The sequence below is a fragment of the Sceloporus undulatus genome, chromosome 2, assembly GCF_019175285.1.
Source record: "Sceloporus undulatus isolate JIND9_A2432 ecotype Alabama chromosome 2, SceUnd_v1.1, whole genome shotgun sequence".
NCBI classification, from domain to species: Eukaryota; Metazoa; Chordata; class Lepidosauria; order Squamata; family Phrynosomatidae; genus Sceloporus; species Sceloporus undulatus.
This window is the reverse complement of record NC_056523.1, coordinates 157,530,015-157,591,025: the sequence shown is the minus strand read 5'-3', so window position 1 is coordinate 157,591,025 and position 61,011 is coordinate 157,530,015. Positions and strand designations below refer to the sequence as shown.

Here is a 61,011-nt window from a genome sequence, read left to right as displayed (position 1 = left end):
TTAAACCCCAGTGGAAACGGCCCCTGAGTTTATTTGCTAGTTCCAAATAAAGTGGAACTATTGAATCAACTGAATTTATAGAAGAATTGACATACCAAGTTAACTTCGATTCAGTGAGTCTATTCCAGTTGGGACCAACAAATGGATTCAGGCCATAGTCATTAAAAGGCATATCCTACATACAGTTCTGGAAGTGAAAGGCAAAATAACTTGAAACCTTCTAGAAGACAAATGTTTAAAATAAAATGGTATTTCAGAATAAGTCCAGATCTTCATCTGTACAATTTCCACTCTGCTTCTCATTTCCACCACATCACCCCAGTGAGGATGTGGACCTCCTGAGCTACAATCTGAAAGAAATTTTTGTGTTGAATAAATGTGAGCAAACTGGAGTTATACCGCCCAAGAAAGAGGTGTGATGTGTGGAGTAAACCAGCCTGTTGAAGGATCAAGAGCAGATGTCCAGCAGTTTTCCTACACTTAGTACTATCTGTAGAAGAACAGGAGTGCCTTTTACCAGCTTCAACCAATACACAAGCATTGACACTTACCCAGGTTTGGTGAACCTTAACTCCATAGCCCAAGTAATGTTGTGACTAGACTCTTATAATGGTGCTCTTTTTGAAGGTGTTTTGGAAATTTTGCTGGCTGGATATTGGTAAGGAGAAAATGGTTGGAATATGTCTCACACCAGTATTGAATCAATTGCCTTGGATGCCAGAGTGTTTCCAGACCCAGTTTTAACAGCTTGTGTTTACTTTTAAAACTTTTAATGGTTTTGGACTAGGTCATTAAATTACTGCCTTTATCCAAGTGAATGTGCTCACGCTCTATAACAAGATTCCAAAATCTTTCACCTCTGCCAACTAATACAATATATTAGATTGGCAAGCATGAGAGATAGGACCTTTCTATTGTTGGCTCTGAGTTTCTGAAATTCAGTTGCAAATGAACTTCATAGTCCCCTCAATTTAGGCTATCAAATAGGCTGCAAAGCAGTGCAGGTTCAGTATCCTTTATCTGAAAATCCAAATTCTAACATATTCCAAATTCGAAAACTGTTTCAATACTGATACGGTGTTTTGAGGAGGAGGCTGAAACGCTCCTGCTTATTTTTTCACAAGGCAGAAGCCTTGTTTCAGTGTTGCTTCTAGCACAAAAATTTAAAATATAGTCTAAAATTACCTCCAGGCTATGTTTATAAAATGTATGTGAAACATTAATGAATTTCCCATCTCCAAGATACCCCATTGTTGTTGTTGCATGTCTTCCAGTAATTTTTAATTTATCTGGTGTGGTGACAATCCATTACTTCTCAGACCCCCAGAGATGTAAGCAGCACCTTAACCTGTATTCTCTTGCTCTCTACTACCTTATCCTCTTTCTCTCCCCAGCTGCAGGTTTCTTTCTTTCTTTCTTTCTTTCTTTCTTTCTTTCTCATTCACTCACTCTTTCACACACACGCACATACATACACCCTCCTAACTTATGGAACAGATGTGGTTCCTCCATCCCTATCTATTTATTTGAGGATTCTGTAGGCCCATTTTTGTTTTCCACTGAGCAAGGTCACAGTAAAGTCTCTAGTGAGTTTGCTTTCAGTGGTGTATGTGTTTTTCCTTATCTAAATGGCTCCCTTCCAAAATGTGTGTTCCCCTCAAAGCAGCCTCAATACAAAATATGTTGAGTAGAGATTTCACAGCATTGTGTGTGTGCAGACACACACACGAAAAAGTCTAGTCCCATATAATAAATCTCAAACCCTTATCATCTGGCGACCCTGTTTTCTACAAGCTAGGTCTACACACAGGTCTTCTGCCCCTTACCCACTAGGCTGTATTTAACTGTCTATTGTCATGAAAACATATCCGGGAGGGTGGTAGCTGTGTTGACCATACAGCAAAGTACAATAACAACCAAAATCCACAAAAATAGTTATACCTTTATTGGGCCAGTCAAAATATACAATATATAAGTTGTCATGGAGTAGCCCTGGTATAATAACTGATAGTGTGGGGACCATAGGATCAGCTTTTCCATCTCTGATCCAACTATAGGGTAGGATACAACCATCTCACATCTGTTCTGTTTCAACAGGAAACATTTAAGCTTGTGTTTATCCCCATGTTTTATATCAACTGACATCAAGGGGTGCCACTTCAAAATGTTTAATTTTGCCTGGGTCATGCCCTAAAACCTTCACTGAGCATTTCATGTGGGAATGTTTAAATAAATATCTTAGGGCTCAAAAGTCACAAGTCAGCCTTAAAATCAGAAAGGTCAATAGTGAGATCTTAAATAACTGGAGAGGGCAGTTTATATTCTCTGACATTTGTTTGGCAAGACATATAGTGCTCACACAACAATGGATTGTTTTCTTTCTAAATATCCCAGCTAGAAACAGACCACCATTTTAGTCTTTAAAAATACATCTAAAACCTTGAAGTCCAGTGTAAAATCATGATTGCACTTCAATGCACTAACTTTTTCTGTTTCTTAAAAAACACAAAATGGGGAACCAAAACTGCATAGCCCAGTTTTGAAAACTAATGACCTAGTAGTATCTAGATGGCCTAGGCCTAGATTGATTCAGGAAGAGCTGGAACATTGCTTCATTTGCAAAATAATAATTATGTAGAAAGATGGGTGTCCTTTGTAAATGCCTAAAAGAAAAATAATGCAAGATGAAGTCCGTCAATGTGTCCTTTTCTACACTAGACTATAATATTTGCAGGTTTTATTTGTTTTCTTTTTGTTATTATTCTTAATTGTCATTTTTAGGAAGTCTCTATTTGCTATTATTGTGTGTGTTCTGACAAAAACACCTCTGAGTATACTGTGCCTAATAAAACCCTATGAAATTCATGAGGTTGGCAGAAGTCGACAGGCAACCTGAAGGCACACACACATACACATTTGGATGGATAGATGGACAGACGGACGGACAGCAATAGCAAGTACATTTCTATACTTTAACCACTGCACCACCAGAGCTCCCCACAGTTGGTGTCACCTGGTGTGGTAACTCAAGGATGTCATCACCCCCCCCCATTGACCTCCTCCCATTTCACAAGATACAGAATCCTTAGTAATGCTTTTTTCCACTCATGTTACTCATAAATCGGAATTCCCATATAGCACTGAGTGTAATGCTAATAGTTGTGACATAAAGAACTAGGAAAATTAAAATTATATCTTCAAATTACAATATCATATGCACAACCTAAATGTATTTATATATGCATAGTGATGATTTGGTTAAAATGTGATGTTTTTAAAGCAAATTGTAAAAGAATATTTTAATTAAAATTTTGAAATTTGAAATTTAAAAATTCTGGGGGCCCTCCTTTCTCCTACCATTGAGCTTTACCCAACTTCCACCATCTTTAAAAGAGAACCAGATAAATGCCACAGCCCATTTCTGCCCAAAAGTAGGTGACACCTGCTGTGGTCCGCACCTCCCTAGTGGGGATTCTGGGGCTGCCTAATAGATAGATAGGCAGGTAGGCTGGCAGACAAGCAAATATGATATCATTACTGAAATTTGATTAACATGTTACTTTATTTTATCTTTTAATATTACATCTCTTGTCCATAGCTCTAGAAGGCTCTTCTTGGTAGGCTCATGAATAGGTAAATGCAGCATATAATAAACTGAACTTCACATATGACCAAATCCAGGACATGAAGCAAACTGACCTGCCTGACAGCTTGTTACTCAGCCAGTGTCTGTCTTAGCAGCTGATTACAGCTTTTCAGTCTCATTAAAAGTGTATCTTAGCCTGAACCAGGGCCAATTTTATGATGCGAGGAAATACTCAAAAGCTTTCCAGGAGCCCCTTAAGAGAAACAATGGACAGAAAACAACAACGGATGCCTCTTGTTTCAGAACATTGGAAGTCTAGACTTAATGGCTATGGCTGCAAATTTGTCATAGTTCACTGGAGTAGCAAACTTGAAAGATGGGATGATTATCAGTCTGGAAGTAAAAGAGGCCCACCCCAATATAAAAGTTCTAGCTTCCATTTACTGGGGTGAGTATCAGATTCTTACATATGCAACAGAGGTTGGGAGGAGGCACAGCCTGAAAGATACTTTCAACCCTATAGGCTGTCCAGGATATGCTGAAATGGCAGCTGATGGGGGATGCAGGTGAGTGGAAAGAAGACACAACTTACACTTTTAGCAGCTGATGGTGAGGGTTTGCAAAGTGCAGTCCATGAGGTATCTTTAGACTGCAACTCCCATTATCCCCTGTCATTGGCTGTACTGGCTAGGACTGATGGAAGATATCCAACCACATTTGGAGGGCCACATTTTGTCTGCCCCTACTTTAAAGTAAGTATCCAGATGGATGGCCATCTGTTGGGGATGCTTTGAGTCTGTGTTCCTGCATGGTAGGGGGTTGAACTGGATGGCCCCATGTAGAAACTAAATGTAAACTGAAAAGAACCCGCATTTGCATTTGTAGGTTGTTTTTCAGATGACGTTTGCATGAAAGACAAATAAAAACAAAAATAACCCGAATGCAAAGTTGTCAAAACCAGTTCCTTTTTACTTTCGCTAAATTCTGAAAGTACAAAGCAGTTTTTCTGTTTGGAGTATTTTCGTGTTATTTCTTTTTCACACCAACGCATCTGACAAACAACATCTGGATTTTAAAATCCCATTTCTGCATGGGATTTTACCAATTTGGCCTCCATGTGATAAACTCATATGATTCCATGATCCTGGAGTGGGGGATTTTGATGTGGAAAAGGTATGTGTGAAGGTTTGTTTTTTTTTTTTTTTAAATTGCACTAATACAGAGAAGCTGCAGAAGAAAGGGAAGGTAAAATTATACCTTTTAAACTTTCTTCTCTCCGGATGCTTGCTGCTTCATTACAGAGCCAAGAAAGCCCATCTTGCTTACACTATACAAACACAGAAGGAAAGCAGATCATCTGTTCACCCAGCCCTACACTGCTAACTCTGATGGCCAGTGGATGTGCAGGATCTCAGGCAGATGTATCTCCTGTCAACTGTCCCTATTGGTAGAATAGGGGAAGGCCAGAGGGCTAGGCTAGGAAGAAAATCTTTTCCCCTTTTCTCTCTTTCGAAACTCCTTTTCCATTGTAAGGTCTGTAAAAGGAATAGGGAGCTGCTTTTCCACACTGGTTGGAATCCTGAGTGGGTGAATCTAACTAACTGGTGGCTTCTGTGGTATCTAGCAGTAATTCTGCTCCATGTTTTAGCCTAGACTTTTAAAAATGAACCAAGGCAATGAACCTGTTTTAGGGGATAAGTTTAACACCGTGGACAGTTCCTTCAAAGTTCAGAGCAAAACCAGAACAGATGCACTGCCCCTGGCGTGGGAGCCACCAGTTACTGCTGTCTTAAGGGCTTTGGATACATCACAGCATTTTCAGTGTGACCTAAGCCTAAGGTTCCCTAAGAAATTCAGAACCTAACCTATCCATTTGATTTCAGTCAAATCACTTCAAATGTGTAAAGCTGAGGAAAATAAATTTGTTAACATTAGCACTCCTGGCTCCATAAATAATAATAATAATAATAATTTTTATTTTTACCCCGCCTTTCCAATTGCATGATCAAGGCGGCTTACAAGACAAAGAGTAATAAAATACAGTTAAAAACATCACAATATAAAAGTTTAAAAACATCATTACAAGGGGTATTAACGGGAATCTATACAAATCGCAATTCACTAGGGGCAAGAAAAGGACAATGTATTGCACTAGTCCGGGGTTGAAAAACAAAGAACAAGGAGCAGAGAAAAAACACTATTACCTAAAGTGAAAAAGCCAGCTGGAATAGATGCATTTTTAATTGTTTCTTAAAAGAAACTAAAGATGCAGAGGAACGGAGCTCTACAGGGAGCTTATTCCACAATGAGGGGGCGACAATAGTAAAAGCCCTCTGTGAGGTCCTCACCAGATGGGATTTAGGGACCTCCAACAAATTTTTCCCAGATGATTTGCTAGAGATGTTTTCATGCAATCTAGCCAAATTAAAGTGACTCTCAATCCCATTTTGTTTTCAGGGAAGAGTGTGAAGACTATACTTAATCCTCCATCTAAAATCAAGGAACTGTAATATTTTATTATACTGTACAGTTAGTGTATACCTTGTTCCCATTACTAGTAATCACTATAAAGTGGCATTTGCTCAAATGCTTGTTTTTTAGTATCAATTCATCTTTTTCTAAAGAGTTTGAAATATCTGCTAGAGGTATTAAAGTCACCTATTGATCTATGGTAACCCTATGAATTTCCTAGGGTTTTCTTAGACAAGGAACACTCAGAGGTGGTTCTGCTAGTTTCTTCCTCTGAAAGATAACCTACAGCACCTGAGATTCATTGTAGAGTTATACTGTAAGGTTAAACAGGGAAGTTTATCAGACTTGGTTTTTTGGCAATTTTTCCTGCCTATCGCGCAATGTTTGCATCACCAACGTTGTGCAATAACATGAAAGCACGATGTTCTTCCAGACGCCATTCATTTCTATGGGATCCCGTTGCGCAATGCTCCCGTAGTTTTAGCGTCATTCCTCCCCTTTTTGGGCACTATGGGAAAAAAGGGAAGTCAGGCCTTTGTCTCCCGTTATCCTTGCGAATGCGTTGCGAAATGGTTTGGTGTGGTAGGCAGCAATGCAAAGCAACGCAAATTTTACTGACTGCAAAGTTCCCATGATGCTGGGCTGCTTTTTCACCCCATTCCCTTCCGGTGGCCTTCCTTTGTCAGGACAACCCCAGGGGAGGGGGGGAGGGGGGTTGCTCTGCCCTGCGTGAACACCTAGGAGGCTAGAAATTGAAGGGGCCCCTAAGGGTCATCCATTTCAGCCCCATTCCTCTGCACTCCTTTTGAGTGTGTGTGTGTGTGTATAAAAATGTGTGTTCTGCATGGTTATGTGCAGAGATATATATGTGTTTGTGTGTGTGTTTTGCCTTGATGTGTGACATAGGATGTGAGAAATCAAGGGGACCCTAAAGGGGCATCCAGTCCACCCCCTTCTTCTGTCCCGAAGGAATGCATGTGAATATAAAGACACGTGTGTGTTATCAGCTGTTGTGGATACTGTGAATATGCAGAGATATTTATTGGTATGTGTCTCTGGCATATATGTGTATATCTGTCTTGTCTGCCTGTATTTATAAAGAGGAGTGTGTGTGTGAATATATATATATATATATATATATATATATATATATATATATGGGGATGTGTATATATATATGTGTGTGTGTGTGTTCTATATGTATATGTTTATGTATATGTATATGTGAGGGGAGCGGGGTCTGTACCTATAGGTAAATCTAATCTACGCAAGGGACCCCAAAGGGTCATGCAGTCCAGCCCCTTCTTCTGTCCCAGAGGAATACATAGGATGCAAGAGACAGAAGGGACCCCAAGGCCATCCAGTCCAGCCCCTTCTGTCCTGAAGGAATACATAGGATCCTAGAAATGGAAGGGACCCCCAGAGCCATCCAGTCCAGCCCCTTCTGTCCTGAGGGAATACATAGGAACCTAGAAATGGAAGGGACCCCCAAAGCCATCCAGTCCAGCCCCTTCTGTCCTGAGGGAATACATAGGATCGCAGAGGTGAGAGAGACCCCAAAGGGTCATCCAGTCCAGCCTCTTTTTCTTCTCTGAAGGAATAAACAGGACCCTAGAAATGGAAGGGAAGCCAAAGGGTCATCCAGTCCAGCCCCTTCTAACCCTAACCCTTCACCCTCCTTTTTTTTTAAAGAGCCAGGCACAAAATGCCCCAAAGTGTGCACATTTTGTCAAATAAACCTCTTATGATCTGCCCTTGGCCCCATTTTCAACCCCAACATGCAAATTAATGCATCCTGTATCCCCCACCCCTTGCCACCCCAGAATGCCTCTTGCATATGTAATAATAATAATAATAATAATAATAATAATAATAAATTCATCACCTCGTAAATGCCAGAAAAGGATGTGATTGTCATGCATTCTTTTATGCCTTTAAAAGCAATTCAGAGCTATCCCTGAATTCCTTGCAAAAGCATGTATCGTTTTGCCAGTTGCCTAATTGACAAAAGCAACAAACGTAACATTCGAATGTAACATTCACATTTAGGATGGATTCTCAAAGGAAAAAGTGCCCTTTTATTGTTCCTTTTCCCTTTCATTAGCTGACTAGCAAAGGGAATACAGTATATATATATATTCCTCAAGAAAAAACACAACAAAACATGCACTCATTTTGCCAAAAATAATTTATTTAAAAAGGGAGGAAAGTGCCTGATGGGAGCTCCGTTCATGCCCTGCCTTTTACCTGACCTGACCTAACCCTTTTCCTCTTGCTTACACTTTGCCATTGCCTTCCACGGAGGCTGAGAGAGAGTGACCTGTCAGTTCCAACTGACCCATGGAATCAATTGGGAATAAAAGGGAAATGCAGCGCAGGCATTCTGACTATAGCACCCGCATAAAACACAAACAATAATAATAATAACAACAACAATAATAATGGCTCTTAATTTCCAGGAGCAAGAGGAAAGCAAGCACCCAAAAAAATCATGTGCATAAATTGTCAAAAGAGGCTGCTCCTGCTGCATCCATTTCCCTTCATCCCCAGCTTAGCCCCACAGCCCTATTTCCCTGGGCAATCCTCCTCCTCCTCTTCTTTCCTTCTGACCCTCGCCTCTCTCTGCCCTGGCTCCTTCATCCTCCTCCTCCTGCTCCATTATAGGATGCCCTCCATGGCTCCCTTCTTCCCATGGCTCCTTCCTCCTCCTCCTCCTCCTCCTCCTCCTCCTCCTCCATCACTTTCTCCACTTCCCCCCCACCTCCTGACAGCCTTTTGCAGTCCAAAAGCCACCCAGATTTCCCCTTTTGCCTTCTGTCACCCTTTGCATCCAGATTCCCCTTTTTCCTTCGGCTCTTTCCTTCTCCCCCTCCCCTCCGCTAAATAGGACCCTAGAGATGGGGGGGACCCCCTCGTTCCCCCAGAAGCACAAAGGTCATGATGCCACCAAAGCCTCCAAAGGGCATGCACAAAGATTTTGATGCAAAATGCTCAACAGAAACGGAAGGTGCTGGTGTAGTAGACAGTTCCGCTGTGCATGGTTTCGCATCACGCAAATCGCCTTGAATAGCGCAAACATCACGTTTCGGGGGAATGACAGAAAAGCAAACAATGTAGTAAGACATCGCGCGAAACAGTCATTTCGCAACGTTCGTTACACTTCCTTAGCGCAATTGAGGGTCCAAAATTTGAGTCTGATAAATTCCAGAGTTTAGGAACATAAAAAGGCATACACATCCTTTTGTGTGTACAAAAACCAAATCCACTACATTGCACAATGCCACCATCTAGTGGAAGATGGCCTATCATAATACAGTAGTAAGCAGATCTGTTTGTCTCTGTCCTTTTAGTTAGATTAGATTTTCCTAGCATTGATCGAAGACAGTTAAAGCAGTCTCAAACTGGATTATTTCTGCAGTGTGTTTTGGACCCAAGTAGCAATAATGAATACATGAATACTGTTTCAAATTGGTGATGGCTCCTTGAGGCTGTCATGTTTCAGCCATATCATGAGAAGGCATGATTCGTTGGAAAAGATGACTGTGCTCAGAAGGATAAAAGCAGTAGGGAGAAAGGAAGACCACATACCAGATGGATAGACTCAATGAAAGAGGACACTCCCACCATCTCTTAAAGCATTTTAAAGGGACACAGATGAATGTCACAGCCCATTTCTTCCAAAAAGTAGGTGTTTGAGGAGCAGTGGTGTCACCTCTCTTAGGGTTTCACCTGATGCGGTCTGAATCCCCTGCACCTCCCCGGTGACACCACTATTAGTTACACAGTAACAGTTTCTTTAGCTTGTTTTTGTAATTGTTTCTCTATAGCTATATGTATATTTCATTACAGACTGAGGGCCCGAACCGATAGGTCAAAATAAAGCTGCTTCGGGTCAATTTGAAGTTAAGCTGCACCAAAGCCGCATTCCAGTCCTAAGCTTTGTCATGGCTTCTGGCCTCTTAGGACACATGCATCATTTAAACAGCATACCTCCAATGTGATCTGAAACAGCTTTATTTTGGCCTGTCTGTTCGGGCTCTAAGTTCTCACAGACCCTTTATTAAATTTTTGTCTCATATGACCCTTCTAGTTACCTGTGACCCTACTAATCTCCAAACATTATGTCTCCTGCAGGATACTAAACAATTTAATTAAGAACACTCTTCATCCTTTTCTTGGGTACCTAAAACCCTTTCTAACTGCCCTCACAGCAGCCTAACCTAGCCTCAATGGCTCTTCAGGGCACACTAAACATCAACCCTTTCAAACCTGTTCCTCCCTCTTATATACTCACTCCTTGGAGCAGCCGCCACCTTTTCCTGGCTTTATTCCCTTTGACAAATGCCAAGGTTCTAATCTGTCTGTTGTCTCCACAGATGGCAACATCCAGCCATGATAATAGGTGATGGTGGTGGGCTCTACCAGTCTTTTTAGCAACTCTTTGGTTTATGGAAATGTTTTGAATTAGCTGTGTCACCTCCTGCAGACCCATACCTGTCTTACCATAAAGCTTGGAGGGGGATTGGTGATGTGGGGAATTGAGACTACAGTTCTCAAAATCTCCAGCCATTCTTTTTTCCCCCAGTGGGAGTTCAAGAGTTGTAGTTCCTAATATTCTTCAGCTAATAGATCTGAGAGCTAGGACTGCTTTATACTATTGTGTATAGATAATAATTTGTACTATTTTTGAGCCATTTATTAATTTATTCTTTGGAGTCTTCTGATTAAAGCCATGTAGGGCATTTTACTATTCCCTTTTCCAGGACCTACATGGAGCTGTACCTTTCCCAACACCTCTGCCTTAGAGTGCTCTTCCACTTTCCATTCAACATCACTTTCTCCTGCTTGCTTTCAGTCATTCTATGATTTTCTCTGGCTGCAGCCCATCTTTTCTATTTGCCATTCATGGAAAATTGACAATAGAACCTGTAACTGAAATGGCAAGGGCTTTTCATTGGTGAGGGGAGATGATAGGGTTACCAAAATGGCTGGAGTTTCTCATAGTAACAGCTTTTAAAATTGCACTGTGACACACATACAACTCCCATCACATTCTTAGAACTAAATGGTATATTTATTATTATCCTACCAATCTGGGCTGACTCTAGATGCAGGATAAACAACACACAGATCATCTCAGCAAACAACTGAAAGTTCCCCTTAAATTAGCTTCCTCACACGTCTTGCATAACATTTATCTCAGACGCAAATTCTTTAGCTTAGCTACCACTTTCAGGCAAACAAAGATAACTTTCTCAATTCTTATTTAAAGCTGAATCCATGGTAGGGCTATAACCCAGCTTCAGTGTGTAGTATCTGTTGGAAGTGGAGATTGCATTAATAGTTGTCTCTATGATAACCAGTATTGCCAGTTTCCAGGGAATTCCCTGGTTTCCGGGTAATAAAAAGCCTTTCCAGGTAATTTCTGAGTATAAAAAATTTATGGGGAATTTCCGGAAAATTAAACCTTCCTGTTGGGTAATTAAAAGCTTTTCCATTTATGGGGAATTATTTCACTTCCTGTCCCCCCAAAGTGGCCGAAAATGCCTTTCCTGCCCAAAAAATGGCTGACCCAGAAATCCCCGCCACCCAAAAAATGGCCAGCCCGGAAGTCTCTGCCCCCTTTTGCTTTCCCATAGTGCTTTGCAGCCCCTTGACTTGGAAGTGCCCCCCTGACCCAGATGCCCCGGGGAATTTGGGGGTGTTTGGGGGATTTTCAGGGGGATTTCCTTCTAGGGTGATTGGCAACACTGATGATACCTAGGAGTAGAGTGAGAACCTCCTTAATTGCTTGTGTTGTTTATTTCTGTATGCTCTTTTGGTGAGTGCGATTTCTTCTCCCCTTCTCTCCTAAAGATTAAGAATTAGGTTTATGACTCTTTGCTTTTCTCTTATTCCTCTCCTTTAGGCCAGGAAAGATGCAGATATGAGGCTCTGCCTCGGGATGCTTTCCGCCTCTTACATTCATTCATGAGAGTCAGCTTTTATGTTTGGTAGAATGTTTCTTCTACCAAAGTATTGGTTTTTCTATTGACTGACTGTCTACATTTCTGTATTAGATGGGTTCTTTGCAACAATAAAGTAAGTGTTGTTTTTGACCTTACCTTGTCCTGTTTTATTACCACAAGCTCAAATATACTGGAGCACACTGCTGCTCTGCTTAATATAAATTACCAAATATATAAATTCCAACAGCGTACTGCTCCATTGTCATTCTGTTAAGGTCATATGCACCCATTTTAATCTGAACTCAAATTGGTCTTGAAAGCCATACATTTCCACCACTCAAAATCATATTGGTATAAAAAAAATGTTTCTTCCATGGTCATGTGTTCAATGAATCAGATTATTTTCGGTCATCCAACTGCAATGGCTACACATATTTTTCTTCCTGGCATGCATGCACATATATATATTTCTGTATATACATATAGGCTCCGAACCCAGGTATCGGGATACAAACTCCAGTCCTGGAAGGGGTCACACTCCCCTCAAAGGACTGTGTTCACAGTCTGGGGGTGCTCCTAGATCTGTTGCTTCACATGACAAATCAGGTGAATGCAACGGTCAGGAGTGCCTGTTATCAGCTTCGGCTGATATGCCAGCTGTGCCCTTTCCTGGAAGTCAGGGATCTTGAGACTGTAGTACATGCGCTGGTAACCTCACGTCTTGATTTCTGTAATGCACTCTACATGGGGTTACCCTCATGCTTGGTCCAGGAACTTCAATTAGTTCAAAACATGGCAGCCAGATTGGTCTCTTGTACATCCAGAAGAGACCATATAACACCAATCTTAAGATCACTTCACTGGCTGCCCATTAGTTTCCAGGGCCGTTACAAGATGTTGGTTATCACCTTTAAAGCCTTAAATGGCTTGGGTCCAACCTATCTTCGGCACTGTCTCCTTCCATATAATCCTTCCCGTACACTTAGATCCTCAAGGAGGAATTTGCTACAGCCTTATAAAACAAGGCTGCCCATGACCTCCCAAAGGACTTTCTCAGCTGTCGTGCCCAGATTGTGGAATGGTCTGCCGGATGAGATCCATCATATTACCACCCTAAATAGCTTTTAAAAAGCGATAAAGATGGATCTCTTCTGGCAGGCCTTTTCTGAATAGTTTCTCCAGCCATCAGAAGAACTCTAAGAACTCCGACCGCACTTTAGTCACGGTCTATAGTTTGTGTATAAAATTTTTTAATTTATTTTATTTCTATGTATGTTTTAATTCTTACATCGTTTAATTGTATTTTAAGAGGTGGGATTTTGGAATAAATGTTTTTTAATCTTTGTAAGCCACCCAGATTGCATCTTGTAGAGGGGTGGGATATAAATAAATTTATTATTATTATTATTATTATTATTATTATTATTATTATTATTATTATATCAACCAATAGCCATTCTCATTTTCCTGTCAATCTAACCACCTGCATCACCATTTGATGGCTCCCCTGTCCCATATCACCCACTCTTGCCACCTGAGTGAGTGAGTGAGCAAGGCAACTTTCAAATTTAAATGTTGTGGTCCAAATTGTATGAGGAGGTGTTTAATTCTCCCAACACAAATACACACACCTATATACTGTGCATACAGATACACAGGATGGAGGGTAGGTGGTGCCTGGGTCTCCAAGATGGACAGAGGGAGGAAAGAAGGAGAGAAGGAGAAAGGGGAGGAGAGGAAAAGAGAAAGCTGCTGCCATAGCCTCTTCACATTTTCCTTGTGGCTTATACAATTCCTATTAAGCCCAGCCCCACTGAAGCCAATGGAGAGCCAGAGTGATGTAGTGGTTTAAATTGGATTATGACTCTGGAGAGCAGGGTTTGATTCCCCGCTCAGCCATGAAATCCACTGGGTGACCTTGGGTAAGTCACATGCTCTCAGGTGAAGGCAATGGCAAACCTCCTCTGAAGAAATCCTGCCAAGAAAACCCCATGATAGGTTTGCTTTAGGGTCACCATAAGCCAGAAACAACTTGAAGGCACACAACACACACACACTGAGGCCAATATTGCAAGAGAAGTGGCTAAGGGCTGTGGCCCATCCTCCCTTGCACAATTTCCAAAATTTAGTGCTGAAGACAGCAGTCAGGAAATTGCTTTAAACGTGGAAAATTTCACCACTTTCAGAGAGTTTGATTGGTTGCTACTTTGGTTAGAACTGGCAATAGGATTCCAGCCAAGGGCACCAAGTACTCAAGCTTTGCCAGTAGGAGTTTACAGGACAAAGAGCAGCTAAACTGGTTCCAGCCTTGCATCTCTGTTCAGCAAATGTAAGGGACTCTTCATCCTTTGATGCCACTGCCACCTCTTCCATGGAGGGAGTCTTCCCTGGCATGCATGGATTCATGGCTGTTTATTGTTGAACAAGATCTGCAATATGTCACAGTGATGCAGATACACATCACTTGATTGACAGTTTAAAAAATGCTGGCTCTGATCACCATTTTGAATTGGTTCCAAATTAAATGTGAATGTGAAGTGGGTTAAATTGCCATGGACAGCTTTGATCATGGCAAGCATAGTCTGAACATCTATTCAGTGTCAAATTGATGGTGCAATTCAAAGCGATCCAGCACAAAAACATGAGTGTGATAAAGGCCCTAGTGGGGGATCGTAGGCAGTTCACATGCTCTTAGCCTCAGGGGAAGGCAATGGCAAGAAAACCCAAGATAGGTTCACCTTAGAGTTGCCTTAAGTTGGAAATGACTTGAAGTCACACAATATCAACAACAAGAGCAAAAACAGGTGATAACTACTTCTCTGGGATAGCTAAAACTGTGTCATTGTCCCGCTCCAGGGGTGGATTTGAGGCAGATGGCCTAAGCAACAGTCTTGGATGTCGGCTGGGGGAACATTTGTCATTGACTATTTGACTTATCACTCTACAGAGGGGAGGTAGCAGTTCAAAGGGATAAATAACATTTCATGGCATAAATGCTCGATTGCAAATCCTAGCATATAAAATTGTAATTTTATGTTACAGAAACAGGTCATGTGTACAATTTGCCTACAAGCAGTGGATTTGTTGTTTGCATCCAGAGGTCTTAGACTACTGCTCCCCAAATGCATGACCATTGGCCATGCACGCTGTGGGTTGTGGGAGCTATTATTATTATTATTATTATTATTATTATTATTATTATTATTTGTATTCCGCTTAATCTCAAGGAATCCAAGCGGATTACTGCAGTAAAACAAGATACAGTAAAAAGGGAAATGCATTAAAAATTCCAAGATCCCCACCCCTCCCCCCTGTCATAAAAACTAAAAAGAGATTAAACCAAGAAGAAAGGTTGAAAAAAAAATTCGTGTACAATAAAAATTAAAATGAAGTAAAAAAAATTCAAGCGGAGTCCAAGTAGAGTAAAAGATAAAGATGGAGGATAATGGGAGAAAAAAAGGGAGGGGGAGGCAGGACAACAAGGATATTCTAGTCTGGAAAGGCCATTGAGCAAGGTTTCAACCCAGGATGCATCCAGGTGGTGGCATCCCAGCTAGATAGGTGGCAATTTAGGTATGATAACATCTGGGGGCATCCCAGATCCTGAACTCAAGCCGGAAGAGGTAAGCTGATTTATTTGTTAATGGAATAACCTCCAGTGTCAGAGCTGATAACTAACTGCTTGACACTGATTTAAAGTTCAAGATACTCCACAAAAATGTATTCTATAATAAATAAACATGTCTAAACTGCCAGTAGACCCTATGCTATTTTATTTGACATTTGAATGATAAAGAAGTTAAAGCATACCCTCCAACATTTGACAGATGAAAACCAGGAAACATTTGGCCAAGCAACATCAGCAGTCAAAGATGGCAATAATTATTAACGAAGAACAACACATAAGCTAGGAAAGGCTGGAACAGTTTGCTTTTGCCTGAGCCTAGTGGGAAAGACAAGATCACCACCGCCCTCCACAACCTTGAGTAATCAGAGTCAAAAAACTACTTAGCACTTATAATAAATAATAATAATAATAATAGATTTATTTCTAGCCCGCCCAAATCCCGAAGAACTGGGCGGGTTACAAAATACCATACAACAAATTAAATAAGGTTAAAAAATCAAACCCTAGACCTACACCACCCCCCAGTACTAAAACAGAATTAAACAGTAATAATATTAAAACATTAAAAACATTAAAAACATTGAAGAACCAAAAAATAGGCAGAAACATTGGCGGGGGGAAATAGACAGACGAGGGGACAAATATCTCTATATCTGGGGAGGGTAACTAAATTGGAAAGGCCTGCCGGAAGAGATCCGTCTTAAGTGCTTTCTTAAAAGCTACCAGAGTGGAAATGTGACGGATCTCCTCCAGCAGGTCATTCCATAGTTTAGGAGCAGTAGTAGAAAAGGCCCTCTGGGAGACAGATGTTAGCCTAGATTTTTTGGCTGTAGTAGATTTCCTCCAGAGGACCTTAGTGAATTCAGTTTTTAGCATGTGAATTAATCTGAGGGCAAAAGAGAAAATCTGGGAGGAGGAGAGAGAAACTGGCATATATTAAAAGCAGCTGAAAAAATACAGGATTAATGGGGATTGTTCCTGCAAAATTGGGACAGTTGAAAGGTACTACCTGTTCAGGAACATTCATTCCTTCAAACAAGTATGAGGCTACCAGGTGGCTTACTGTTTTGCTGCAGTAATTATAGTTTCTGCAAATGAATCACTGATTACTGGAGAAATCTGTGAATACTTCTTTATTTTAAGTTCATGTGTAGTTGAGGGTGTTTTCTGACTAAGTGTCACTGAGCAATTTGTAACTTATTTCCAAATACACTGGCAAAGGATTGTGCAATGGAAGCTTTCTTGTTTTCATATTACTGACATTTAACCATGGTTCCTCTGTACAGAGCCTGAAAAAGTTATTCCTGGAATTACTAGCCGTAGTGTCTGGTGATTCTGGAAGTTGTATTCCAAAAGGTTACCTTTCCAAGCTCTGGGTCTGTGTTCTGTGGCAGTGCAAATAAGATGTGGATAAATCTTGGACATCTTTCTGTGACTGCTGACTCCCAAAAAAGGACACATCTAACTATCTACCCGAAACTCTGTGTGATTTGCTAAAACACAGGTCTGAGTTTGTATTCCCATTTAGAAATTACATTTCACATTGCAGTCAGAACAACTACCATTACCAACAAAACAAACAAAACAGAACCATGTTTGAATAAACTTTATTTTGGTGGCACGATTGCTGAACCTCCTGTCTTGATTTGATTATCAGGGCATTGAAAACCACATCAGGAAACCAAATTTTGGAAATGCTATATGTTTTAAACCCTATTTTTAATTTCCTCCATGCAGGTCAGTTCCTGATTTCCTGACCAAGGCTGCAACTGCCTTGCAGAAATATGACACTGCTTTGCCATGGCTTAATACTATGGATTTGTAGTTTTGTGAGATATTTAGGCTTCTCTTTCAGACAACTCTGGTGCCACAACAAACTGTAAGTCCCAGGATTCAATAGCATAGAGCTCTGACAGTTAAAGCATTATCAAACTGTTTTTTCTGCAGTGCAGATGCAGCTCTAGTTCTAATTCTAACTGCAATAGGTACATCATAAACACAGTTGTACACACCATTGCAAACAGATACATTTTATTTCAAATGCATCAGTCTTCCCTTTCCACCTAATTTTGTGTATTTGAGAATAAATTCCTTCCTAACTCCCAATACATACATTTTAAACTTTCCTTCCTTTCATTGAAGCCTTTTTGAGGTACAATTAAAAGGCATGTCATGACTCCCTTTCTTGATACCCTCTCCCATAGCCCATGACATCTTTCTGCACCATGGTTTGAAACTGACTCCAGTGAAACTGGCATTGAATTGCTTTGAACAGATGTTGGACAAGGCAGATGGAGACTTGACCCAACTATAACAGCAAATCCCGATCAGGCACAACTCTTTTCTGGTTTTCTGAATCTTGTTCTTCTTGTATTTTCTTTCTGTGGTTGTTGCTATTATCCCTGGTGCTCCTTGTGTTGGTTCTCCAAGAACAAAATGTGATGCCATAAACATTTAGAGAACAAGAAGAAAATATAGCACCTGATTCACAAATCGAAGGAGGCAGGAGATAAATAACTATAACTACACACACACATACACACACGTACACAGACACATATAGAGTGGGCCCTTGGTATCTGATGGGATTTGGTTCAATGATCCCCCCATGGATACCAAAATCTGTGGTGCTCAAGTCCCATTAAGTTCAATGGCATAGTAAAATAGTGTCCTTTATATAAAATGGCAAAATATTAAATGGCAAAATCAAGGTTTGCTTTGGGATTTTTTTTCCTGAATATTTACAAGCTGGCTCGCCGGTGAAGCCTCCAAGCTAGCCAGGACATGAGAGCACTCCAGCCCCAGCGCCAGAAACACCATGCGCAGCTGCGAGGAGGCGGGAACCAGTGGGAGCAGCACCCCTCAAAGCCGGCTCACCAGTGAAGCCTCCAAGTCAACATGAGCTAATATTACAACAGCTGGAGGATATAGTAGTACAAGGTGGTTGTTAGAATTTGATATTATTGTCTGATAGTATTTGATAGTATTGTCTTAACTGTTATCTATTTTATATTTTATTTTTTTGTATTGTAATGTGTTTTTGCTGCTGTGATTGTATTTGTATATTTGATATTGGGTTGAGGGTATATCTTAATAGACTTTAATGTTATTAATTTAATCGTATTTTGATTTATTTAACTGCATTTAGTTAAGGTAAGGGGATGAATTTTTAGTTGTATATTTGTTAATGTAATTGCTTATGTCGTTGTTTATGCATTTTTGTAAACTGCTTTGATCTGTTGGGAAAGCAGTATATAAATTAAAAATATTATTATTATTATTAAACCATGAATGGTTGAATCCATGGATGCAGAATCTGCTAGCTATCTATCTATCTATCTATCTATCTATCTATCTATCTATCTATCTCTATCCATCCATCCACACACACAAAATAAAATTTAAAAGTAAATTCCAGTAAATCTACACAGTCAATCATAATAAATGCAAAGACCATATACTTTTGTTGCATAATAGCAAAAAGGCGTAATAGATGTAAAGGTCCATTGGGTATGAATCTATTCACTGGAGGAAGATTAATGACTATTGGCATAAACAAACCAATGATGTAACAAAGGTATGATACATTTCAACTCTATCATCTTCATCACTATTGAAATCTAGTTCTTTTTTATTTTCTAATTCTTCCATTCCGAAAGAAGTAGACAAGAATCCAAAATGCAGAAATGTAACACTGAATACTAAAGTTAGAATTGTCCAAACTATTGTATTCCCCATCACCATGTATGAATGAGAGAGTTGGACAGTAAAGAAAGCAGTTAGAAAAAAAATCAACTCATTTGAGATGTGAGGCCACAGAAAAGTGCTGAGGATACCATGGACAGCCAAAAAGAAAAAGAAATGGGTCCTAGAACAGATCACTCTCTCTGGAAGCCAAGATGACTTAATTGAGGTTGTCGTACTTTGGCCTCACCATGAGAAGGAAAGAGTCATTAGAAAAGGCAATGATTCTAGGAAAAGTGGGAGTCCGCAGAAAGGGAAGTGTACCTTTTTGCCCTGATAGATAGACTCTGTAAGGGAGACCACAGGCCTGAGCCTGCAGGACCTGAGCAGAGAGGTCAAGGACAGGGAGAGAGTCTCATCCACAGGGTCGCCATGAGTCAAAATTTACTCAAGGGCAGGTAACAACAACAAGAAGAAGGAAAGCTGCATATCTGCACATAACTTGATCAATGGGATTGTTGGAAAAGTATGGTCTCTGTGTTGTTACAGATGGACATGCCTCTCTCTCTTTCTCTCAATTCATTTAAAGTTTTGGTGGGAGTGGGATGGTGCCTGCTAATCCTGTTGGCTGCTGCCCCAGTTTAACCCCTGAATACCCATTCACCATATTTGCATCATCCATACACAAAGCAAAAACCATCACATACAATTATTGTTATACTATATCAGTGCCAAAGCTGTGGGTGGCCAGGGGCCATTCCCGCCAATCTTATGTATCTTAATATTATGGTCCTGAGCAGAGAGGAGTCTCTTCACTGATGCACCCACACGTTTTGTAGTTATTTGTGCGTCTTCTCCTTCAAGCACAGATTTTAGGAACCTGCCGGTTCACTACAGACACTTTTACTGGGGGAAAACAGTAGTTCTTTCTGGCCTAGTGCAACTCCTTTCTTTACAAACCCATGTAAAGTAGTGTGCAAACTATTTTACAGCTGTGAAGTCCAAGGCTTTCATGGCTGGCATCCATAGCTTTTTGTGGGGTTTTCGGGCTATGTGGCCATGTTCTAGAAGAGTTTCTTCCTGACATTTCACCAGCATCTGTGGCTAGCATCTTCAAATAATATTTTACAGCTGTCCCCATACCACCCCCAACCCTTTTGCATGTTAACATGTTCATGCCAAGTACTACCTAAGAGGTTGCTTTATGTTAAACAGGCAGGTCTTTTGCTCTCTTCTGCCAAATGGTTAAAGACAGAAGCAGGCAAGCCCTACTATAGATGTCAAAGGGGATCAACATGGTAGCAGTAGCTCTGGCCTAAGAAGCAGGGCTTCCATATATCTCCTTGTTACTCTTTTGCCACATTTCTCCTGCTCTCTAAATCATCCCTTCATTTCCACACTCTCTTCTTAGCCTACAATTACAAATGCTTTCTGAAAACAGAATAGATCATATGTAAAATATAATGAACTAATTGTGCTAGTGGGGCAGAGAGGCTTGTGTGCCCTGGTGGCCCAGTGATTAAATGCTTATATTGCAGCCATTCACTCAAAACCATATGGTTGTGAGTTCAATACCAGGAAAGGGGTTCAAGCTCAACTCAGGCTTGCATCCTTCTGAGGTCGCTAAAATGAGTACCCAGCTTGTTGGGGGCAATTAGCTTACAGTTGTAAACTGTTTAGAGACTGCTTAGGCTGTATGAAGCAGTATATAAATGAAGCTGCTGTTGCTATTGTGTGGCCCTCCAAATGTTGTTGGGCTATAACTCTCATTTGCCCTACTTAGCATAGACAACAATGGGAGAATGATGGGAGCTGCATCCCACCAACATCTGGAAAAATGCATGATTCACAGAAGTAGATCATTTGGGATCCCACTTGAAATTTGTTTCCAGTTGCGTATGTCTTGGTGTCTTGCCTCTCTGCTGTTGAAAAGGAGGAAGAGGGGGATTACTACAATTTATGTTGAGGACTGGGCCACTGCTAGAACTCCATATATATCCTGCTGCCCTTGAAGTCTCTGCCACTTCCCCTTTCTGCTACTCTTCTTTTTTCCTTCCAGATACTCACACGTCACCTCCTCTTTTCTGGTTGCACCCATTTTCTCTGGGTGCAATGCAGCTTCCTCCTTCCTCGCACATACAAACTAGGCCAACAGCTGAAGATGGGGGAAGAACAACAGAGTTGCCTGGAGAGTGAGGTTCTCTCAAAATAAAAGTGTTCACAAATTCTAAAGTGAACCCACTCAAAGCTCACCTTCCAAACGTTAGATGAGCTCCATCTATCTATCCTGTTATCAGGATAGTCACAACTAAGTATAAGTGCAGGAAAAACTTCATGCAAGCTTCTCAGCAAACTTCTGCTATTTTCCTCTAATTCAGCTTCCTCACATTGGTTACACCACATCTGGCCTCTCAAGAACTACTTATTTGGTAGAATATTACCAGTTCTGCAAAAGAAAAGAGTTAAACAACTTCACCATTTTTATTTAAGATGCCCAAGAGCCTGGGCATTTTATATCTCCTGTTAGCATCTTGTAAGAATTATTCTTGTTTTTAATGGCATTTTTTGCCAAAATATTTCTAATCTCATTAACCTTGCTTTCTTCTTTCAGCTCATTCCTGCCTTCAAACCAAGCAGAATCATGATGATGAAAAAGGTACAATTCTCCTTTAATGTATACTAGTAAGATTTGTTATCTTGGAGTATGTAGAATTAGTCTGTAGAATTAGTATTGGTGTATGATAGAACTGTGTTACAGTTTACATTTATGTGAGAAAATTACAAACTTATGTGTACAGAGAATGCAGGACCATCTTGTCAAACGTGATCTAACATATTTAGTAGGATATAAAGAAAATTAACCTAGCAATTTAGATTTAAATCTTTACTGAGATTTCAATTTTTTAAAAAATTAAACTGCTGTTTTTAATTTATAGGCAGGTTTGGTTGCATGTTGCAATGATCTATCTGTGTCTTTTGTTCTAAACTACTCTGATTGCGGAGGAGCACAACATAAATGCATTGTTAAGCACAGACAAATTGGGAGGATACTTTAAGAAACATAAGAGATTCTTGTGGGCAACAGGAGCTCCAGGATTTTGGAAATGAATGTGGTGCTTCTAGAGGGATACAGCTGGGTGTTTGTGTGTTCAAGTTGCCAGTCGACTTATGGCAACTCCATTGATTTCATAGGTTTTTCTTAGGCAAGGAATATTCAGATGTGGTTTTGCCAGCTCCTTCCTCTGAAATATAGCCTAAAGCACCTGGTATTCGTTGGCCATCTCCCATCCAGGTACTAACCAGGGTTGACCGTGCTTAACTTTCAAGATCATCTTGGATCTGGTGCCTTTGGGAGATTTACTGTGCCTCTAGTTGTTTGTAGCTATAGCTGGATCAGGGCCTGAGCTGTATTTGGCTGATTAATGTTCATGGCTAATGAGCAAAGTGTCACAAAATATGTTTAAAGCTGCTAAGAGTGGGGCAAATAGAAAGTGGAATGTGTATCTCAAGAAAGGGAAGAGATCCTAGAGCAGGATGAGATGTTATTGAACTGCACCTTCCAACATTCCTCACCATTGGCTATAGTGGCTAGGGCAACTGGGACTTGCAGTCTAGTAGCATGTGGAGGGTCACCTGATCCCTGCCACTGGAAGTGTGAGTCTGCACAATTATATTATTGTAAAAATTATTGCATTGTTTAACTGGATTTGTGTATATGTATTGCTTTTGTTTTAAATTAGTTGCCTGGAAACAACAATAGAAGAGAAATATATGAATGTATTATTATTTTTTATTATTATTAAATTGAAATCTCCCTGTGTTCTGGTTATTGTTTCAAATTATAATCCACAGGTCCTCTGTCCCAACCCATTCATGCTGTTTGATTGCTCAGGACTGGCAAACAGTTGGCACTGTTCATTTCCTTTCTAATGCTCAGATTATTGCTGAGTGTTTGAAACGTGAAACTGGAGTTGTTTGAAAATTCACGTTAAATTCCTGCTGCAGATGTGCCTGAAAATGTCACTTCTTGCTCAGAAGCTATAGGTGATCTGAAAATCCATCGAGGTTCATTAGAGAATTACATGTTAAATTCTTATTGCAGATACATCTAGGAATATCACTTCTTGCTCGGAGCATGTGAAGGATCTGAAAATCTACAGTCCATTATCAGAAACCACCATAGGCAGAAATATAACACTGGAGTGCAGATCACAGAAAGGTTGTCTGCCAATTAACTACACGTTATTTTTGAACGGAGTGAAGATACATACTATAATCAAAAACAAGACAGAAGAAAAGGTTGTATTCACTGTCACTGTCAATTCCATCAGTGATGTGGGTGAATACAAATGTAGAGCTCAAAATAGATTTAACAGTGGATGCAAGTACAGTAATGGTTTTAACTTTACATTGAAAGGTATGTATATTTTCCAGTATGAAGAGAGTACCCATAAGCAGATATATCCATACCTTAATGTGTCTTTTGAAAGGGGGGGGGGTCCTGCACAGTTTGCATTGTAGAATAATAGGCATAATTAGTAACACTCTGGGACTCAGAAATGGATGCATGAAAGCAAAATATGTTTTGTATAGGTACAACCACAGCTTAAATGTCTTAAGAACGTCATTTCTGCTTAAGACATTGACTTGGAAACTGCATCTCATTCTGTATGGAAGATAGTTTTACTCATCTGCTCAATCTAACAGAGCAAATTAGGATCCAAGGCCCTGTAACACAAGGCCTGTGTTTTGATCACAGCATATTCTTCAACATTTCACAGTTGAAAACTGGGACACATGTGGCCAAGCAACATTATAGTGTGGTTAAGATGGCAAAGGTTATTAATGAGGAAGAACACATAAGCTAGGAGAGGCTGCAGTGGCTTGCTTTTGTCTAAGCTTACTGGGTAGGGCAAGAATCTGTTCCCTTCTCCCTCCTGCTGAGTTAACTGAGGGTAAATGGGGGCTTTTGCATTTTGAACAGTTTGCAGCAATTGAAGTAAGCTGAGGAGAAAAGGGGGGAAGTAAGAAGAGGAGAAAAAAACTGGGACACATTAAAAGCAGCTGAAAAGCTTCCTCGTCCTTCTCTCTTTGCTCTAAATCAGCTCTGTAAACTACATGTGTGAAGGAGAGTAGAGAAATACTGTACAAGGAAAGAGTAAAGCTACGGCTTTGTGGAAATAATTAAAGAGGTCTTTCAGAGAGAATTAAAAAAAATTAATAGAGGTCAAGAATATCAGTGTCTGTTTACTATGATGGAACTACATTCAGTAGTTTTTGGCTTTGTAATACCTTCCTACAGGAGAGCTCTACTTGTGGCCCTCCAAGTATTGTTGGACTGCAATACCCAGCAGCTTTCAGCCACACAGCCATGGCAGATGAAATCCATTACATCCAAGTAACAACAGAACAACAAATTACAATTGGTACACTGAGAATCATCAAATTTCACATTGATTAGATCAGCAGGATGGGTCACTCAGATGGTCTCACAGTCCAGCTAAAGGCAATTTAAATGGGGAAGTTCTCTTTTTGGCAAAAGCAACAAAAGAATATCAAGTTTCAGTGAAGTTTTGTCCTCATTATTGGATAATATTTTCAAATTGTAAGGCAGTTTTTCACATAAGGCTATATGCCACGTTCTCTCTAGATTTTTGCTTATTTGAGTGTCTCCGCTGGTGAGCCCTTTCTAAAATCTACCACCATCTTTAGAACCATAGGTTGCCCACTTCTCGCTTTTCAGTAGTCCTCTAATGGATGCAACCAATGATCCAGCTGTTGAAGATGTGGGGGTCAAGAGGGGATAGAGTGACTTGCTCAAGGCAACCTCCTGAATCCTATTGATTAGGAGGACACATTGAAACAACAGTTAATGGTAAATCAATGCACAGATAAATTCCATTAATTCAATTATCTTTTTTAGTTGGAACTAATAATAGGAATCAGACCCTAGTGACTTTGTCACTAAACTTAAGTCTAAAGAGGATAGGGGTTATGCCTAGACTTCAAAAATATTTTAATCCCAGCTGTTGTTGCTGTGTGCCTTCAAGTTAATTCTGATTTAAGGCAAACGTATTATGAGCTTTCTTGGCAGAATTTGTTAAGAGGGGCTTTGCCTTTACCTTCCTCTGAGGCTGAGAGAGTGTGATTTGTCCAAGTTCCTCCAGGGATTTCCATGGCTGAGCAGGGATTTGAACCCTGGTCTCCAGAGTCATAGTCCAATGCTCAAGCCACTGCATCATGATGGCTCTCATATATACCCCATACAGAATGAATCGTACACAATGAGATCCTACTGGATGCTAAGAAGACTACCAACACTTCTTGATTTCTTTTCTTAAGGGAAGGAACTATCCTGAGCTGCCCAAGACAACTGTCTAACTCCTAAATGTGTTCATCACTGTACTAAATATTATGATTCTAATCACTATGGCGGGTTACAAACTGCCACTTGGGACGTCCTCAGGACGTCCCAGTTTAAAAAAGGGGCGTCTCTTCCAGACGCCCCTACTCCTGTTATGGATTCTGTCTGTAACAAATGGCGGCGGCCGTTCCACACGGCCGCTGCCATCTTGACGTAACGGACGCTGTGCGTCCGCACGTCGCGCGGCGCTAATGATGTAGTGAGTGCGCCATTGGTGCCTCGCGGCGTCATTAGCGCACTGCCAGAAGAAGCTCCATTTTGGAGCTTCTTTTTTGCTCTGTAAGGGAGCCGCGCGGTTTGGCTGCGGCGGCTCTCTCGCAGAGCAAACAGCAGCGCCGAGAGACCACCGCAAAGCGGCAGTTTGTAACACCTCTACATTACACTAGCTTTCTTAGGTCCATGTTTATGTTGATTAGTAGGGCAGTTGATGCCTCCAACCAATGGAAATGCTAGAAGGTTCCACCCAACCCGTGGTCTGCTCTGGTCACAGTTCTCCTTGAGTACCTCCCTACCCACAGATTCCTCCAAGCAGCCATGAAAGCTTCACTGAACGTCTGTACAAATAGTTGGTTGTAGTAGAGAGCAGTGAATGTATGAATTCATGCAGTAATTAAGCTAGAAATCTAGGAAAAAGTAATTTCCCGCAATCCTCCTCCTGGAAAGCTTGTGTGGGTAAGCATATGGTATACCTGCAAGGCCAGGAAGATAATTCCTCTCCCATAGACACTCCCATTCATATAGTGTTTGAATGTTCAGGTCGGGTCTAGTAACAAGGGAGGTGAGGAACCTGTGGCTCCCAAGTAATGGTCAGGGATGATGAAGTCCAATAACATAAAGAGGACTCCAGATAACCCATCCCTGAGTTAAAGCATAATGTTTTTCTTTCTAGTGCTCAGTATACTTCAACACTTCAAAACCAACATTATGCTTTTGTTGCAGATCAGTCCAAGGATGTCATTTCTTGCTCAGATCCTGTGAGTGATCTTGAAATCTACAGTCCTGTTTCAGAAACTGAAGTAGGTGGGAAGGTGACACTGGAGTGCAAATCAACAGCCAGGTGTCTGCCAATTAACTACACCCTGTTTTTTAAAAAAGACAAAGCACTACGGCGTGCAACCAAGAACAAGGAGGAAGAAAGGATAGTGTTTAATTTCACCATCAATTCCACCAGTGAACTGGGCGAATATAAATGCAGAGCTCGAAACAGATTTAATTATGCACCCAATAACAAATACAGTCATGGCTTCAACTTTACACTAAGAGGTATATGTATTTTTCCAATAACACAAAACAGAATTCTGAATTTCGGGTGTAATCCTGAGAAGTGCCAATGACTGGAACTTCTCATTAAGAGCAGGTATTTGACAGCCTAATGTGTCACATGCTAATAGCTTGTAAGAACATAAAGGATGATATTTCAACTTTTAAAGCAGGACTCCCATTTGTTCCAGGTATTCAGATTTGAAAATAGACTAGTCAGCATTCTTATTCATCTTGTTGTTGTTCTCAGTAGAGCCAGATCAGAATTTGATTAATTAAGTAGAGTTAGCTGTAGCTAGATTGGGGGCAGAGTAAACATTTGCAAAATCAAGGGTGGGACTTGTACAGCCCCTCCAGATGTTGTTTGACTGTAACTCCTACCAGACCTAGCCAGCAAAGCCAGTGGTGAGGTCTGCTGGGAGCTGCAGTTCAGCAACCTTTAGAAGACAACACTATTCCCATCCCTGTGCTAGTGGAACATCCAAAGTAAAAGAGCCGTGTATGGATGCATTAGGAGTGGGACAGTGAAATACTGGAAGTCTCCAATCTTAAGCAAGGCAGGAAGTCCTAGAGGGAAGTGTTAGCATGCACATTTATGAAGCACAGTGTGGTTTATATAGGAATAGCTTCTGCTTAAGGGTCTGCATCAATGATGAAAAGACATTAGCTTACTGGTTGTTCTTTTCTTCCACAAATGAGCATAATTTTGCTAAGGCAAGGAGACCCCCTTTTCCCACTCCACCATCCTATCTCCCAAAAACTCTGGTCCTAAAATTTAAGGACCCAAGAACATGGTGTTGAATGCTGTAGACAGACAAGAGAGTGACTAAACCCCTCCTTTTGTACTCGCTAAAAACAATCCAGGATCCAAGATACTATTCTTTAATTTATTTAAACAGGTATCACAGTAAACCTGTCTTTGCTCACCTAATGTGCCTTTAAACTCCTTTGTCCCAGAGGCAGCAGCAGAAGAAAAGAACAAACTAGTTGTGTTCATTGTTGCTCCTTTGCTCCTGCTGTTGTTGCTGATAGTAATCGCTGTAGCAATTCCATTGATGATCCTTCCTTGGTGTAAAGCAAGTAAGCATGGATTTGTTTACTTATTTTGAATGTCTTTTTTCAAAAACATTTTGCATCCTATGGATTCTAGAAAACACCATGCATTGCTTCTAGCTTTTTCTTCACAAGCTAAACCCTTTTCCCCTTGGTTTCCTAGTACACTATGCACATTTCAACACTATCTAACTCCTCATTCCCATGAGGGCGCTCTTGCAAGCTTTCAAAGCTCCATAGGCTTCTTCATTAGGCATGATGTTACAAACCAAACAGGAGGGGAAAACAATTGGAGATGTTAGTCAGATGCCTGCATGTTGTTTCAGTCCTTAGTAAAGATGTTACAATGGGGAGGGTATCTTTTGCAGGCATGCTCCTCCTCTTTCTAGCCATGTGGCAATAGGGAGATTTTCAAAGTCCAGGAAATTTATAGTCCATTTGCATCTACCCCTCTTTTGCAATCCAGTATGTCTTCCATTCCAGTGAGGTCACGGGCCTCTTTGTAGGCAAAGAACAATGGATTCCTCAAGAAGTCTCCATGTTTTTGCATCTGGAACATTTTGGTGATGGTAAAACATGCGAATTCAGTCCAAATTTAGGAAGAAAAAAAAATTGTTTTACCTTGCTTGAAGTCCCAGTCCACAGGCTGGCTACTCTTCATGATTTCTCTGTTGCAGCTACAATGTGGTATCTCACAATACAGAAAACATTCAGGGGTAGCTGTGTTGGCGATTTAACAAATACAAACAAAAATCCATCAGTGATACCTTTATTGACCAACTGAAATGCACAATATACTTGTTGCAAGCTTTCAAAGCTCCATGGGCTTCTTCATTAAAACTGGACTTGCCACTTCATTTCCCTACTCACAGGATTTTGATTTTGAATTGACATTCTCACACATAAATGACTGTCCCTGTGCTTTCTATCGCACCAAATGCACCTGAGGAAGTAGGTTCAATTCTATAAAAGCTCATGCTACCAACTCCTTTCTTTCAGTTAGTCTCTCAAAGGTGCTACAAGATCTTTCCATACTTTCCTTAATGGTCAGGATCCTGACATTCCTTGTCTGAGAGGAACACAATGATTTTGTATTCTCATTGTTTGAGTAAATGCTTATATAGAATTGTGGTGCTTGATAACGTCATTCCTAATATTTCAGAATTACTAGAAGCATATCCCCCAGTCACAGGTTAAGCAAATTGAGGAAATCAGTCCTCTGTTTAGAGCAAGGGTAAGCAACCTTTTTGACCCGGGGGCCGGGTTGCTGTCCCTCAGACAACTGGGGGGCCAAAGCCAAAAAAATAATTATATATATATAAACCGGGACAAATGTAGGACAAAATTTTCACATGGAGGACACTTGTTTTTTTTAAAAAAACAGGACACGTGAAAAAATTTGCTGATTTTTAAAAAAATGTTAATATAAATGCATGTTTCTGAGGCTTCTATAGACAATTGCCCGCTGCTTGCCCCCGCTTGCCCCCCTTGCCTGCTGTTTTCCCCCCCTTGCCCGCCGCTTGCCCTCCCTTGCCCGCCTCCTCCTGATAGGCCAAAGGCCCCGCGCCCTCAAGCGAGAGGCCAAAGGCCCTTGCGCGAAAGGCCAAAGGCCCCGACAGCAATCGGCAGCAGGACCAGGCTGGGGCCGGTCCCAAGGCCTCACTGGGCCGGATCCGGCCCACGGGCCATAGGTTGCCTACCCCTGGTTTAGAGCCATATCTACTTTTACAGTAGAAAACAAGACACTGCCTGTTATGACCATATTTTCCCTATCACTGTGTGTTTGGGTCTTTATTTTACAGAAAACCAGAAGCCGGCCAGCAAATCTACCCATTACACCCCAGCTAATCACCTCAGCTCACAAGCATGTGCAACTTATGAAGATGTTGGTAAAGTCTGAAAAATTCACTTTAATTATAAAATGTGAATGCACATTTGTTGTTGTGTGCCTTCAAGTTGTTACTGACTTGAAGGCGACCCTATCACAGGACTTCCTTAACAAGATTTGTGCAGAGGCTTGCCTTTAGCATCCTCTGAGAGTGTGTGACTTGCCCAAGGTCACCCAGTGAGTTTCCATGGCTAAGTGGAGATTCAAATCCTGATTTACTGTAACACTCAAACAACTACACCACACTGGCTCAGCTCACGTATGTGTATATATGTGTGTCTACACACACACATACAGAGAGAGAGATTCTTGCAAGACAAACGTTGGTGACATGTTGAGTTTTAAAAAGAGGAAGTATGGAAATCTTTTCCAGTCTTGTTCTCTCATTAATGTTGCTACAATACGTATTATCATTTAAACGCTCGTTACATGATTTTCATACTATTTTGTCTTCATAGAACAGTAGGGATTACTATTTTTAGAAAAGAATTAAACCATTACTAAAACAGCATTATTAAAACCTGTCATTCTGGAAACAACTTAAACCAAAACAGGTGTTTTGTCTTAAAAATGGTTCAGCTTTTGATAGAGGTTTCTAATTTGCATCCATTATTACAGTTACATAGAGAATACATCAAAATGGGATATCAATTCAACTGCCTGACCCAGTAAAAAATTAGTGATGTTAAAATCATTCAAGCAGCACTTGACACTGCATTCTTCCCACTCTAAACTCAACAATAAAATGCTGTGCAGTTTGCACAGGCTTTTCATAATGACTGGCTGCAATACAGCCAAACCACATGAGCAACTTTTGCAAAGAGCAGTTGCAGCCAGTGTTAGGTGGCTGAAAGGGAAGAGAAGATTAGTGAAAAGTCAAAGTGAAAAATGTTCATAGACAAGCTGTCCATGATCAAGAACTGGACTGGCCAGAGGCTGACTTTACATTTATAGCCCACTCCATGCCAGAGTGGTTTCATTCACTAGGACAGTAGCACAGGAAAGGAACCTCACTTTTGTTACTTGATTGAAGTAATGCGAAGAGGGACCGGAATATGGGAATATTATTTTATTTAAATCCATGTTTATATAGACCAGTGTCACAGTCCAATGTTCAAACCACTACACCAAATACCAAAAATTTGCAATGGAATATAAGCAAAGACTCAAGGATCCTCAACCATAATGATTTCTTCTTGATGATGGACATAATTTGAAAAGAAATGCCCCATAAACTCAGTACACAGTACCCACTACTCAAACTGTACAATCACCTTAAAATCCAGACCTTACTGGGGAGACACCACCAGTTTAAGAACTAAACAACTAGGAGAAGTTGATTTGAAACCCACAATTTAGTATCATAAGCATATGACTACATTCCTTGTTTCCTGTATGCCCTCTCAAAAGACACTGAATGTCTTAAAGTCAGAATTTGGTTGAATTATGTATTGTATTATATATAGACCACATATCCTGTCTCTGATCAAGTTCTTACTATGGTTTGAACATCAAAAATTTAGTATCTGAACTGAGGCATAGCATATACAAGGTAATAATACTAGTTCCTAGTACCTAGAGGTAGGGATCATGTGGTCCTCCAGAGATTGTTCCACTGCAAGTCCCAGTAGACAATGGTGAGGAATACTGTACTGGAAGATGCAGTCCAACAACCTCTGGAGAGCTACATGATTCCAACCCTGATCTCAATTGTCCAAAGTGACAGAATCTGGGGGAGTTCCTCTTCCACATACAGTTTATGTAACACAACCTAAGGCATAGTTGTTTTTGCAGACTGGAAATATTCTTTTCTCTTTTCTCTTATTTCTTGCATTCCATTCAGCATTCCATGGAAAAGGTGAAGAAGTTGAGTACTGCAATCTGAACATTGGAACCACAGAGACAGACTGCAGAGAAAGTAAATTTTGTTTAATTGGGGAAATATTTAATATAAATTAAACCCAGATTGAATATAAATTTGTATGCAAGATAGGTTACAGATTTGTTTCTGATGAGAAGAGATCCATCACATTAAAACTGTAGCTATTTAGTCAGCAGCTCTAGCTGGTAATACAAGACAAATTCACACTACAGTTCATATGGTAATAGAATTTATATCACTTGATATAGTGCACCCAAATATATATTGTGAGTGTGCTGTCCTCAAAATTCCTCTGTTCGTAACAGGGGCCTCGTGACAGAGTTATATGAGTCATTTAAATGTGATAATGAAGTAACATTCAGGACTAACACCAAAGTATACAATCCACCATTTCCCTTGAAGCACTGTAGATGGAAAGCAAACTTTGCAGCTAAAATTCTTGCAGCCTGATCATAGATACATTACAGAATGAGGCCTTTTCAAGTAAAGTACCCCAGTTCATTTAAGAACTGTTGATGGTTGGATCAGAAACAGCAGATTTCAAAACAGCAGCATGGAAGAACTTGAGCACGATTCTAGGGACTTCTGACATATTGCATTGTGCCGCCTCACACTAAAAAGGAACATTTTAAAAGGTCAACACTGGAGATCATTAATGGGTAGAAGTTGCCAAATGCTATACATATAAAATGGTTTTACTTCAATAATTTCAGGTTTAAAAAGCATAAATATTAAGAAAGACTTCCTTGTCTATGTTAAGCTATCAGGTGTTTATGTTTTATAATTCAAAACCTCAGAAATTACAAATTGTTGTCAGTAAGAAGCTCCCCATGACTAACACTGAAGGGGAGAGGACATATAATTAACACTGCTGCTTTGTACTTTGAGGTGGAAGATTTACGGGGGAGAAGAATGAAGAGCATCTTCCCAAAACAACAAAGCAGAGGAACTTTTACTAACCATATTCCCTCCCTGCATTGCTGCGTAAATAAAATAGTGACCCCCAGAGGCAATCATTTTGAAATGAGATGAATATATTGTTATAAGGGCTCAGGTATTGTTTGTAGATTCTCCTTAATATACAGCAAGTTCTCAGCCACTCCTATTTACCATGCTGTGTTTCTAATTGCTCTAGGGATCCTCACTGAGGACAGTACAGTGAGCTATGCTGAGATCATTGTCAGAAGATAAACAAGGTATAATTCCTTGCTCAGAATTTGCATGCCAATTATTTTATTCTTTGGTTCTTGCTGTTTTCTTCCTGCACACTACTGGATGGGCACAAATACTTATATCACTTATTGCTCATGGTCACATTGTAGATAGTCAATACTCCTTTTAAAGATAAGTGTTTTTAGTAACGGGGATCTCTGAAGCATAGTTCAGATATTTACTTGGTAGTGTGCAAAAATAAAGAAACAGACATACCTGCCTGCCAAAAGCATGTAAGCACATACTTTTATGAATTAAAGAAGGAATACAAAAAAACAGAGTCGATATACACATAATTTCAGTGAACAAACTGAGGTTCGCTATTAGGCATAGAAATGTCTACTCCCTAAACACTTCTGGCTCACACAGATGATGAGTGGACCCACTTTCCTATCATCCCTCCTATGAGAGCAAGCTTATTATATCAGTGCTCAGGTTGGCTTTGTTTCCATTTGTTTAATGGCATATTGAGGTTGATCCCCTGTGGATCCTCAGTTGCCCTCAAGATACCAAACTGTTCCCATTTTCAGCCCTATAATCAGTGGGCTAACCAAAGTGGTAGAAAGTTCTGCTGTTTTCTAAGGAGGACTCTGTAGGCAGGCAGACATCTCTATCGAAGGTACACTGCCATCCTATGGCTCCCCAAAGGGTCTTGACAACTGCCTTATGAAACTCGTGCATTCAGTATCTTCACTTTCTAATACTGTATTGTACAATATTTTCAGTAACAAAGCTGAACAAACCTTTTATATAGACATAGGGAGAAACCAAGAAAGGGGATGGATGTTTACAATCCTATCCTTTGTAAAACCAGAAAGGAAAAGGAAAACTGCATTTTTACACAATTCTTTCAAATACAATCTCATATAATATTTTCCCTGTGGTGACTGCCTCATTGTTAACTTTATCTCATCATGTAAACATATTGTATTTCAAATGTCAATTCCATTACCCAGAGAGCAGGAAAGTGCCAACTGTTCATGTAAATCTGAGTCATTGGAAACTGGCACACATCAGAGCTTTGTCATTAAAAAAAAAAAAGCCATGCCCCCTGTTTTGTTTTTGTTGGTGATTTTGGTGTAAGTCTTTAAAGAATTCTAGCTGATTGTCAATGCTATTGAAATAATGTATTCCATATCTTTTAAAGTCCATTACTGTTTTTTGCACTTCAAACTCTGTCTCCAACCTGACATGTTTATGTTGAAAAGTACACACTGAAAACAAGCCATCTTTAGTAAAGAGGGGTTTCACTGCACACAGCTCTTATACCTGTTTTTCATGATCATAGTGGAGAAAAGGAAAAGAGCTTTTCAGCAACAGCATGCTTATTTCTTCCATCTGAAGATATCAGAAAGTTGTGATAAAATGTGGTTCTTCCTGAGTTCAGAAAGCTCCAAACTGGCACTCTCTGAAGATTAATATACAGTAACTTATCTTGACCACTTCTGTCCTCATTACAGATGACTCTGTGCCATTATGATAAACCTCAATCTGTTTCCTTCAATTTGCAGCGTTTTTTGTTCTGGCTCCCAACTACTCTCTTGTCTTTTGAAAAGACAGTGCCTCCTGGTGAATGCATCAGAAATGAAGCTTTGTGATTTACACTGAGGAGCCATGCTGAAAGGAAGATATAAAATTGTCTTTATTATAGTTCAGACATTTTTGGCTGCTGAAATGTACTTGATCAAGAAGTCCTTTACTCTAGATATATGCATCATTTCTTTCATGGTAGTATCTCTGCTTCTCAGTTGAACAATACCATTCTCTAGTGTGGCATCACTGACCAGGATGGTGAAGAGAATACTCATTTCATCATATCTGCAAGACAGAAAGAAGAGCATGGAGCTTTTGCTATGGTATATGCAACAGCAGCAGGATATGCATGAATTAAGAAGGCATACATCAAGAATCCAATAGGTAGCTAGTGGTGCTATGCTAAAAATGATTCTTGGTCAAATCCTAGTTTTCCTTGTAGTTTTTTCTATTACCTTCTGGAAGGGGGAGCTGTAAAAAAAGAGCTTCTTCCTTGGGAAATAGGAATGATGTTTATTTAGTACATGAATGTACTAGGATGTTTTAACAGGACTAAGGTTACTACTATTAACTCCTCTAATTACCAGTAATTTGTTGCTTCTACTGTATTTCTCAGCTAAAAACAGCCAACATATAGCTATTCCAGCCAGCAACCTGGAAGAACAATAATAAAATGAATTGGGGTGGCATGATATTAATGGGAAAGGTGGTGAAGAAATGTGTATATCCACTGCAAAATTTGTCATACTACAAATTATTCTACAACTAGAATCTTTCCACCAAAACAGTTCTAATTTTGAGAAACTTGTGAGACACTGCATCAAGTATATTGTAAGGAAACAGAATTTAATAAAGTGTAATCGATTACTTTGATATGTCAAGGTTATTTTGGTGAACAGGCTCTCTCGTCCATTTAACAATTCTGTTACACTGCAGTTCTCTGCACTCACTTTCTAAATAAATGTTATAGCTTCCCCCTCTCCTTACTTTGTATACAGCTGCTCCAATGTCAACGGCATGGTTTCAAGATATCCAGGCCAAACAGAAATCCCATTTTCTATCAGCTCATTGAATAATCCCAGGCATACCTATGACAGAAAAATACTGTCAGTTGTTCGATGCATGAATTGGGGATACGAAATCCATGTATATTTTTTAAATTACATATATCATCAGCACTAATGAGGAATTATTTGTTTAAAAAATTTTACATCTCATTTTCCAGGGTAACTCCCCAACAAACAGATTGTTATTGTGTGCCTCCAAGTCATTTCTGAAGTTTTCTTGGGGCTAAGAGTGTATAATTCACTGAAGATCACCCAGTGGCAGAGTAGGGAATCTAACCCTAATTTTCAGGGCTGTAGTCCAATGCTCAAACCACTACACCACTCTGGCTCTCTAACAGAATAGAACTAATAGAAACAAATTCTATGACAAGTCCTTAAAAAACAGAATACTTTATTTAAAATAGCAACAGTAGATAAAACTTTGCAAGAATCATGATTCATTAAAATTAATCAGATGCAAACTGGAAAAAAAGTATTCAAAAACTCAAGTCTTCAAAAATAGCTTAACAACAAAAATTCTATGAATAGAGAAAGGATGCTGACAATGTTGTATTGGTTCATTTTTCTAAAATCTATTGGGACCTTTACTTGTTTTACTTTACTTGAGGGGGAAAAAACTTGAGAATGTATGAAAAATTATTATTCATTATTTTGTACACTTTCTTTAGCCATTTACATTCATCCCTAAGATCATATGCTTGGATATATTTTTCCCAAATGTAAATCCTCCAGTATAGAGTAATAAAATAGGCAGAAGACATTTTTGTTCCCATCTATCACAATGAGGCTCTCACAGCAGAAACTGCCATTGGACAATGACCATGATCCAATCGGATACATCTGAGGATGGTACAGCTTCCATTAGTGGAATCCTCAATGGAAGCACTACCCCATTTCCACTGCAGTTTCATATGCACCCCCACCCTCATGGATGGGAAAGTGGCTTTCAAGTGAGGGGGGCTATGGGAGAAAGAGGAGAGGGAAGTTCTGCACAATGCTCCATTTAGGCCTTTGCTTCCATCCATTGGGAAGCCTTTTCTCCTACTTATTGCTTTGAAATCAAGATGAGACTTACTAACAAGAATTTGTCTGATATGATATACTTCTAATGTGGCATTTAGGTCTACTTCCCCACAGTAGTAATTCATGAAAAGAATCCTATCAAGCAATCCTACATTTGACAACAACTAGCTGGGAGCCCATACCTTCCTGAAAAATCTGTGGTGCTGTTATTAACTGTTCTCAACTTATACTGTGTACATTTTGCCTTGCATTATTTATTAACATCAACATCACAAGTTAGCCTTTATTTTTTGCAGTCAACTTGGTATTAAATAACAACACAATAAATTTGATTAGATCTATTTACTACTACAGGTAGGGGTGCTCCCTAAGTGAGATGAGCCACTTGATCCACACATATTGCAGGTGTGGTTACCTCCATTCATAAAGCTGCCACAAGAATGAAAATCAAAGCTCTTACTTTCATAGCTCACCTGTCTCAACTCCGTTGTTGGGCCTCTTGCCACATCCAAAGCTACTTTTATTGGGGTCAAAGATGGGTGAAGCTTAAGGACCTAAGATACATTTCATAAATTAAAACAGAATTTAAAAACCATCAGTGAATATTTCTAATACTCAAAAAAGCAGTGGGTTTGATTCAGCAGGAACATTCACTGAACAGAATTTTGCTCAGAACAGCTATTAAAATCTTTCGTCAGTACCACATTTCTCATTTCTCAAGGGTACCTGAAACTTATAGAACAAATTTAGGGCTGAGGGGAAGAGCTGAATCAAATGCCTCCCATGAATAGAAGCAATCTTTCTGTTTATGGAATCCAGCCCAATAATAGCATATGAAATGCATTTTTATTTCTGAACTGATGGAAAGTGAGCATTCAAGCCACAAAGTCAAGACTGCTAATAAAATTCTGAGCAGGAAATAATATATAATTTTAAAGGCTTTCCACACTCTAGTAGCATTCAATACAACAATCACATATCTGTAAGTGCCTTGATTTGCATAGGAATATGTCCAGCCCTCCTCACTCCAGTGTTCCATCTACAGTGGTATATCCATCCTTCAGTCTCTTAGCCAGTCTTGACAAGCATTAATTTAAGATGATCACCTTTCTCTGTAGCATTTTCTTTCGAGTTAAAGCATTTTCAGCCAACTGGAAACCATCAAAGAGATAGGCTAACACTCCACTGTCCAGATTGCCACTCACAGACAGGACATGAGGGACCACATTCTTCCTTCCATCTCGACCCTGATGGAAAGAAATCAAAATGTGCATCAGAGAGCTATCACAAGCCAGAAAAATTCAGTTTGCTTTAGGAAGGAAAATGTTTATTTTCAGGTACTGGGCATACTGGAAAGCCTGTGTGGTATAGTGGTTTGAGTGTTGGACTATGGAGACGATGATTCAAATTCATGGAAACCCACTGGGTGACCTTGGGCAAGTCACACTCCCTTGACTTCAGAGGAAGGCAAAGGCAAACCTCCCCTGAATAAACCTTGCCATTTAGGCATACTCACTTAATTTAGAAGATTAAACAATTAACAAATGTTTCTAGAAGAGCTGTTTTATGCAAGTAACAGAGATGAGACTTAATGTATCATCTGCTCAGTTGCGGGTGACCCCTCTCATCTGCCTGCCTTGAATGATGGCCCACCAAAGTTAACAAGAAGAAAATAACCCATGGTTCATAAATTCAGTTTTGTTTATATCACACTTCTACTTTACAAATAGCCTTGTTTTATTCATTTTCAATAAGGAAATTCTCCCTCCACCAAGCATGATTTACTTGACTACCACCACAGTACTCAGCACAGCACAAGTCTGATCTAGTCTGATTTCAGAACCTAAGCAAGGCTAAGGCTGGTTACTACTTGGACAGGAGACCAAAAAATATACCAGCAATTTCCAGGCAGGCCTAGCAAAGAATCCTGCCTGCAACCCTGGAAAACCATTGTTACCAATCATAGTTGACAGTACCAGGTCAGATGGCCCAAAGGTCTCATTTAGGATCAGGCAGGTTCCTATCTGTATTAGTCAAGTAATTTTACTAAAACTTACATGCAATTGTGATCCTTTTCCTGGATACATTTTTAACAGTTCATTATCACCTAGATTCCGCAGAGTTTCTATCACTTCCTTTCCCCATGGAAAGCTGTAATACAGATTACTTCCTCTCCTTCCGTCTTCATCATGATGATCACTACTGCTGAAGTTGGAGGGACTTACCGCAAACTGAGAAAAATTGCAGAAGGTATCTATGAAAGTACAGATTAAGTGTATGCCACGTACAATGTAACTAACCTGACCAGAAATATGCCATTGATATTTAATGGCGGGTTACAGACTGCCATTTAGGATGCGCTCCGCGTGTCCTAGGGTTAGGAAGGGGCGTGCTAGGGTTAGGAAGGGTTGCCCCTTCCTAACTGGCTCTGTTCCCAACACGCGTGGAACGCGTCCTAAATGGCAGCGCCCATCCACATGGGCGCTGCCATTTTTACGTCGTGGATGCTGTGCGTCCAGACGCGGCGCGGCGGAAATGACGCTGCGAGTGCGCGCCTCATGATGCCACTTCCGGGGCCCAAAAAAGAGTGCCGTTTCGGCGCTCCTTTTTCGCTGTGTCCGGAAGCCTTGCGGTCTGGCCGCTGGGGCTTCCCGCCGCAGCTAATGGCGGCAGTGGGAGAACGGCCGCTTGAGCGCGGTCTGTAACGCACCAATCTTAACATCTATGAAATGCCTTTAAAATTCCTGTCCTTACACTCTACAAAGGAGATGCATACTCATTCACAAAGAAAATAATGACAAGAAAAAGGCATGCCTGTGTATAGGCTGCATCTTGGGACAAACTAGAGATAACATTCACTCTTACCAATGCAGGCAGAGCATTTTAATTCTTCAAAATAATGTTTCCTTGCAGAGCACTCACAGAACAAGAACTGCTAGGTAGACACTTTATAGCACTGCTTACAACTCTGCAGGTGACAGTTTGGTTCCAGTACTCCCCATGGATAAATTTGTGGACGTTTAAATTCCATTACATATAATGGCATAGTAAATGGTATAGCATCCCTTACATAAAACATCAAAATCAAGGTTTGCTTTTTTTATTTATTTAGGTTGTGAATATTTTTGAACTTTGGTTGGTTGAATCTATGGATGCAGAATCCATGGATATGGTGAGCTGACTCTACTGGGCTGAATTCCTAAAAGCAGATTTATTAATTCGTATGCTAATTTTTAGTTCAACAACCTATATTTGTTCATGGTAAGAATGCTAATGCTACAACATGCAATCCAACGTATCTGTATCTTAAGAACATTTTTATTTATTTAAAATATTTCTCTATAATGCCCACCTGAGGCAATGCACAACATGTAACGAAGGTACAATAACGAAACTGAATACCTTTCTCCACCACTGGAGACGATGACGTAACCAGTAGTCAAGCCACTGTCCGGCTGTTCTGGCAGAGCTGAACCATACAAGGGTGGACATTGTCCTTTCACCTGTTCTTTTAAAAACAAAAGAGAGCAAGTGGCTAGCAAATTAGAACATAAAACACAAGCTCAAGCTATTACTTTTCATCCAGAAATGAAACAGCTAAGCAACATGAGTAACTATTTTATGGGAAAAGTTGTAAAAATCTTTAATATTGTACCTCACATAATTCTCTTTTTCATTTTTTGTTACTGGATGGAAACACACTCCTACTTGAGCAATCCCAAAAGGCAACCTCTTGTTTACCAATTCCAAGCATTCAATATAGTGCTCTAGGACACCTAGAAAGTATTAAATATAGAAAGTAAAGAAAGCATTAAGCACAGATTTTAAAAAATCCAGGAGACAGGCAGCTTTAAGTGTAAACTTTAAGAGCTACATTGGAAACTGAAGTAACTATATATTTTGCATTGTTCACACACTTATCATTACAACTACGTATGTATACTACAGAGTATAAAGTCCAAATTACTCTTACATGTTATTTCTAGATTTTAAAGATCTGTTGTGTCTACATTTTCAAAGAAACATTTATTATATATCTAACAGATTATATACAACTTTGTGCTCAATGTTCTAAAAGATGGAAATGAGTGACAAAGTAGCCATACAATCCATTATTCACACGTATTAGCCATCCCAGCCCTAGGTTTGGAGAAAAAGTACTTCAACCACCCAAAGATGTGTATTAACAATTGCTGCTACACTTATAAGTGCAGCAGAATTCATAGCTACCAACTCTGCAAGCTAGCACTAAAAAAAAAAAAATCAAGAAGCATCCTAACAGTATTGTGTAAACAAGACTCTTGCAACTGCAATGAAAGAAATCTATCAGTGTTGAGTTCAGAAGTGCAATGGTTACTTAAAACTAATGTGGAAAGACTTCAGGTTTCCTTGCCAGACTTCTGCCTTTTTTTCTAGAAACCTTTCGCCAACCTTAAAAAAAACAAATAGATAAGAATTCTAGCTGGTTTTGTGTCTAGCTAATCGTCTGTCACTTCTAAACAAAAGTCAAGAGATAACAAGAAATTCAAAATGCGTAGCATATGATTAAAGTCCTAATCTGATCTTTATTGAGTGGTGACTGAGTTGCTTGAGATAATAATCAAGATCCAGAAACTGGAGCCCAGTACAGAGCATATATATATGCAAAATGTAGAGAGATATTTGTAGCACCTTTGAGACTATCTGAAAGAAAGAAGTTGAAAGCATGAGCTTTCATAAACTGAAGTCTACTTCCTCAGATGCATATCATGCAGTGGAAGCCAGGGACAGACCTATATATGCCATAGGTATGTGAGAATGTCAATTCAAATTCAAAATCCTTGGTGTATGGAAATGAAATGGCAAGTCCAGTTTTAACAATGGTTGTTTGTGAACAAAGGCATTGGGAACTAACACAGAAAGGCTAATTCCCAATGCCTTTGGTCCAAAACACACTGCAGAAATAATCCCGTTTGAGACCGCTTTAACTGCCCTGGCTCAATGCTAGGGAATTCTGGGAACTGGAGTTTTGTGAGACATTTAGGTCTTCTCTGTCAGAGAACTCTGAGGCCATGATAAACTGCAATTCTCAGGATTCCCCAGCACTGAGCCAGGGCGACTAAAGCAGTCTTGAACTGGATTATTTCTATACAGTGTGCCCTTTTTTTACGTGGGGGATTCGTTCCTGACCCCCCTCCATGTAAAAAAAACCATGTATGCTCGAGCCCCATTAATCTAAATGCCTATAGTGCGTCTACATATGACGTGGGCGCACTGTAGTGTGTTTTGAACCTTTGTTCACAAACAACTGTCATCAAAACTGGACTTGCCACTTCATTTCCATACACCAAAGATTGTGAAGTGACATTCTCACACACCAATGGCACATATAGGTCTGTCCCTGGCTTCCACTTGTTCCACATTCCACATGTTAAGCTGTGTATTGTTCTGCTGTCGATGGCAACATGGAAATCGCGCCTCCCAACGCAGGGTCACACACAGTATATATATATATATATATACCCTACTCTCTTCCATGCCAGCATTCTCTGAAGATGCCAGCCACAGATGCTGGCAAAACGTCAGGAATAAACTCTTCTAGGACACAGCCACATAGCCCAAAAAAAACCCACAAATAAAATGTATGGATGCCAGCCATGAAAGCCTCTGACCTTATATTTTAGATATTCCTTATTTGGCTTATTATGGCAGACATTTAGGCGCGAGAGATACCACAAAGATGTTGCTAATGGACCTGCTCAGTTATCTATCTCAGAAACAGTCTTTGTGCCCTGATTTCATGTCTGGGCCTTCTAACTTTTTAACATATTGACTGTATGTATTGGCTACCTCTATAACAGCTCAACCTGTGAGTCGCAAACCCTTTGGGGGTTGAATGACCCTTTCAGAGAGGTTGCCCAAGACCACCAAGAAACACATATTTTATATTATGTAAAGCAAATAATTTTATGGTGGGGGTTTGTCACAACATGAGGAACTGCACTAAAGGGTCGTGGCATTAGGAAGGTTGAGAAACTGGAGTGTGTCCAAAGTAGGGCGGCCAAAATGGTGAAGGGTCTGGAAACCATGCCTTATGAGGAGAGAGTGGAGGGGAATCTGGGGATGTTCAGCCTGGAGGAGAGAAGGTTAAGAGGTGATATGATGGCCCTGTTTAAATACTTGAAGGGATGCCATATTGAGGAGGGAGCAAGCTTGTTTTCTGCTGCTCCAGAGAACAGTAATCAATGGAGCAATGGATGGAAGCTGCAGGAGAAGAGATTCCCCCTCAGCATCAGGAGGACCTTCCTGAGAGTCAGGGCTGTCCTTCCTCGGTGTGTGGTGGCGTCTCCCTCCTTGGAGGTCTTCAAGCAGGGGCTGGGGATGCTTTGATTGGGATTTCCTGCATGGCAGAAGGGGCTGGGCTGGATCGGGGCCCTTGGGGTCTCTTCCAACTCTAGGATCCTAAGAAGCACCGCTCTTGAAGCGTATCTGTACTGATCCCTCCCTCCCTCTCTCCTCAGCAGAGCAGACCCCCTCATTCCCCGGGAGGAAGGAAGGAAGGAGCCCCACCGTGGAGGAGGCTCTCCCGCAGCGTCCCAGAGGCGGCCTCCATCCTGGGAGGAGCCCTGTCCCCGTCCTGCCAGGCCTCTCCCTGGGCTCCCACCACCAGCACCCGGAGGGCTCCTGCTCCTCCTCTTCCAGGCGGGCGCCAGAGGGGGGCCTCCACGCCCAGCACCTGCTCCCTCAGCAGGACCACCGACTCCCACCACTGAGCGGCCACGTTCTTCCTCAGCTCCGCCCCGAGGGGCCCCAGGGAGCCGGGAGGGTCTCCCTGCAGGTAGGAGGACGCCCACCGGCCCCCCTCCTCGCCTCCTCCTCCTCCTCGGAGAAAGTGCCTCCTCCGACAGACGCCCAGGAGGGCTTCCCACGGCGCCCCAACATTATGGCTGCCATTAGTAACAACAGGCTCCACTGGGTGCCACGCCTGGAGGGCTCCCTTTTGGACCCTGCAGAAACCGCGCCGCCTCGCGCACACAGAGCAGCAGCAGCAGCACAAACAGCCGCCGCGCGCTCGACCATTGCTTCCACAGTAGAAGGCGGACAGGAGACGCCGGGAGACTCCGCTCAGCCTCATGGCTAAGAACCGTGATGTGACGTGACGCCCCGCCTCTCAGGAGATATAGGACTACGCATGCGCCGCGAGCGACTGAGGCGCGTAGACACAGTTGCGGTTGTCATGGTGACCCATTACGTTGGCTTCCGGTTTCCGTGACGTTCGCTGCTGCTTCCCGAGGCGGAAGTGGAGGCGGAGGAATCTATTACCCTTGCTGCTGCTGCTGCTGCTTTGCCTCTCTGCTCGGAAGCCATGACCGCAAATGAGAGCTCTGGCTCTCTCTCTCATAGAATCCTAGAGTGAAGAGACCCCAAGGGCCCTGGTCCAGTCCAACCCCCTTCTTCTGCCATGCAGGAACTCTCAGTCAAAGCATCCCCAATGACAGAGGGCCATCCAGCCTTTGTTTAAAGACCTCCAAGGAAGGAGACTCCACCACAGTCTCTGAGGGAGTGTCCAACAGCCCTTACTGTCAGGAAGTTCCTCCTAATGTTGAGGTGGAATCTCTTTTCCTGGAGCTTGCATCCATTGTTCCGGGTCCTGTTCTCTGGAGCAGCAGAAAACAAGCTTGCTCCCTCCTCAGTATGACATCCCTTCAAATATTTAAACAGGGCTATCATAGTGCCTCTTAACCTCTCTCTCTCTCAGTCTCCCAGTATAGTTTCCTGTACATCCCTGGTTCCCTAACTGGTCTTCCTCCAGGTGTTTTGGACTTCACAGAATTCCTAACAGTTGGTCAAACTGGCCAAGACTACTGGGAATTGAAGTCTAAATCACCTGGAGGACCAAAGTTTAGGAACCAGGGAGGTACAGGGCTTGTTGTTGTTGTTGTTGTTGTACGCCTCCAAGTCATTTTTGACTTATTAGTGTTGTCATGGGGCTTTCTTGGCAAGTTTCTTCCGAGGGGGTTTGCGATTGCCACCCTCTGAGGCTGAGAGAGTGTGACTTGACTAGTGTTACCCAGTGGGTTTTTATGCTCAAGAGCCGGAAGTGAACCCTGATCTCCATAGTCATAGTCCACCCTTCAAACCACTACACCAACACTGGCCCTCTACACTACAGTAACACCCAAAATCCACAAAACAGTGATAGTTTTATCAGGCTGACCAAAATGCATGATGGAAGCCATGTGGCACTGGGAAACAAAGCATCCCAAAGACCAGGAGATAAAATATGAACTCCATTAGCAATACAAAAAGGTATCACTGCTTTGTAGGTATATGGCCAAAACGGCTGCCTCAAATGTTTCCTGGATGTGAAGATATGGCATTTTAGCAGCTACAGGGAATCCTAAAGAGAGAGAGAAAGGACTGCGATTTTACTGTTTGGGTTTCTACCTCCAACAAGGGTAAACCTTTTTCTTAATTGGGACCACATTTGGCACATTTTACCAAAACAGCACGCAACGCAACAAGAGATTCAGTGTTCTCTGCCTAACAAAGGAGGCTGTGACCTCACAAAGGATAGAGACATCTTGGATCTCAGAAGTACCTTTTTGTATTGCCAATGGGATTCAAATTTTATCTTCTGGACTTTGGAATGCTTTGTCTTCCAGCGCCAGAATGGAGGGACCCCCTTGCATAGAACCATACAACAACACCTTGGGGAAATGCAAGCCTATGACTAACATCATCATTTCATAATTTCTTTCTCCTGTATGATTTTTTAAAAACACCTTTGCCTGATGAAGAAGCCAGTGGAGCTTCAGAAACTTGCAAGACGTATTTTGTGCATTTTGGTTGTCAGAATAAGGGTATCATTGTTTTCTGGATTTTGGATGTTATTGTACTTTGCCATACAGCCAGCATGGCTACCCCTGAATATGATTCCTCTACCGCAGTTACAGGGCACCTCTCATGCAAGTCTACTTGGAAGTAACCCCCACTTTGTTCAATGGGGTTCACCCATCCAGAGGTCAGCCTATTAACCTTTCAATTTGAAAGCCAATAAAAAGGGGGCATCTGCATAGCATGGGACACAGGCTGCTTCCGCATTGCAGATATAATCTAGTGACACCACTTTAACTGCCATGGGTCAGTGCTATGAATTGTAGTTTCTGGGAATTGTAGTTTCCTGTGGCACAAGACCTCTCTTATAGGGAAGGCTAAATTCTCACAAAACTACAATTCTCAAAATTCCATGGCAATGAGGCATGGCAGTTAAAACGGTGTCAAACTGGATTATTTCTGTAGTGCGGATGCAGCCTGCGAGAGGAAATTGGCCTGAGGGAATACTATGACTTCAAAACAAAACAAAACTCTGAGGGGCATTTTATATAGAGTTGCCCCTCCGTTTTCATGGACTTGGAAGTAACCCCCACTTTGTTCAATGGGGTTCACCCATCCAGAGGTCAGCCTATTAGGTCCCTCACTTATATGCAAGCGGCAAATGGAGAGGGACAAAATGGGGCATATGCCACTATTCAAGCCATTGGGGCTTGAATATTGGCAGTTTTTTGGGGGGAGGGGAGTCTGGAACAGATCCCCCGTGAAAACGGAGGGCTGACTATATAAGATGTTTGGCCTGAGAATCCATACTAGCCTCAACCCCATCTCTGATCTGCAATGTTTCTAACATCGTATACTGCAGGGGTTATCATAAAACATTATCTGCCTCCTTGGACCTGCCACGCACCCTCAACCTGCAATATGGAAATAATAGTTGTGCTAACAGGGCGGGGATGCGACTATAAGACTCTCAACATGAGCCCCAATGTGCAATGTATTTGTTAGCATCATCACTAAAGTGCAAAAATGCCTCGCTGTTGGCCTGACCGGTAATTTTAATCCTGGACTACACTGCAGGGCTACTGTCATAAGCCGCTACTTTTCAGACACAATGCCTGCAGCTAGCAACATGGAGGATAAGGGAGTGTAACTGTATTATCAGCTCTCTTGTTTAAATGGTGAAGCAGCAGCAAGAGGGGAGAGAACATGTTTCAGCTTTCAGCCAGTTAGTTTTTTATTTGAATACTGCCATGGTCAGGCCATTTCTGGGACAAGTAGGAGAGGCTGGTAGCATCTCAAATTAAACTGAGCGTTGTTCAACTAAACATTCGTTTAGGATTACATCTGAAGTAGTGATTTAACTAGATTTACCATTACTTGAGCGCCAATGTGGCATAGTGGTTTGAGTATGGCACTATGACTCTGGAGGCCAGGGTTTGATTGCCAGCTTGGTCATGAAACCCACTAAGTGACCTTGGGCATGTCTCTGTCACACTCTCTCAGCCTCAGGGGGAGGCAATGGCAAACGCCCTCTGAACAAATCTTGCCAAGAAAATCCCATGGCCTTCGGGTCGCAGTAAGTAAGAAATTACTTAAAATGACACAACACCATTACTTAACATTATTTGTATACAATCTCTTTTGCTACAAGTAGGTTGAAATCTATGAAAACATTACCAACTTCTTTCAGTTAGTCTCAAAAGTGATACAATTATTGCTTTACAAACTGATTTTCCAGACAGCTATGTCTTTGAATTCTTGATATCCATAATTTCAAGTTATTTACAGAACAACCTGAGTCTATGAGCCTATACCTATTCAGGAGCTAATCCCATTGTTCTCAGTGGAAAATACTTCAATTTTCTAAAAGGTTGCATCACAGATAGACAAGGTGTGGCCCTCCTGAAATATTTGGGCTACAACTCTAATCATCCCTAAACATTGGCTGGTCCTGGTAGAACTGATGAAACACATCATCTGGAGGGCTCTATGTTCCTCAGCATATATTGAGGTCATCCAGAATTATGGGTTAAATTTTAGCTGCTAGAAGTGTCATTAGCATGTGGATGACACACAGTGGAGAGTAAATCACAGAGCAAAAAAGGATTTATGATTGAATAATCTTGCATTGTTGGATATATGGCATGTTGTTTTTTTATTAAAAATTGCAATAAAACATTTATTAGTGAACTATAAATCACTATGAAATATCCAAAATATGATTATAGTTGTTATGTGTCTCCAAATTGTTTATGACTTAAGGTAAACCTATCACATTGTTTTCTTGGCAAGATTTATTCTGAGGCTGGAAGAGTGTGACTTGTCCATGGCCACCCAGTAAAATATTGTAATACTGGATGATCATTTTCACCCCACACTCCTTTTTCAGCAAGGCTGTATTTATTAAGGGACTACACTGCAGGTTTGCTGTAACAATTTTGAAACCTAAATGCTAAATATCCCATAATTTGCTGAAGATATTAACTGCAGAGTCAAAAGACTTAGTTTTGTGGTCTCTTGGAAGAGACCACAAAACTCTTTGCTTCTGAGTGCTGAAAGGGAAGCAAATTGTTAAATTTAAATGAAATTGTTAATGTGCAGGAGATGCGGAGGAGGAAGTGCTTGTGGGATTTCTGCTTTGGTTACTACATACCCTGCATCCTGTAGTATGTAGACTTCAGCCCTGATACACACACACCCATGTCAATAATAAATAACATGTTATTTTTCCCCACTGCTGGAAATATTTGTTCAGTAACTAAGGAAAATAAACACCTGAAGACATAAAAATGGGCTTGTTTTTGCTGTTACTTGGGCAGAAGGAAGGGATCTTGCCAAACTACAATAAAATTGACTGAGTTGACTTCTTGTATTTGAATAGCTATATTATTTCCTGTTCTACCAAGAGGTAGTCAAAAAATTATCCAGGAAATTCAGATAAAAACCTGTATCTTTCTTTTGTGTTCAAGAGTCCTACTAATGACCAAGAAGGATGTTGGGCAAGGACCGAGATCTACATTAGCTTTTTAAGACCTTTGGTCTTCATTCTTTGGAGAACAAGACCTGTCCTCACTGACTGGCTGCTTCAGTTTGCCCTGTAGTATTCAGCCACGTTCCTCCACTCCCATATGCAGTACTAGAGGATTTTACACATGCCATCAAGTCTATTATTTCAAATATTAATAACAATACATTCAGGCTTAAATATTTCAGTGTAATTCCCTGATCCAATACAGGTATTAATTTAAACAAGACAAAAGGAAGGGATGAATAGTAAAAAGTGATGGATCAAATGTTTCCCTATGGTTGTAACTGGGAATGAAAGTTAAGGTGAAAGATAGTTGGAGAAAGGACTTGAAGGAAAACCTCCATGACTACAGGACAGCCTGGGACAATCCGGAGGGGTCCCATACCCCTTGACAATGAAAATAAGTTCCCCTGCTCCTAGCACCTATAGAAATGGTGGTTTTGTGTCAAAAGGAAGAACTGGCAAAACCACTCTTCAGTATTCTTCGTCTAGGAAACACTGAAATTAATGGGATCACCATAAGGCAACAGGCAAATTGAAACACATGTATATATAGTAAAGCCCTCTGGCTTCCTAGATATAAAGATAGAAACCCTAAGTGGACATCAGGACACTTCCAGTCGCGATTTAAAAAAAGGATTTCACATGTTTGGGCCTGGTGCTGCCTGCAACACTTGGATTCTTTCAGAATGCTCTCCCCTGCCTAATATGTAGGGCTGGGCAAATCTAGAGATTTTAAGAGAAAGGTGGCTTTGTATTCAAATACCACTAGAGACAGTTGTCAGAACAGGTCTTCAAGGGTGCAGTGGAACATCATATAGTCTGAGCAAAATGGGGAAGGTGAATGAAATGTGAGACAAATCAGGTTGCAGAGTACAAATTAGATTTCAGTCGAGGGGCATGAGTGCCCTTTCGAAATATTGCATACTGAGACTTGGGAAACAGTGATCAACATGTAAACTATATTAAAAGTCAGAACTTAGGCAGCATCTGCACTGCAGAAATAATGCACTTTCACACCACTTTAACTGCCATGGCTCATTGCTATGAAATTTTGGGATTTGTAGTTTTGATATCTAGCCTTCCATAGGAGTTCTAGAGCAGGCAAGCATGGTGTGGTGGTTTGAGCGTTGGACTAGGATATTGGGAAACCAGTGTTCAAACCCCAGCTCAGCCATGAAAACCCACCAGGTGACCTTGGGCAAGTCACATTCTCTCAGCCTCCGAAGATGGATGGCAATGGCAAAATGTCCTCTGAAGAAACTCGCCAAGAAAACCCCATGAAGCAGCCTTAGTGAACTACTCAAGGACAGTATAGAATGTGAACATTTGCCCAGAGGAATCTCAAGACTGCTTCTCTGCCAAGTAAAAATATTGGTTCCAGTACACACAAAACTGCAAAAAACAGGCTCCTCATATTTATGTTGGCAAAATACTCCAAACCCGTGTTCATTATTAAATATGGCATACAGAAAAACAAAAACAAAATTGATTTGTAAAATAAGGGTGATACAGTACCCTTTTAACAGCTGCTCTATCCATTTACGCATTCATTTCTGCAGTAAAATTATTTAATACTCACATATTACTAAGTGTCAACATACATACTCTAGTTACATAAATTCTAGTCAAATTTACCAACTTTGCTACATGTTTTACAAAGATGTTTTAGTAAGCTGTAGTTGTTACAAGCTTGTAGTTTCCAATGCTGAAAACACAAGCACAGTAGCATAGTACACATCTACAAATTTTAAGAACCAGAGCTTTAAACAGTACATTTAAATCACTAAGGCTTTAGATCCTTGTGGGCCTGGATGCATTCATTAGTAGGTCAGGTTTAAGTTTGGCCTCTACTGTGTGGTTGTGTAAGTCTTCTTTGCCAATGCTGCCAATTACATTCAGGACTGGCACAGTCATTCTGACTCACCAACAGGCCAGTGGAAATTTCCACCAAGCAACATTCTTTAAATCAGTTATAACCTAGTTCCATTAGGTGGAGCTTACAGAGAAGCAGCATTAAAACCCACTGAGCCTGTTACAAAGGAGGAAGATGGGAGTCAGCCATGTTCAAGTTCCAGTGAATCAGAATAATCCTATTATGGTTAATCTGAAGCACTCCAGAGCCCTCAGAATAAGATATATCAGAATCTAAGAGGTAGCAGTCGGGTTACTGGGTCAAAATTATTGTACTTTTTGCTAAGTAAAAGCAACCCACTGCAGTGAGGTTCCTAAATATGCCTGCCCTTTTACAAAAGAAAAATAAATTGAGCATCTACAACTCTCTGCAAATTACAAGTGCATGCATTTTTAATTTTCCATTCTGATTACGCTTTCATGGGCGGAGTTTCACGGAAACAGATTAATAACCTTTTACATAACTGAAATGTTGCACATTTATTTAAACTAAAAATAGGTCAACTGTGTTTTGCCCAGATTTGTCAACAATGGCATTGTCCATTTTAAGTTTCTTGAAAACACTTTTGGTTTGAGGAAGTCGAACTCTGATTCTGCTCTGGAGTAGCTAAAAATTTAGACATCACTATAGTGACTGCAAGATTGAACCCCATTTTGTAACCAGAAGTATTGGATCACTAGTAAACCCAAATATTTACCTTGCCTTAACATTGTTACAAGCTTAAGTACAGCCGTCTTATATGAGGAGCCTGTAACATTTAACTGCCTTCAGATGCTTTTTGGAAGGCTACATTATCAGAGTACTGACATTTGCAATTCACAAGAGTTAATTCTTAACTGATCCAGCCCTTAAATTCACAACCCGGAAGCTGCTACCTGTCCACACCAAGACATTTCAAGCATGCAGCAATAATCTTGTATCTTGGGAGGAAATAAGAACAGATGTTTCCCAAAGCCATAAGTACAGCAAAAACTCCAGAATAAAGCAGAGGTATCAGTCTCTGAAGCCTTTCCAGTTTTAACAGATATAGATGTTTATTCCACCATACAGCCTGAAATGCACTAGGATAGGAGGAAACTATAAATTAAATGCACTAGGATAGGAGGAAACTATAATTCACTAAACTCAGAAGGAAAACGAGTGTAGAACTCTTTCTCTAACACCAGTGACTATCAGGATTTATAGAACTGCCTTGTGCTGATTTCCCTCAATTTAACTAGTTATTATTGGTTATTGTAATCTGTTCTATTTAGACACCATGCATCTTACTTTAGGCTGTATTAAGATTCCCCTTTTCTCCAAATTTGCTTCAAGGTTTGTGATATCCCTTTTCATTTAGTGTCTGTGAGATTTTTTTTTACAATAATGTCATAACTTCAGTAATCAAAACTTCAGGAAAACATTACAAAAGTTTTGGTTCTGAAGTTAATAAATTTCAGTCAGAAAAATAAGGGTGTTTATATTACAAGTCAGTGTAGCAAGATTGTAACAGACCATTTTTGATAGGTACATCACTCAAGCATGTAACAAGAAGTAACTTCTGTTTTCAAATATCTTTATTGGAAGGCCATGCATTGCCCCCAGTTGTTGTATTTCAAATCACTGTACATTTACTTTGTGAAAACACGGTCTGCATTTTCTAGTACAAAAAACTAAAAATCGTTCAGGAATGTAGAGAATATTCAACTTAAATAGCGGAAAAGTGCACCAGGTACTGCTGCACTGCAGACGCTTCTGCATGTTCCATAAGATTTTAAATAACTATGCTGTCAACACACAATATAAAGAGCAATTATGAAAAAACAAGACACTTAAATATACTAGGTTATTGGGTATAGTTTGCTGGCATTGGATAACCTATCATTGGCGTACCACCAGTTGCAGGGTATGCATACTGCTGTTGGTTCATTGCACCGTGCATGTTTGCCATGTTATTTCCATACTGCTGGTCATAGCCATTCTGATAAGCTGGAGTGCCAGCCCTAAATCCACCCTGCATGCCAGTTGCTCCAAAGTTGTTTCCAAAGCCAGTTCCATTACCAAAACCTTGAGCACCATAGCCACCATTCTGAGCTTTTGCACCAAAGTCTCTCTTGCCCACTGCACCATAGGTTCTTTCAAAGTTTTCCCTCTCTCTAAAACCAAATCCACCTCTTTTGCCCGCAGAGTATCTGTCACGTCGGTCACCTCTGGAACGACCTGAAATAACAGAAGTTGAAACAGATTCATTATGGGCAGCCAGGCACCTACTCCAAATAAGAGCAATAAATAAGCACAGACCTCTTTCTGCCTCATCTCTTCTCACAAAGTACAGTCAGCCCTCCTTTATCCACAGGTTTTTTTTATCCATAGATTTAAGCATTGACAGCTTAAAAATACCTTAAAAATCTTTATATTTGCATAGGCAAGCCTTGGTTTTGCCCTTTTATACAGTGGTACCCCGGGTTACGAATGTAATCCATTCTGCGGCGCCATTCGTAACCCGAAATCTTTCGCTAGCCGAAAAAGCCATAGGCGCTAGCGCTAAAAGCCGCGATTTCGTGTGAAAAAGCGCCGAAAAGCACCAAAAATTTTTTTCGTAAGCCGATAAAAAAAACGTAACCCGAAACAGTTTTTTCCTATGGGATTTTTTCGTATCCCGGAAATTTCGTAACGCGGTGATTTCGTATCCCAGGGTACCACTGTATAAGGGGCACCATTTTACTACATCATTATAATGAATGAGACTTGAGCATCCAGATTTTGGTATCTGAGGGGGGGGGGGGGGGGGCTGGAGGCAAACTCCAGCAGATACCAAGGGCCCACCGTATTGCATCATTGCTGTTATTTATTCTTCTTCTTTTTACATTAATACATTCATACATAGGTCAAAAAGGAATTATGATGTCATAATGTACTTCACAATGCACACTCTCAGAACTCAGTCAGGTATTAGAAATATATTTGAGTAAGATGACATATTTACCTGAACCTCTGTCTTCAACCAGCTGGAGCAATTTTGGGTTGATCGCCTGATTAGCTTCACGAAGTACAGAGATGAGGTCGCTTACTTGCTTTATATTGTTAGGCGTAAAGAATGTGTATGCTGTGCCTGTTTTGGTACTGCGGGCAGTTCGTCCAATTCGGTGGATATAGTCCTCAGAGGAGTTAGGGTAGTCATAATTGATGACAAATTTCACATCTTCCACATCTGTAAAGTGTTGCAGTGCAGCAAAAGCAATGCACAAAATTTTGCACACCACAACAGCCAGATGAAAAAGCAAGTTAGACAATAATAGATTTTAAGATGCTAACTGCTGTAAAGAATGTTAATTATCTATTTCCTGCAAAAAAAGAGAAAAACTGAGAAAATGGCTGCAACTCTTCCCTCTGAATCTCTCTGCAATTAACCCTGTGATCTAAAATCCTTACCAGAGTGCCCCTACAAGTCAAGTGACATCTGAATGCTTCTTGCAGTAGGACCAATAAGCTCACAGTAGCCTCTTCATGTACTCCCAAGGACCTCCATATAAAAAATGAGGCCTTGCCACACATCAGAAGCTTAAAAAGAAGGCCACACTGCTTGTCTTGCCAAGACCTTTCAACCGCAGCTGCAAGAAAAACATACCTGTCCCTGAAAGGTCATCAAGTTGTTTTCATGCACTGTGTCTCGTCTAGGCAAGCGCTTCCAAGAAGCCAGCGTTCACTTGAGTGTGTCTCTCTCTGGCAGGTCTCGACATGACGGTTATGGTATAGGTGACGGAGGAACTCCAGGTTTGAAAAGCCACTGCTTTCCCACCCCAACTTGAATATGAGAGGTGGATTTTCAAATTTCATGTGCCAGTACTCACCAATTTGTACAAGGCTCAGTACATTTTAAAGCTGCTCTCTCCATTTCAAAAGTTGGAAAAAAATCGACCACAGAAGTTTAATTATTCTTCGACATTTCAGCAAACTCACTGAAATCCAAAGACTCACGGACCACAGCAAACAGTATGCACACAGACTAAACAGCAGTGCACTATGGCGGTCATGCAAAGCATGGAACAGTAGAAATAACCGGGCAAAAGTGAACCGTGAATGAAGCTACCGTTTGAGAGAACAGTTTATGGGATCGTAGTTTTTGTCTTTGCCTTTTGAAGATTACTGGCACACAATGCTCAACTTTCACCTCTCTATTGGACTGGAAGCGTCCAGACGATCACTTCCATTAGTCCTCCATCCCCCTCGAGTCCTCCGATTGTCATGCCTAGGCCTTGCCACAAAGACTGCACCTTAATGTGAAAAAACTTAGAAAAATGCAGAGGTTAAAGAAAGCAATGAACTTTCTTTAAAAATTTGTGCTGCACCCAAGATTTAGAGTTGTACTAACCTAGACCTCTGGAGGCAACATCTGTAGCAATCAGGATAGGAGCCTTCCCATGTTTGAATTCTGCAACAAAGAAAGGCTGATTAGTTTGTATTCAAAACTGAATCTGGGACACGTATCACCGCCCTAAATCAATTATTTAGATCAATTCAGAATTACTCACCATTTAGAACCCAGTCTCGCTCTTGTTGACTTTTGTCACCATGGATACCCATTGCTGGCCACCTGCAAGTATATTCAATCTCTCATGAGCATTCAAACAGTTCTCAAATCTAGTAAGGATTCAGTGGCAATGGCCTTTTGTCAAATCCTGTTTGAGTGGTTGAATCATGACATCCTTCTATCAAATAACTGGTCCACTTACACAAACAATAGCAAACTACAATCATTCTGATGATATAACTACTATTGCTTCATATAAATTCATAAAAATCAATGTGGTAGTGAAAACCAATTAGCTCTGTTTAGTCAGTATCAGAAATTGCAGCAAAGGGAGTCAGAATGACTGCTGAACAATGTGACAACTGCAGCTGTTCTAGGACTGTATTGAAGCAGAACAGTATTACAAGAACAGGATTAACAAAGGATCCTAACACTAATTAGGTTTATTAACCTGCTTACCCATCTCTCCTCATTTTTCTAGTAAGGTCATCACATCTTCTTTTGGTCTCCACAAACACAATCGTCTTGTTTTCTTTCTCACTCATAATTTCTTCCATTAACCGTATAAGCCTTCATAACAAAGAAAAGTCCTATCAGAGCAGTGAAACATATACTAGAAGCATTTTGACAGTTTCAGCCACATTTAAAGTTCAACACAACTCTAATTATTCCTTCAAGTGGAAAGGCTTTGCATTTCACTTACTTGTCATCCTTCTCTACATCATGACATACGTCCACTATCTGCAGAATGTTGTGATTTGCACTTAGCTCCAGCGCCCCAATGTTGATGTGTACATATTCTTTTAAGAAGTCTTCTGCTAGTTGCCTAACTTCCTTAGGCCATGTTGCACTCCACATGAGTGTCTGCCTATCTGGCTGCAAATAAATAAGATTTCTCTTAACATCAAATTGTTTGCTTAGTTCCCCATGGATAAAACTGAGAACCTGTAAATGAAATCTAGGACCATTAAGTTCTATAAGAGCTTCTCAATTGTCTTTTAGTATACAGATAAACTGTGAACCTTTATACTTACTCTGATCTGTTCTACAATTTTCCGGATCTGAGGTTCAAAGCCCATATCAAGCATTCTGTCAGCTTCATCAAGAACAAGATAAGTACATCTCCGGAGATTAGTCTTTCCAGCTTCCAGAAAGTCTATGAGTCTACCAGGCGTTGCAATGCAAATTTCCACACCTGTAAATAAAGAAAAATAGGATTCCTGGTTTTGTAATCTCTGCAATACCAAATTAGTATTCAGATTTATTTGATTCTTCCCAAATTATAATTTTGATACCTCTTTCCAGGTCACGTATTTGTGGCCCTTTGGGAGCACCTCCATAAATACAAGTGGACTTCAAACGGCAGGCTCTGCCATATTCTGCAGCTACTTGCTGTACTTGTTGAGCTAATTCTCGAGTTGGTGCCAGCACAAGACACTATGAAGAGATGTACAAATATATAGTCATAGTACTCTGAGGTGATTATTAGTTAGCCAATATTGTATTAAAAGCATGACACTGTTCTGGAGAGTAACCTTTTTAAAAACAGAGGACTAATACATGCCAACACCATTTTGATGTGTTTACTTTCTTTGAATGTTACTCTCAGGAGCTACATATTAAATTACTAGTTTTGTATCTGCTAGCAAGTTTGTTGTGCATAAAATAATTCTAAGGCTTTAATAACAGCTATGGAATAAAGCAGTACATTAATATTAACTAAATGGGAAGATCATTTTTGCTATGGGGCTAAGAATAGGCTAGAATTAATCAATGCCCTGTTTCCAGCACAATGATACTGCATTCTGAGAAAAGCTACATCTGGAGCATCCTGGAGGGAAAGCATGACCACTGAGGAACTCCTGAACAGCAAGCAGTAAACAAAATAAAAGGAAACCGGTAAGGTTCCTGATCTTGTTTGTACTAGTTGTACAGTTTCAAGAGACAAAACACTGAAATCTTTTCACTTTTGATTCCCCACTGCTGAATTTTGACCCTGAAGTTCAGGAATTCAAAAGCTTCCACTCAAGTCTTACCTACAGATATCTTTTATACTCTACGGAGCTGACATTCAAAATTAAATTTAATCTCCCTCTGCCCCCCCCCCCATAAGATTTGTATGGCTCAGTACTTACAATAGGCCCATCTCCTCGCTCAAGGAAAGGCTGATGATTTATATGCACTATGGCAGGCAATAAATACTGTTAAGAAAAGACAAGAATACACTTAATTTTTTCACCAGTACAATGTATTCATTAATTTTAAGCACTCAAGTTGCTATAAAACAGTTACTCACTGACAATGTTTTCCCTGATCCAGTTTGTGCTACCCCAACCATATCCAGTCCACTCAAGGCAACCGGCCAGCCTTGTGCCTGAATAGCAGTTGGTTCAGTGAAGTTCTGTCGCTGGATTACTTCCATAACATTTGCTAAAAGACATAAAAGTGGGTCGGTTAAAGGTCTGGCATATGAAATAAAAATGCATACATACATTCATAGGTTAACAACAGTATTACTACTTACCAATCAATCAATGTTTATTGATTAGCCCTCAGGCCATCTCAAAATAACACAAAAATGGATAAACATGCTATAAAATTCTATAGTTCTAAAGAAATTAGAAAAAGCTAAAATATAACAAACCTAAAATATGAATACTACGTACCAGGAAAATTAGCTTCATAGAAGTTCATAACAGGTTTTGGACAGTTATGGCCTTTAACTGTGATCTCTTTGCTTGCTCTATATTGTTCAATCTCTTGCTGCAAATAAAATAAAGTAAGAGTCACTCTCTAGTCATTCTATTGATAAGCATAATAAAAACCAACAATTCCAGTACTATGGATCCAGATAATTTATGGTGAAGGGGGAGATTTTCTGCCCCACAATATTAGAGACCATACAGGTGTCAGAAAGAAACAAAGAATAATCAGAAGTCCACGTCTGGTTTTGAAAATCCTTCCAAAGTACAGGAGGTGGGGCTTGAAAATGAAGAGGCTCCCAGAGGCTTTCAAAAAATGACAGTTTACCCTTTCTTTTACTGTGCCAAATAAGAGGGATGGAACAGTTTTGGAGCCTGACTTTTGCCCGTTTCTGGTGTACAGTAACAAGCTGAAGTTCAATTCTGGCCAAAAAAGGCAGTTTTCATACCATAGGACGCCTGGCAACATCAGGATGTTCCTGGTAGAAGTTCTTTTCAAATTTGGGGAGCTCATCTAGGTTCCATTTCTTCTTTGTAAGCTTTTCTCCAGGATTCCCAAACTTCTTTCCACCTAAAGATCCCCCTCTGCTGCCTCCAAAACGAGGGCCACCAAACCTGTCAAGGCAAGGCAAATTTTGAAGATTTAGATTATTCAGCCACATAGCCTACATAGAGATGTGAAGGTCTGGAAGGGGGGGGGGGAGACAGAAAAATTAGGGGACCCCTGCCTGAATCATGTCAAAATAAAACACTCATCTGTCTTCACAAATCCCAAACTATGGACATTCAGTGCTCTTTAAGGGATTTTGGACTTCAGCTCCCAGAATGCCAGACTATTGGCCCACATGGCTGGGGCTTCTGGGAACTGAAGTCCAAAACCTCTTATCAAAGGCAGAGTTTGGTGATCACTGATTGAGGTTATTCAACCACACTGCCTACATACTTACATAACATACCAATACATTCGGGGGTAGCTGTCTTGGCCATGTAACAGATACAAACAAAAACCCACCAGTGATACCTTTTATTGGCCAACCAAGATGCACAATATATTCTGCATTTCTGTTGGTGGATAAAAGGTATCACTGGTGGGTTTTTGTTTGTACATATTGATACATTAGCTTTGTATTCATATGTCTGCTGGCACTGAACAGTTGTGCGTGTGTGTGTGTGTGTATATATATATGTATATCTGAATGTATGTGTGTGTATATATATGTACACACACCCATACGCACTGCGTGGCCCTCTGTAGGGAGGAGTGTATTGTCCTGTCCCTTAATTGACGCAGGGAGGGAGGGAGGGGAGGGTTACGAAACCAACGCGGTTCCGGTAAGAAGCCTGCTTTCCAGGTCTCTCAACAACGGCAGTGGCTTTATTTTCGTAAAAGGCGTCTTCTAGCGAGAGAGAGGGAGGGAGTTAGTGCGCAGGCGCCTCCATCCCTCCCTCCCTCCCTCCCCCCCCCGCCCCGGGAGGAGGTCTCTCAAAGCCCGCTCCGTCTCCGTCTCCGTCTCTGCACTAAATCACTCCGATGGTCCTTTCCCGCGAGGCAGCCTTTTGTCTCCTTGCGCGCGCCCCTGGCGGGGGGGGCCCCTTCCACCACAAAGAGAACAAGAAGCAGAAGAAGGGGTCTATCCCTCCCTGCGCCGCCTCCCCCTCGCGGCCCTTTTGTCTTTTCCGTCGACGCCACATTTTCCAGGCGAAGCGTCCATTTTAAGGCCGGGGCGGGGATAGCGCCAGCGGAGGAGGAGGAACAAAGGCAGCGGCGGCCGGCATTTTGATTCTTCCCTGGTCCGCCGCATGGCGGGGCCAGCCATTAAGAAGCAGGGAAAGACAAAAGGGGAACGGCGGGGGAAACAAACCCCCTCCTCCTCCTCCTCCTCTCCCACCATTTCCTTCCTTGCCGCCAGCACCAATTAACCCAGCCTTAATTAGCATTTCCAATTACAGTACTATCCTGCCTTCCCCTCCCCCTCCCCCCCATTCCACTGACTCGTCCGTTTTACCCTCCGCCCCCGCCTCCCTTTCCGTCCTTTTGCCTCTTCTCTTCTCACTCCGTTCTAACTCCCTCCCCCCTTCCTTCCTTCCTCCCCGCAACCGCCGCCATTTTATAAACGACCCCGGCCCCTTCTCCCCCAAGACCCCCAGCCACGACCGCAAGGGCGCCGCCTCCTCACCCGCGATCCCTCTCACTGGAATACCCAGGCATTGCTGATGAAACGACGGAGACGGGCCTCGACGACGACGACGACAACGAAGGGACGGCGAGGAAGAGGGTCGGAAACAGCCGCTGTGCTGATGACGACGGGGGTGACTGAATGGGGAGTGTCTCGCCCGGCGGATGCCGGTTATATACCCGGCGACCGCTGAGAATGCCGGGAAGCCGGCTCGTGACGTCACTGACGGCCCCTCCCCCTCCCTCTGTAGCTGAGGATTCCAGTTCGAACAGGATGAAGACTGTCGCTCTCTCTCTCTGTGTCTTTGGCCAAGAGGAAAGGGGGCGGGGCTACGGCTGGCTATGTGGCCAGGTGGGTGCGCGCGCGCGCCGCCTCAGCCAATGGGAGCCCTCCTTGAAGAGGAAGCCGGGCGGCTTTTCAGCCCCTGAGGAAAATGGCGGCTGGGCGGGGAGGCCTCTCCTTGCCTAGGGCTATGGACGGGCTGCAGAAATAGTAACCCACTTTGGCACCGCTTTCAGTGCCCCGGCTTAGTGCGATGGGATTCTAGGAAGAGTAGTCTGTTGTGGCACCAGAGCTACCAATAGCATGGACTCACAGCCCTTAAAGTGGTGTCAAACTGGGTTATTTCTGCGGTATGGACGCAGCCCTGGGTCAGGTTGGCAAGGCTTGGCTTTGCCTTCTCCCCCTTCGCCCACGTTGCCTGCATTTCACGACTTCCGCCCACGCAGCTCCCCAGATAGCCATCCTTCCTCTCACAAGCCTCCTTTGCCTCAGGAAGCTGGCCCTTGAGCCCTTTACACGAGGACAGCCTGCCCTGCGCCCTCTTCGGTCAGAGAGAAAGCTTGAATTAGGGCAGCCCTAAGCTCTCTCTGTGTGTGTGTGCCTTCAAGCCATTTCTGACATAGGGCGACCCTAAGGCGAACCTATCATGGGGCTTTCTTGGCAAGATTCGTTCAGAGGGGGCTTACCATGGCCATCCTCAGGCTGAGAGAGAGTGACCTGCCCAAGGTCACCCAGTGGCTCTAGAGGGCCAAGCAGGGGATCCAACCCTGGTCTCTAGAGTCTTAGTCCAGCACTCAAAGCACTACTCCACGCTTAGGTGCTTCCAATGAGGGGTGTCCTTCCTAGGCTAGCCTATGGGCCCGGTTTCCCTCCTGACACCCGTTAGTTGCCACCAATCTTCCTCACATTTTAAATGATTG

General features: G+C 41.3%; 3 protein-coding genes across 6 annotated transcripts; 1 reads left to right on the top strand and 2 right to left on the bottom strand.

Moving 5' to 3' along the window:
* The first annotated feature begins 4,080 nt into the window (after positions 1-4,080).
* MILR1 (mast cell immunoglobulin like receptor 1) lies at positions 4,081-34,670 on the top strand. Of its 4 annotated transcripts, none has more exons than XM_042453604.1 (9): positions 4,081-4,152; positions 21,930-21,974; positions 23,421-23,735; positions 26,682-27,005; positions 27,960-28,082; positions 29,858-29,944; positions 31,787-31,861; positions 32,961-33,021; positions 34,549-34,670. In XM_042453604.1, exons 1-8 carry the CDS (start codon positions 4,122-4,124, stop codon positions 33,014-33,016), a joined length of 1,056 nt encoding a protein of 351 aa, XP_042309538.1. In that variant the 5' UTR covers positions 4,081-4,121; the 3' UTR covers positions 33,017-33,021; positions 34,549-34,670. The 4 variants fall into 4 exon arrangements, 3 of the variants coding, with proteins under 3 accessions (XP_042309538.1, XP_042309537.1, XP_042309539.1); XR_006102352.1 differs by lacking the exon at positions 4,081-4,152 and adding an exon at positions 21,421-21,851 and having other exon boundaries at positions 29,858-29,940; positions 34,549-34,628; XM_042453603.1 differs by lacking the exon at positions 4,081-4,152 and adding an exon at positions 21,421-21,851.
* Positions 34,671-34,689: 19 nt separating this feature from the next.
* Positions 34,690-43,774, bottom strand: POLG2 (DNA polymerase gamma 2, accessory subunit). Its single transcript, XM_042447571.1, has 8 exons — positions 43,210-43,774; positions 40,316-40,436; positions 40,063-40,168; positions 38,718-38,891; positions 37,767-37,907; positions 37,134-37,214; positions 35,558-35,658; positions 34,690-34,855 (listed from the first exon to the last, which is right to left on the bottom strand). Exons 1-8 carry the CDS (start codon positions 43,772-43,774, stop codon positions 34,690-34,692), a joined length of 1,455 nt encoding a protein of 484 aa, XP_042303505.1.
* An 8,184-nt stretch (positions 43,775-51,958) lies between these two features.
* DDX5 (DEAD-box helicase 5) lies at positions 51,959-60,014 on the bottom strand. Its single transcript, XM_042451924.1, has 13 exons — positions 59,810-60,014; positions 58,082-58,247; positions 57,597-57,693; positions 57,227-57,360; positions 57,066-57,131; positions 56,226-56,367; positions 55,965-56,125; positions 55,634-55,806; positions 55,390-55,500; positions 54,932-54,993; positions 54,772-54,831; positions 53,386-53,610; positions 51,959-52,619 (listed from the first exon to the last, which is right to left on the bottom strand). The coding sequence occupies exons 1-13, from the start codon at positions 59,839-59,841 to the stop codon at positions 52,246-52,248; spliced, it is 1,803 nt and encodes a 600-aa protein (XP_042307858.1). The 5' UTR covers positions 59,842-60,014; the 3' UTR covers positions 51,959-52,245.
* Positions 60,015-61,011: the final 997 nt, after the last annotated feature.

Coding starts and splice junctions, on each gene's coding strand:
- MILR1 (XM_042453605.1), top strand. CDS start 21,809: ATGCCCAAGAGCCTGGGCATTTTATATCTCCTGTTAGCATCTT. Junction 23,736..26,681: donor TTTTAACTTTACATTGAAAG/GTATGTATATTT, acceptor CTTTTGTTGCAG/ATCAGTCCAAGGATGTCATT. Junction 28,083..29,857: donor CCTTCCTTGGTGTAAAGCAA/GTAAGCATGGAT, acceptor TTTATTTTACAG/AAAACCAGAAGCCGGCCAGC.
- POLG2 (XM_042447571.1), bottom strand. CDS start 43,774: ATGAGGCTGAGCGGAGTCTCCCGGCGTCTCCTGTCCGCCTTCTACTGT. Junction 37,908..38,717: donor GAAAAGGATCACAATTGCAT/GTAAGTTTTAGT, acceptor TCTTTCCATCAG/GGTCGAGATGGAAGGAAGAA. Junction 35,659..37,133: donor CAACAACGGAGTTGAGACAG/GTGAGCTATGAA, acceptor TTTCTGTCATAG/GTATGCCTGGGATTATTCAA.
- DDX5 (XM_042451924.1), bottom strand. CDS start 59,841: ATGCCTGGGTATTCCAGTGAGAGGGATCGCGG. Junction 56,126..56,225: donor AATACGTGACCTGGAAAGAG/GTATCAAAATTA, acceptor CTTTATTTACAG/GTGTGGAAATTTGCATTGCA. Junction 55,501..55,633: donor GATGTAGAGAAGGATGACAA/GTAAGTGAAATG, acceptor TTTGTTATGAAG/GCTTATACGGTTAATGGAAG.